We start from the raw sequence: 72089 nt of genomic DNA on the forward strand, positions 1-72089 counted from the left end.
ATAGAAAAAGTCCTAAACCTGTCACTTAACAAATTTTTGTAACAGTTCATTAGGTAATGCAACACCATCAATTTCTGCAATTGCGGAAGGTCAATCTGCAGCATACAGACTGTTTGAAACGATTGAGAGGAAGCCCGAAATAGATTCAGATGATACCAGCGGCATGATCATGGAAAATATCAAGGGTGATGTTGAACTAAAGGATGTGTACTTTCGCTACCCTGCAAGACCCGGGCAGTTAATATTAGATGGATTGTCATTACAAGTAGCCAGTGGAACAACAATGGCCATAGTTGGAGAGAGTGGAAGTGGCAAGTCAACTGTTATTAGCCTAGTTGAAAGATTCTATGATCCACAGGCTGGTGAAGTTTTGATAGATGGAGTCAACATCAAGAATCTGAATCTTGATTGGATAAGAGGGAAGATCGGCCTTGTTAGCCAAGAACCATTGTTGTTTATGACCTCCATTAAAGATAACATAATCTATGGTAAAGAAGATGCAACACTTGAAGAGATCAAGAGAGCAGCCGAGCTTGCAAATGCAGCAAACTTCATCGACAAGTTACCAAATGTATGTAAATAAAGATTGCATGCTTCAAATAACTTCTTGAAACTTAAGCTAACAACATTTTAAATTCATACCAGGGCTACGATACATTGGTTGGCCAACGTGGCACTCTGCTTTCCGGGGGACAAAAACAAAGAATTGCAATTGCGAGAGCCATCCTTAAAGATCCAAAAATCCTTTTGCTAGATGAAGCAACAAGTGCATTGGATGTGGAATCTGAGAGAATAGTCCAGGAGGCACTCAATAGGATAATGGTAGAAAGAACCACACTCGCCGTTGCTCATCGCTTGAGCACTGTAAGGAATGTTGACTGCATCACAGTAGTTCATCAAGGGAAAATAGTCGAACAAGGTTAGAATCTCTTGAATATACATTATTTTTCCCATTCTAGATATATCTATTGTCAACCTATGATGATTCATTCACCCCACAAACATATCCTATATGTACAGGTACTCATCATGCATTAGTGAAGGATCCCAATGGAGCTTACTCCCAGCTTATTAGGCTACAAGAAACTCGTGGTGATGAAAGGCGTAAAATACAGGATTCTGGAGTGCCCAATTCCTTATCAAAAAGCACTAGTTTGTCAATTAGACGGTCAATGACTAAAGATTCTTTTGGCAATAGCAACAGATACTCCTTCAAGAACCCCTTAGGATTATCAGTTGAGTTGCATGAGGATGAAATCACAGGTGAACAGAACAAAGACGACCTTTCCAATGGGAAGACCCTTCAGAAAGCACCAATTGGACGTCTTTTTTATCTTAACAAGCCGGAGGTACCATTTCTTCTGCTCGGTGCTATAGCAGCATCGGTGCATGGAGTCATTTTCCCATTGTTTGGCATACTAATGTCTGGCGTTATAAAAGCATTCTACGAGCCGCCAGATAAGCTACGGAAAGATTCTAGCTTTTGGGCATTGATATCTGTAGTTCTGGGGTTTGCATCTTTCATTGCAATCCCAGCAGAATACCTTTTGTTTGGAATTGCTGGTGGCAAGCTTATAGAGCGTGTTCGTACTCTGTCATTTCAAAATATTGTGCATCAGGAAGTTGCTTGGTTCGATAATCCCTCAAATTCCAGGTAACATATTCAAATGATCTCAATTACTTTATCTTCTCATACATAGATCTACACAGATACTAAGATTCTGTTTTATAACTTACAGTGGTGCACTTGGTACACGACTCTCAGTTGATGCATTAAATGTTCGGCGCTTAGTAGGAGATAACCTGGGCCTTATAGTGCAGTCTACAGCTGCACTGATCACTGGCTTTGTCATAGCATTTACGGCAGACTGGAGGCTTGCACTGATTATCACTTGTGTCATTCCTTTAGTGGGTGCACAGGGTTATGCTCAAGTGAAGTTCTTGAAAGGGTTTAGTGAAGAAGCTAAGGTAACACATAACTCTAAAATTTACTTCCTATTTGATTCAGGATGAGCAACCCTAAGGACCCCTGGAATTGATTATCACAATAATATGATATTATTATTGTGCAGGAGATGTATGAAGATGCAAGTCAAGTTGCAACTGATGCTGTTGGTAGTATCAGAACTATAGCATCTTTCTGTGCAGAGAAAAGAGTGGTTACAGCGTATAACAAGAAATGTGAAGCTTTAAGGAAACAGGGAATTCGAAGTGGAATTGTTGGAGGGCTTGGTTTTGGTTTCTCATTCTTAGTGTTGTATCTGATGGATAAGTCTGTGTACTAGGGTCCTTGTGGGGCTGCAGCACATGGTCCTTGTGGCAGTTAGGAGGATAAAGTCCTGGACCATCAAGGACTGGCTGTTAGGATAGAGTTCTGTTCTTGACCATCAAGGACTGTCAGTTAGCATCTTAGACTAGCATCTTAGACTGGCATCTTAGCAGCATCTTAGCATATGCCTTGGCTGGCTAGCAGCCTATAAATATGTATCCCCAACCCCTCAGGTTGGCATGGCATTGTGTGAGAAATAAACCAACGAAAATTGTCCCAACTCTCCTAGTGTCATCCACAACTATCAATGCTCAGGTTGAAAGGTCTAACAAGTGGTATCAGAGCCTCGTTAACCTGCACCCTGAGCATTTCCTGTGAGCAGCCCAAGTCGGTAGCAGCAGCTGCTCCGTCTGCCTCTGGTTACCTTCCTCCCTCCGGACTGTCGAGCAGCAGCTCGTCTTCATCAGCCTCCTCTTCACGCAACAGCCCCCCTGCAGCGAGCCATGTCTGCAGGTCGCTCTCAGCACACGGCTACCTCGAGCATGCGGCGCCGGCAAGAGGCCGAGCGCGCCGTGGCAGAGGAGCGTGAGCGAGCGGCTGTAGCAGCGGCTGCTGCGGCGGCAAGAGTGTCGAGGCTGGCTGCAGCGGAGCTGGCAGCAGCCAAAGCGGAGGTAGAAGCAGCCAGGGCGGAGGTAGAAGCAGCAGCAGCAGCAGAAGCAGCCCGTGAGGCTACGGCGGATGCCAAGGCACTCCGCGGCAGCCCCGGCAGCTCCAGCAGCTCCGCGCCTGCGGACGACGGCGCCGACGCAGATCGTGCCAAAGTGGCGCAGGAGCGGACGGCGCAGTGGGCAGCCGAGCACGCCCACGCTCCAGGTGGAGGCGCGCACCGCGACGGCGGCTGCAACGACCAGAACCGCGGCCTCTACGAGGTCCGGACTGTGGTCAGGGATGTTGGTTCCAGTGTTGGGTGGCCTACCCTCACTAAAACCAACTACGTCGAGTGGGCCGGGATCATGAAGGTCAGGCTCCAGGTGCGGCGCATGTGGGAGGCAGTCCAGGACAGCAACGTCGACCACCTAGAGGATCGACGGGCGCTGGACGCCCTCATCGCCGCAGTCCCGCCCGAGATGCAGTTCTCGCTTTCCAACAAGCGGACTGCCAAGGAGGCTTGGGACGCCATCGCCGCAGCACGCATCGGCAGCGACCGTGCTCGCAAGTCCACCCTGCAGGCACTTCATAAGGAGTGGGAGAACCTGGGCTTCAAGCCAGGTGAGGACGTTGATGACTTTGCTCTCCGTCTCAACACTCTGCTGCAGAAGATGGTGAAGTTTGGCGATGCCACCTACACCGAGGAGAGAGCTGTCGAGAAGCTTTTTCGGTGCATTCCCGAGAAGTACAAGCAGATGGCTCGCTCGATCGAGTCGTTGCTGGACCTCTCCACGATGACGATCGAGGAGGCGATAGGTCGACTCAAGGTCGTCGACACCGACGAGCCACAGCCCCCCTCGGGGCCCGTCACCACCGGCGGGAAGCTGCTCCTAACTCGGGAGCAGTGGGATCCCAGCCTTGGTGACAAGAAGAAGGGGGAGCCTTCCTCCTCGACGGGCGGCCGCAAGCGTGGCAAGCAGCGTAAGGCGCGAAGAGGCCCCCCGGGCAGGGCACAAGGACGTGCCGAAGGTGACGCCCGCGGAGGCGCCAAGGACGGCGTCGCTGGCAAGCCCAGGCCGGCACAAGACAACAGTTGCCACAACTGTGGCCGGTTTGGCCATTGGGCCAATGAGTGTCGGCAACCACGACAAGGCCAGGCTCACGTCGCACAGGCGAAGGAGGAGGAGACGGCTCTGTTCATGGCGCATGCAAGCATTGAGCTACCCTCGGCGACTCCAGTCGCAAAGGCTTTCATCCACCTCGATGAGCCAAAAGCACACGCTCTTCTCGGCGATGGCTCCGGGAAGGACAAGGCTATGGGGTGGTGCCTCGACACCGGCGCCACCCACCACATGACCGGTCGAAGGGAATTCTTCGCCGAGCTCGACTCCGATGCGCGAGGCTCCGTCAAGTTCGGGGATGCCTCCGCTGTGGAGATAAAGGGCGTCGGCTCCGTCATCTTCACCACCAAGATGGGAGAGCACCGGCTGCTCACCGGTGTCTACTACATCCCCGCGCTAAGGAATTCCATCATCAGCTTGGGACAGCTGGATGAGAACGGCTCACGCGTGCTGATTGAGCATGGGGTCCTACGCATCTGGGATCGCCAGCGTCGCCTTCTCGCCAAGGTGCCCAGAGGTGAAAATTGACTCTACGTCCTTGATGTGCAGGTGGCACAACCGGTCTGTCTCGCTGTCCGTCGAGACGACGAGGCGTGGCAGTGGCATGAGCGCTTTGGGCACCTTCACTTTGAGGCCCTGAAGCGTCTAAGTGCCAAGGAGATGGTGCGAGGCCTGCCATGCCTCGACCATGTGGAGCAGTTCTGCGACATCTGCGTACTGACAAAGCAGAGACGACTCCCCTTTCCCCAACAGGCGAGTTTTCGGGCTAAGGAGAAGCTGGAGCTCGTGCACGGAGACCTGTGCGGCCCGGTGACGCCAGCCACACCAGGAGGTCGACGCTACTTCCTGCTGCTCGTCGACGATCTCTCCCGCTACATGTGGGTGATGATCCTCGGCAGTAAGGGAGAAGCGGCGGACGCCATCAGGCGCGCGCAGGTTGGTGTGGAGGCGGAGAGCGGCCGCAAATTGCGCGTGTTGCGCACTGACAACGCGGCGAGTTCACGGCGGCTGAATTCGCGTCGTACTGCGCCGATGAGGGCATCCAGCGCCACTACTCCGCGCCGTACAGCCCGCAGCAAAACGGCGTCGTCGAGCGGCGCAACCAGACGGTTGTGGGGATGGCTCGGGCTCTCCTCAAGCAGAGAGGGATGTCGGCTGTCTTCTGGGGAGAGGCGGTGCTAACGGCCGTCTACATCCTCAACCGCTCTCCTACTAAGGCACTCGACGGCAGAACTCCGTACGAGGCCTGGCATGGGCGGAAGCCGGCGGTCTCTCATTTGCGGGTCTTTGGCTGCCTTGCGTTCGCCAAGGAGCTCGGCCACATCGGCAAGCTCGACGACAGGAGCACTCCGGGAGTCTTCATCGGCTACGCGGAGGGCTCAAAGGCCTACCGCATCCTCGACCCAAAGACACAACGTGTGCGCACAGCGCGAGACGTCGTGTTCAACGAAGGGCGAGGGTGGCAATGGGACAAGGCGGTGGACGACGGCTCGACGCCGACGTATGACGACTTCATTGTCGAGTACGCTCACTTCAAGGAAGCTGGGGGAGCAAGCAGCTCCTCTTCACCGGGCACGTCTACCCCGGCCCCCAAAACTACATCGACTCCGGCGCCTGCTACACCGACGACACCACAACCGGCGACGCCGCATACTCCAGCCCCGGTGGTCGCCACTCCGGGCTCGTCTTCATCAGCACCAGCTCACGCAGAGCACAACCCGATGAAGTTCGCTTCCCCGCTCACTCACGACGAGGAGCGGGTCGACGCATGGTATGGAGGCGAACCGCTGCGGTACCGTACGATGGATAATGTGCTCGGCGACCAGCCGGTGCCAGGACTGGTGCCACGTGACCTGGAGGCGCAGCTACAGCTCGTGTGTGAAGACGGCGAACCACGGTCCTTTGCAGAGGCCGAGAGAGACGCGGCATGGCGCGCCGCGATGAAGTTGGAGATGGATGCGGTCGAGCAAAACCGCACCTGGGAGCTTGCTGATCTCCCTCGAGGTCACCGCCCAATCACCCTTAAGTGGGTGTTCAAGCTGAAGAGGGATGGAGCCGGCGCCATCATCAAGCACAAGGCTCGTTTGGTGGCCCGAGGCTTCTTGCAGCAGGAAGGAGTCGACTTCGACGACGCTTTCGCTCCGGTGGCACGGATGGAGTCCGTGCGACTTCTCCTTGCGCTGGCTGCCCAGGAGGGCTGGCGTGTCCACCACATGGACGTTAAGTCGGCATTCCTCAACGGCGACTTGAAGGAGGAAGTCTACGTGCATCAGCCACCGGGGTTTACGATTCCCGGCCAGGAGGGCAAGGTGCTCCGCCTGCGCAAGGCTCTCTATGGCCTGCGGCAGGCACCCAGGGCGTGGAACGCCAAGCTGGACTCCACGCTGAAGAAGATGGGTTTCGAGCAGAGCCCGCATGAGGCTGCCGTCTACCGACGGGGGAGTGGAGGAAATGCCCTGCTGGTGGGCGTCTACGTTGACGACCTGGTGATCACCGGCACCAAAGATGCAGAGGTGGCGGCGTTCAAGGAAGACATGAAAGCCACGTTCCAGATGAGTGACCTGGGGCTCCTCTCCTTCTATCTAGGGATTGAGGTGCACCAGGACCACTCCGGGATCGCGCTTCGACAGTCCGCCTACGCCAAGCGCATCGTTGAGCTAGCTGGGCTCACCGACTGCCATCCAGCTCTCACTCCGATGGAGGAGAGGCTGAAACTAAGCCGCGACAGCACGACGGAGGAAGTGGATGCTACGCAGTACCGACGCCTTGTGGGGAGCCTTCGCTACCTCACTCACACACGGCCGGACTTGGCATTCTCCTTCTAGCTACAGCTCGTGTGTGAAGACGGCGAACCACGGTCCTTTGCAGAGGCCGAGAGAGACGCGGCATGGCGCGCCGCGATGAAGTTGGAGATGGATGCGGTCGAGCAAAACCGCACCTGGGAGCTTGCTGATCTCCCTCGAGGTCACCGCCCAATCACCCTTAAGTGGGTGTTCAAGCTGAAGAGGGATGGAGCCGGCGCCATCATCAAGCACAAGGCTCGTTTGGTGGCCCGAGGCTTCTTGCAGCAGGAAGGAGTCGACTTCGACGACGCTTTCGCTCCCGTGGCACGGATGGAGTCCGTGCGACTTCTCCTTGCGCTGGCTGCCCAGGAGGGCTGGCGTGTCCACCACATGGACGTTAAGTCGGCATTCCTCAACGGCGACTTGAAGGAGGAAGTCTACGTGCATCAGCCACCGGGGTTTACGATTCCCGGCCAGGAGGGCAAGGTGCTCCGCCTGCGCAAGGCTCTCTATGGCCTGCGGCAGGCACCCAGGGCGTGGAACGCCAAGCTGGACTCCACGCTGAAGAAGATGGGTTTCGAGCAGAGCCCGCATGAGGCTGCCGTCTACCGACGGGGGAGTGGAGGAAATGCCCTGCTGGTGGGCGTCTACGTTGACGACCTGGTGATCACCGGCACCAAAGATGCAGAGGTGGCGGCGTTCAAGGAAGACATGAAGGCCACGTTCCAGATGAGTGACCTGGGGCTCCTCTCCTTCTATCTAGGGATTGAGGTGCACCAGGACCACTCCGGGATCGCGCTTCGACAGTCCGCCTACGCCAAGCGCATCGTTGAGCTAGCTGGGCTCACCGACTGCCATCCAACTCTCACTCCGATGGAGGAGAGGCTGAAACTAAGCCGCGACAGCACGACGGAGGAAGTGGATGCTACGCAGTACCGACGCCTTGTGGGGAGCCTTCGCTACCTCACTCACACACGGCCGGACTTGGCATTCTCCGTCGGCTATGTCAGTCGGTTCATGGAGCGACCAACGTCAGAACACCAGCAGGCAGTGAAGAGGATCGTCCGCTACATAGCAGGGACCCTCGACCACGGCCTCCACTACCCTAGGTGTCCTGGGGCGGCACACTTCGTCGGGTACAGCGACAGCGACCACGCCGGCGACATCGACACCAGCAAGAGCACGAGCGGGATCCTCCTCTTCCTCGGCAAGTGTCTCGTGAGCTGGCAATCAGTCAAGCAGCAGGTGGTGGCCCTGTCCAGCTGTGAGGCTGAGTACATAGCGGCCTCCACTGCCTGCACTCAGGCGCTCTAGCTTGCTCGACTGCTTGGTGATCTTCTCGTTCAAGACACCAAAACGGTGCAGCTCCTGGTGGACAGCAAGTCCGCCCTGGCCCTGGCAAAGAACCCCGTGTTCCACGAACGGAGCAAGCACATCCGACTGAGGTATCACTTCATCCGCAGCTGTGTGGAAGAAGGGAGCATCGAGGCGAGCTACATCAACACCAAGGATCAGCTCGCAGACCTGCTCACCAAGCCCCTTGGGAGGGTCAAGTTCCTCGAACTTTGCTCCAGGATTGGGATGATTCAACTCTCCCACAAGACGACGTACAAGACTTAGGGGGAGAATGATGGATAAGTCTGTGTACTAGGGTCCTTGTGGGGCTGCAGCACATGGTCCTTGTGGCAGTTAGGAGGATAAAGTCCTGGACCATCAAGGACTGGCTGTTAGGATAGAGTTCTGTTCTTGACCATCAAGGACTGTCAGTTAGCATCTTAGACTAGCATCTTAGACTGGCATCTTAGCAGCATCTTAGCATATGCCTTGGCTGGCTAGCAGCCTATAAATATGTATCCCCAACCCCTCAGGTTGGCATGGCATTGTGTGAGAAATAAACCAACGAAAATTGTCCCAACTCTCCTAGTGTCATCCACAACTATCAATGCTCAGGTTGAAAGGTCTAACAGTATCTTACATATGCTCTATGTTTCTATGTTGGTGCACAGTTTGTACGTCAGGGAAAAACTACTTTTGCAGATGTTTTCAAAGTAAGAGATCCTAAATCATTTCGAGTTACAGTTTCTGTATGGGCATCAACTTTTAATAATCAGTCACAACTGCATTGGATGTTTTTCAGGTTTTCTTTGCCTTGGTTTTGGCCGCTGTTGGGGTTTCGCAGGCAAGTGCATTGGCATCTAATGCAACAAAGGCAAGGGATTCAGCCATTTCCGTTTTCAGTATTCTAGACAGGAAGTCGAAAATTGACACAAGTAATGACGAGGGCCTGGTATTGGAAAATGTCACTGGCGACATTCATTTCAGTAACGTCAGTTTCAAGTACCCATCACGCCCTGATGTCCAAATATTCAGTGACTTTACCTTGCACATTCCTTCCAGAAAGGTATGATTTGCAACCTTTAATAGTCTTGTTTATCATTGTTGCACCCAATTGTTTTCCATTCAGATAACTAACTTAAAGTGCCACCTCTTGGCATAAAACCAAGAATAATACTTAAAAACAGGTGATGCATCTAGTTACAGTGTTACAATATAAGAAGCTTTCAGCTGATTTATTTCACATATGATCATTCAGAACCACAAAAACTGCTATGTTGACACTTTTTCGTTCCTTTTTCAGACCATCGCACTAGTTGGAGAAAGTGGTAGTGGCAAATCCACTATAATTGCTTTACTGGAGCGCTTCTATGATCCTGATTCTGGTAGAATCTCAGTAGATGGAGTCGAAATTAAGAGCTTGAGAATTAGCTGGTTGAGGGATCAGATGGGGCTGGTAGGCCAGGAGCCAGTACTTTTCAATGACACAATCCGTGCAAACATAACATATGGGAAACATGGAGAAGTGACAGAGGAAGAAGTCACGGCTGTGGCCAAGGCAGCAAATGCTCATGAGTTCATATCAAGCTTGCCACAGGGATACAACACTCTGGTTGGCGAGAAAGGAGTGCAACTATCTGGTGGACAGAAGCAGAGGGTAGCTATCGCAAGGGCCATTATAAAGGACCCGAAGATACTACTACTTGATGAGGCAACCAGTGCCCTGGATGCGGAATCGGAGCGCATCGTTCAAGATGCATTGGATCGAGTCATGGTGAGCAGGACCACCATAGTGGTGGCTCACCGCCTCTCCACAATCAAAGGGGCTGATATGATTGCAGTCCTCAAGGAAGGCAAAATTGCAGAAAAGGGAAAGCATGAGGCCCTGATGAGAATCAAGGATGGGGTCTACGCTTCACTAGTAGAACTTCGCTCAAATTCCTGAGTAGAATTGTGTATTGTTTGACTTTTTTCTTTCTTTTTTACTGCATTTGTCTGTTCCTAGTACAATTATTTGGCCATGCAATACAATTTGTGATTTGAGAAGTGAATGCAAGAGGTTAGCGGTTTGTTGCAAGGAAGACCTATGAGTATGGTAAGTAATGAAAATAACAACTATCTGTGTACCAACTGATTATACAGAAGATTAGGCCGACATCATTAAATATTTTCCTTTAAATACTAATATGCATCAATATGATAGAAGGAAGAAGAGACAGGATTTCGACCTCTGTCCCTAAAGAAATCGAGGTCTGAGGTGCTAGTTCACAAAAACTGCAGGTTCGACTCAAAAGACTCGCATGTAGCATTACAGATAGTCTTCTCGCATACTCAAGCAAATATCATATGACTACAAACACATACAAGCAGTGGCGAACACAGAAGAAAATGGAGGGTAGGCTCAAAGTTAATGGTGACTAAACTAAATCGGCGTCATCATAGAAAAAATAGTCGCACGTATTCTGAATCCCCACACCAATACATCAGTACAAGAGAAACAACAATAAAAAGGGAAATGTATTCCCAAGTGCCCAGCCGCAAGTTGAAAGGATCTCCAATTTTTATCATCCTTTGTCATTTTGAATTTATGCCAAAATAGTTTTTTTGTTACGGGCAATGGCAGTAGTTCTGCCTTTTCATATAAGAAAGGAGAAAATGATCAAAGATCCCAGGGTGTCATACAGAATGTGGCCTCACAGACTCAGCAAAAACAGAAAAGAAAGAAGAAAGGAGAAAGGAGGGTAAACACTATCTAAAAGCCTCTCTGAAAAGATTTGCTGTTTTGGCAAGAGATGAGCTGAATCTTTTCAGAGAGGCTTTTAGATAGTGTAATTGCTGCTTTGGCTATTGATGAGCTGAATCTTTTCAGAGAGGCTTTTAGATAGTGTAATTGCTGCTTTGGCAAGAGATGAGCTGAATCTTTTCAGAGAGGCTTTTAGATAGTGTAATTGCTGCTTTGGCTAGAGGTGGGCTGAATCTTTTCAGAGAGGCTTTTAGATAGTGTTTACCCTCCTTTCTCCTTTTTTGATAGCCTAAATAGCTTTGTTTCGCCCATTCAACAAATAAGCACTTTCCAATTCACTTCTAATTTCAGGGGCATAATCTTCTATTCTTATATTGCTACTCGATAAGCCCGGGATCAACTAGCAGTTGATAAACTACCTATTAGTGTTAGTCACTTAGCAAAATAGTTTAGATTTAGAGATATACCACTGGCGGCTTGGCCCTCCAGCGGCCGATGTGGCGATGCATGCACCCAAATGCCCAGGTCGCGGTCCGGGCGGCCGGCCGGGGAGCTCCTGCCCTGCCTTGGCGCCCCAGCTCCCCAGCCCCCCGCCGGCTGCCGCTTGCGCTAGCCGCAACCGCAAAGGTGTCTGCGGACGCGGTCCTGTGTTTTTTTTCTCTCCTGTGTGTGCGTGGGAAGCTGCAGACTGCAGAACGGAAGGAGACGATACGGCGAATGGGCTATAATAGATGGGAAAGTAGCTGGGCCGGCTAGAATAGTAGTAGTACAATGTTTTTTATTTTGAAATATGTCGCAAAATTATTAATTTTTGGTGCTTTAGCAAAACTGTTTTTGAAATAAGTTCATATTTCAACGACAAAATGTACGAAATTTATTCATGCTCGTTGCGGCAAAATGTTGATCAGCCGCACAGAAAGTGTACTGATGGGCCAGCCAATTAGCTAGCGAGGTTGGTGCTAGAGGATTCCGGTTTTAGGAAGGTTGCAGCTTTGGGTTTTTTTGGCTCAAAAAATGCGGCTTTGGTTTTCCCGGCCTTTAGGAACCTTTTGAAAGGTCCTGTTTTGTTTTTTCTGTTTTTTCCATATCAGTTTTTTTTTGTTTTTTATGCTTTCCTTACCTTTTTATTTTTTTGCCTTTTCTTTTTCCTTTAAAAATGTTATAATTTTTTAAAATCTTTATCTTTTTGCCTAATGTTCTCAAAAATAAAAATATTCTAGACTTAAAAATATACATAGTTTTTAAGAAATTATTCACGACTATAAAAAATATTTGACTTGAAAAATCAAATAATTTTGGGTTTTTGGAATATCAATTTGAAAAAAGGATCAAAAATAATGAAGTAGAGAAAAAAAGGCTAAAAACTTGTAGAAAAAGCTCCCTCGCTTAGTTTTTTAAAAAGACACCCGCCCATATATTAATTAATTAAAACGTCATTACAATCGTTCATAACAGCAGGCGCCACACAGGGCGGAAAATTATTAAAAAGAAAACCATCACATCTATTATCGAAACTAAATTTAGCAATCTCATGCACAACTAAATTGGCCCTTCTATTTATTTTTGACAACTTGGAGTTTCCCAGAAGCCTGATGATGCTAAGTGCTTCCTTCTTGAGGTCTATGAGCGAGTATCTGTCACAACTTTCATTTGCTAGGAAAGAAGCCACGAACGCACAATCAGTTTCTAAAATAATAGGCATGTTAAGAGAAATACCTATATAAAGCCCAACTAGGTGTTGACGCTGGAACGCGTCCCACGAACACGTCGATGTGTACCCACGGCGCTAAGGGAGATGCTCCGCAACTCACACCACGGGAGGCCGACTTCCAGCGCGATACGCAAGACAACAAGCCGGCGCTTTTGGGACCAGACGCCCCGCTCGCCCGGGAGGGACCCCATCAGGGCTCGCGGCGACGATTGGCTACTCGAGGTCGGCCTTACCGCCCCTAGAGCCTCGTGGATTCGCAGCCTCCAATCTTGAAGAACGACGAAGAACGAGAAGAAAGATACAAGGGGAGAGATAAAAGTAGATGAACACAAAAAAGTAGTAGATGTGTTTATTCGATTGGTGTTGTTCAATCGGCCGTCACCCCTTAGGTATATAAGAGGCGTCTGGACTTCCCGTGCAAGAAAAAGGCTTGGATTCACGTCCAAAACCCTAGTCAAATTCGGATTGGTTTTGTCCGAACTTTCCAAAACTATTCGGTTTAAACTGGCTGCACTTTGCGGGTCTTTTTTGTGGTGGTAAACGATCTCGGATGGAAACGAGCCCAAAAGCAATCTTGACCGTTTCGACGAGACGAACAATTTTTATGTTGAAAGTTTTTTGATCAGAGGTCATCTTGAGGGTCAAATTGGTCGCGCAAAACAGGCTATCCCTCGCGCTACCCATCAGACAGGGTGTCTGGTGGGGCGCGCCAGTTTTTGCCTCCTGACAGGGCTGTATTTCGATGGCTCTAACTTTTGCATACGAATTCGGATTGGAACAATTTTTATATCAAAATCGATCGTTTCGACGAGACGAAGACAATCCATGTAGATAATTTTTCCATTTGAGGTCGTGTTGGGGGCATAATCAGCCAAACTGTACTTTAAATATAAGATCTTAGTACTTTGAGCATAGTTTCGGCCTTCGAGATGAAATCGGACTGCGATGACCCAAACTTTAAAGATGTTCATATCGATAATACGGAACTCTTTCATGAAGATCACTTCTCCATTTGAGGCCATCTTAAATAAGTTATTGACCGTGCCAAAATCTGGTGTCAACACATGCCCCCCTGTTTTTCGGCAAAGTTTGTGTGCCGAAAAATAACTTCCGCATAGCTTGTTCTAAGGACGATGTCAACACTCCATCGGCCATTTTGCATGTTCTTAGGACGACAAGTATATATCGGCCATTGCTTGTTTGAACCTCTTGATGCAAACTTGGGTGAAAACTTCTCAGCTTCTATAACAATCCGGTAATAAGGTTCCATAGATCAAAACCATCCTCTGAACCATATTGTTCACCCTTTCGCTAGGATTTTGCAGATAATCAAGAATGAAATTCCTCCAATCCTTACTTCGCCTGCATAAAAGTTTCATTAGTGGCCGAAGTGGTGGGCTTCGATTCAGCCTTACCTATGTTGACAAGACCTAGCATCAGCTATTGATAGAAATGCAATACACCATGGTTAACATAGTAGCCGGACGCTTGCTGTGTCAACTCTTTCGAATTGTCATGCCTAGATATATGAACAATTTCAAAGCAACCCAAGGTAAATCTTGCATCTAGACATACCAAAAGATAAACTATAAGTGATCCGTCAAAATATTGATAACCCTTGGATATTTGTTGCACTTCTAATAACGAATCACCGAAAGCTTCAATATGTATAGCACCTATATCAAGGCAAAGCTCCAATCCGAATGGCAATGCATATTCGTCTTTGATGATTGTGCAAAAATATTATAGCGGCCTGAGGCTTCACAAAATAGCTCCATATGAAGATAAATAAGCAACACCAACACCTTGGCCATTGCCACCAATTTACTGTCGAAAATAATCTCCATAGTACTAGAAAGACAAGGGCAATATCAACGAACATGTACCTTGTTTTGACCTTTAATTGAACTAAGGACGATGTTAGGGTACTACATCAGCCATGCTTTGACATATTCTTAGGGCGATAGATAAATACCGGCCATCAACATAATGCCCATGTAGAATTCATTCACCAAATCATGTATAGCCGAAATAAACAAATGAAATAGCAATCAAATATTTCGGCCCTTTGGATTAGCAAGAAAAAATGTAGCTAATAAAATCTATAGAGATTTGGTAATACCCTCTCATGATGCAGAAAATTATTTCGCTTCCATGGATTAAAATAAATCCATGGAGGGTAATTTATCATATCTGATGATGAATTCCATGGCAAAGGCATCAATGGTATGGTTGAAGAATATGGATGATGTGCTAACCGAAGATTTTGATGGGGTGATGCAAACCTTCGGCTTAACTGTTTTTGGCTTCCATCCTTCTCTTTCTTCACTTTTGTAACACTTGTTGCAATAGAAGGTTGCACATCACTTTCATTTTGACTGCTCCTCTTCGGAACCCATGCCATGTTCTTCTTTTTCAGCTCTTGTGCACTAAGTTTTTGCAATTCCTTCTTTCACCAATATGATAAGCCGAGTGGGCACCCCGACTGTGATTTTGTTTGAAGCAATGGCAACTCTTTTTGGGCCTTGTGCACCCTCAACTTCTTTTCCTCAGATTTGGCACTCTGATTTTTATCAATTGATTGTTTCACTTCTTTGCCTTTTGTAGCCAATGTCAACACTTTAATTGGCTCTTTGTTATTTGAGATCAAATCTGAAGTAGCACACTTACGATCATCTCTTTTCACGCGGTAAACTTGCTTTACCACCTCTTTTTTCTTCCTTGAGCTCTGGACCGATTCCTTATGATTGAAACGGTCTTTGATGCGTGATTGTTCAAATGTTGATCTTCTTGGAGCTGCATAGTATTGGTGAGATGGTCTAGAATAAGATGGAGAATGTGCCCTTGTACCATATCTGTCCCATGATGAATATGTATCTATATGAGCATAGGGAGGCATCCACGGCATTGGCATTGGCGGCCCAAAATAAGGATATGAATATGTTGCATTAAAATTATCATTTTGCCAATACCAATCCTCATATTTGCGCCTTGGGGTGATCTTGGTTTCTTTGCATGATTTGGCCGATAAGCATTCTTCTCTTCACTCATCTTTTGATATTTATCCAATAGTTCAGCAAAGGTGATTTTTGATCTCTTACACTTGCGCTTATTTCGGCCTTTATTTTTTTCGGTTTGCTTTCATCGATCATTGGATTTGCTTGCTGCCCCCAGTCCTTGGCGTCTCCATTGTAGCTTCGATGGAATTCTCGCCCTCAAGATTATGTTCATTATGCTCTTCAACAACTTCTTTACTTGAAACCTTGATCCCATCACCTGCAGTTTTTACATTCTCTTTAAATGGATCGGCTTGAAGCAGCCGATGCAAAAACCTTTTGCCATCGGGACCAATCGGAATAGACTGGTCATCTCTTGATGTTTCAACAAACTTCAATCGTCCTTTTTCAATGACCGATTTAACTATTTGCCGAAACATGTTGCAATCCTCAAAATTATGCTTGGACGAATCATGCAACTTACAATACATTCGTCCTTGGATTGATGGCTTAACATGGTGATCGAGAATTGTAATGTAATTATTTTTCAGCCACAAATCAAATATTTGATCACACATGCTTGAATTGAAGGTATACTTCTTGTTTTCTAGCCGATCTTGCTGTTTGAATGGCTTTGGAGATAAGCAAACGAATGGTTCAGATTTGGAATCTCCCCATTCGGCTATGCATTGTGTTTTCCACTCTATCTCCGATGTCTTTGGATAAGATATTGTATTAGCATCGGTTTTCTCAATAGAATTTAACCTTGGCTTTAAATTTCTGAAACGAAGATATTTAGAACATACATGTCTCAGTTGAGACCAAGTGCAAGCCAAGTACGAAATAAGCAAAGCTACCCAACTAGATATGAACTTTAGATAAAGCAACGGGGAAAGCTTTGGCTGTAACAATAAGTCATTATCGGTCTTTATAAATGACGCAATGGCTTGACTGATATGTTCCATAACAATTTTATTGCTAACAAGTAAATTACCCTTCTTCATTGGTCTTTCAAAATTACTTATGAGAATATTTCTTATAGATGCATCAATAATGAAGTTGCGACCAAATCTGAAAATAGGTAAATTACTCGCTATGCATACCTCTTCAAATATGTTGAGAGAGCATGATGGTGGTGCCATTTAAAGAACATCTTGCTCCATCTTTGGACGGCTCCCCAACACCTTGTCATCATCTTTTTCTTGAATCCGTGCATCATTGCTTTGAAGATTTTTGTCGGCCGAACTTTGTTCGGCTACTTGTTCTTGTCCTTGAAGCTTGTCAATTTCTACGGCACGGAACTCATATGGCAGAAGTAGGTTCCATTAACTTCAGAAAAATCAAGCACCGTTGTTTTCCTATGCTTGTCATGCCCTTTCTCAATAATGCTTGCCTTGTTGGATTTGATGGATTCAGAATATATACTACTTGATTCGGATTTTTCAACCGAAGCACTTTCATGTTCCGAATCATCCTTCTTTTCATTGATACTACCAATTGGCAATGCTTCTTTTATCTGAGCCAATTCTTTTTCTATTTGTTTCTGACAGCGAGCGGCAAAATTAGCTTTAAGCTTTTTCTCAATTTCATCCCACTCCGGATATGATTGCCCCCTAATGCTTTTAGATTCTTTCGGCAATGACACACGGGTGTTGCCGAAATTTTGCAATTGTGTAGGGGGTGTATAATATGATGTAGTACTAGGTGAAGGCATATGCATTGTTGTAAGACCATCCTTTTGCTCGCCAATTTTATCAATTGGCAAAGATTCATCTTCTTGCAAAACTCTAGCTTTTATTACGGCATAACCAGGAAATAGCCCCTTTTCATGTTGTTCAAGGCAAAAAGCACTAATTCTCTTATTTTGGGCTAAACTCTTCAATGCAGCCACCACTACCTCATCTTCTATAATATTGGGCACAACCGCTCCTGTAAAATTTACATTCATTCGGCTATAACCAGGAAGGTGTGAAGCCAAATTATGAGCATCTACAGTTGTGTATGGTGCCGAAGGACTACTAACATGAGGTGTAGCATATGATGTTTGAGAGTAACTGGCCGAATAACTAGTAGCGGCATGGCCAATTCTCTCGTTCATCGGCATGGTTGGATTAGTATATTGCACATTACTTGCCGATGAATAAAAGGGTGAAACACTTTCTTGCATGGCATTGGAGATTCTAACATGAGGTGTTTCAAATTTATTAACTGAACTCACCATGTTGTTCATCAGCATAACAATTTGTGGGGTTGTCGATGCATGAGAGTTGGGAACATATGGTGTAGGTTACTAGTATCATAAGAACTTAAAGCATGCAAATTACTTTGAATCGGCCCTTGCACGTAATTAGATGCATTATTGAAAAAACTAGGGCTGGCCGATAGAGTATACTCATTGAACAATCTAGTAACACCATATGAATTATTTGCATCTACAGTAGGGAATTGGGTATTCATATTACCTTTATAGATTGCAAACCCTAGATGACAATCCTTTCGTAGCAAGAATAGGCCGGAGACCGTCCAAAGCTTCGTCCCCAGCTGAGTCGCCAAAAAGTGTGTTGACGCTGGAACGCGTCACACGAACACGTCGATGTGTACCCGCGGCACCGAGGGAGCTGCTCCGCAACTCACACCGCGGGAGGCCGACTTCCAGCGCGATACGCAAGACAGCAAGCCGGCGCTTTTGGGACCAGACGCCCCGCTCGCCCGGGAGGGACCCCGTCAGGGCTCGCGGCGACGATTGGCTACTCGAGGTCGGCCTTACCGCCCCTAGAGCCTCGTGGATTCGCAGCCTCCAATCTTGAAGAACGACGAAGAACGAGAAAAAAGATACAAGGGGAGAGATAAAAGTAGATGAACACGAAAAAATAGTAGATGTGTTTGTTCGATTGGTGTTGTTCAATCGGCCGTCACCCCTTAGGTATATAAGAGGCGGCTGGACTTCACGCGCAAGAAAAAGGCTTGGATTCACGTCTAAAACCCTAGTCAAATTCGGATTGGTTTTGTCCGAACTTTCCAAAACTATTCGGTTTAAACTGGCTGCATCTTGCGGGTCTTTTTTGTGGTGGTAAACAATCTCGGATGGAAACGAACCCAAAAGCAATCTTGACTGTTTCGACGAGACGAACAACTTTTATGTTGAACGTTTTTTGATCAGAGGTCATCTTAAGGGTCAAATCGGTCACGCAAAACAGGCTATCCCTCGCGCTACCCATCAGACAGGGTGTCTGGTGGGGCGCGCCAGTTTTTGCCTCCTGACAGGGCTGTATTCCGATGGCTCTAACTTTTGCATACGAATTCGGATTGGAACGATTTTTATATCAAAATCGATCGTTTCGACGAGACGAAGACAATCCGTGTAGATAATTTTTCCATTTGAGGTCGTGTTGGGGGCATAATCAGCCAAACTGTACTCTGAATATAAGATCTTAGTACTTTGAGCATAGTTTCGGCCTTCGAGATGAAATCGGACTGCGATGACCCAAACTTCAAAGATGTTCATATCGACAATACGGAACTCTTTCATGAAAATCACTTCTCCATTTGAGGCCATCTTAAATAAGTTATTGACCGTGCCAAAATCTGATGTCAACACTAGGCATGCTCGAAGCTCCGCTTCATTCACACTAGAGCATAACTCAATGAAGTCCCAAGATGAGACAATGATGTCACCCGTGCAGCTCCTGGCCACCACCCCAACGCTCGCGGCACTTAAACTCTTCACAAAACTTGCATCGACGTTGATCTTGATGTGGCCAAAAGGAGGCGGCTGCCACACCTCTCTGGACCTCACAATAGTATTACTTGCACCAAAACCAGCCACCACCTCTTTTCCTTTATAGTTGGTGGTTACCTCATTTGTAGGTTGACATAACGAAAATGCCAACCAGTAACTTTCCAGAAACATGGCGGATCCTATAACAATTTTTTGTTTCTTTCCCAAAAATGAAGTCATTCCTTAAGTGCCAAACTCGCCAGAAAAGAAACAAGATGTGCTCCTTTTGCGAACAACTTAACTGATCTAATAAAATAAGTAACCAGTCAGGCCCAATATAATTAAAAGCCTCTTCCCCTGAAAAATTCCACACTTTCCTCAATGCCAAACAAAGTGCACGAGCCTTTGGGCAAGAAACAAGAGTGTGGAAAGTACTCTCATCCTCAACCCCGCAGATAGGACAAGTGCGAATGGTAGCTTGATGATGTAAAACTCTATTAACCTGAACCGCCAGGCTATCAGATGTTGCACGCCATCCAAAAATTCTAATCTTTTGTGGGATGTTGGCCTTCCAGATAATATCCCACAATCTCCTTTCTCCATTAATAGCAGTACTGGATTGCCCATCATTCTCTTTCCGATCCTTAAGCTTTAGCGCCAGATTGTACGCACTTTTCATTAAAAATAATACATTCTTTTCAAAATGCCAAGCAATGAAATCACCATCCCCTGAGGATTGAATTTGCAACTTCAATATCTCTTCCGCATCGTGATGATAAAAAAGATGTCTAATGATATTATCGTCCGATTCCCTAGACCCGCTCTTGAATAAATCTGAAACCCATTTTAGTCTTGATCCGTTCTTCTTGCTAGAGATTTTGAGGCCAGAAATCCTTGGAAGCCAATTGTCCCTCCAGATATTGATATTCCCTCCATCAACCACCCTCCATATGACACCATTTTTAAGGAGTTCCAGACCATGCATAATACATTACCATGTCACTGAGGTTGACTGAGGAAAACCCGTGTCAAGAAGATGCCCTTGAGGATAATATTTTGCCTTCATTACCTTAGCACATAGCAAGTCCGGGTTAACCAGTAAACGCCAAGCTTGTTTTACCAGGAGAGCTTGATTAAATAACCTCAGGTCACGGAAGCCCATTCCACCCTCACCCTTTGATCGCGTTAATTTATCCCAAGCCAACCAATGGGTTTTCCTCCTATCCTCCTCATCGCCCACCAAAATTTTCTTATAATCTGTGATAAATCCTCACAAAGAGAACTAGGAAATTTAAAAATAGCCATCGCGTACATCGGGAGAGCCTGAATTACTAACTTAATAAGGTTTTCTTTCACCCCGCTTGAAGCATATTTATCAATCCAGTCAGAAAGACGTTTCACTGCCTTTTCCTTAGTAGATTGGAATCTACCAACTTTCATTCTTCCTTGAGGAACAGGAAGGCCAAGATATTTATCCTCAAATCCCTCCGCGGTAATCTTTAAGATGACCATTGTAGACACTTGGTTTTCCATACTACATGACTTCCCAGACATAATCAAACATTTATCCGGACTGAGTAACTGACTAGTCCCCCTCTCGTACATATTCAAAATATTCTGGAGAGGAATATTGGTTATCTTCCTAAAAAACTCGAGTCTGCTCGTAAAAGGTTAAATATACTTTTCTCGTCTGATAATCAGTGTGCTATCCTGGAGAGGAAGAAGATTCTCAAAGAGATGGATGAATTACTGTTAAAGGAGGAGATTATGTGAAAGAAAAGATCGTGCCTTGATAAAATGAGATGGGGGGATCGGAATACAAATTTCTTTCGTCGGAAGGCTTCTTGGAGAGCAAAAAAGGATAATATTTCTTGTATCCGGAAGGACGATGGGTCGCTTACAGAAAATATGAAAGAAATTCAAGGTATTGCTAATTCCTTTTTTTAAGCAATTGTATACTTGTGATGCCATGGTTGACCCGACTATTATTATACCGCTTGTGAGACCTCTTGTTAGTGATGATATGAATGATGAGTTATGCAAACCTTTCACTGAGCAAGAAATTAGTGACTCCCTTTTCCAATTGGGCCTTTAAAAGCTTCGGGTCCGGATGGCTTTCCTGCTAGATTCTTCCAATGTAATTGGGAATTGATTAAGAATGATATTGTCCGAGCAGTGCAACATTTTTTTACTTCTGAAAGGATGTCAGATGGGGTCAATGACACGTCTATTGTTCTTATTCCTAAAGTGAAGAACCCCCAGTCCATGAAAATTTTTCGGCCAATCAGTCTATGCAATGTTATTTACAAGATTATTTCCAAATGTCTTGTTAACAGACTGAGACCCCTATTGGATGGTATGATCTCCCCTGCTCAAAGTGCGTTCATTCCAGGCAGGTTAATTTCTGATAATGCTCTTATAGCTTTTGAATGTATGCATTCTTTGAGCACGTTAAAAGATCAAAGGGGGGAGTTTTGCGCTTACAAGCTTGATCTTGCTAAGGCATATGATCGGGTGGATTGAAATTTTTTGAGGAGTATGCTTGGCGCATTGGGCTTTGCACCTATGTGGATTAATTGGATTATGACATGTGTTACAACTGTGAAGTTTGCTGTGCGCCTGAATGGGCAGCTGTTCGAGACATTCTCCCCCTCTTGTGGACTAAGGCAAGGTGATCCATTATCCCCGTATTTATTCTTGTTTGTGGCAGAAGCACTTTCATTGTTGCTCCAGAATGCGTGCATGAATGGTACCCTTAAGGAGTTCAGGCTGAACAAAAATGCTCCAGGTATCTCTCATTTATTATTTGTCGATGATAGTCTATTATACTTTAAAGGATCCATTGATCAAGCTTTGACCATCCCTCGCTTAGTTATTGTCTCATGTGGGCTAGGTTGGATCGATTAGATGGAATAGATGGTTTGAAATGCCAAAAATGTTGTCACTTAACATACAAATATGTGTTGTGAAGTACTATTAATGAGCTAATTATGAAACTTGCCCATTAAGCTCGCTAAGTTTAACAAGTTGAAACTTATACTTGACTCTGTTTAAGAGCGAGCCATGAGATTAATGAGTCGAGCTATCGAGTGTTCATTAAACTCGCGAGCTACGAGCTTTTGGTACAATCCGGTTGAGACCAACCACGTATAGCACGCAGGTTCTCTTTAGTGGTCTCTGCGATGTTCCCTTTAAACGTTCGCCTCTATGTAAATTGCGTTTTTTCGCCATCTCTTCTATAAGAAAAGGCAGTACTCCTGCCGGTTCCTCAAAAAAAAAATAGCACGCACGTGCCGACCAGTACACCACTACGGCTGTTGTGTCTAAGCAGAGCCAGATTTACTTCTAATCTTATAGCTTCAGACACATCCACTACCACCACCTTCTGCCTTTCGGCTATGGTCCAAGTCAGGGCCTCCGGCTCCCGGTTCAAAATTACGTCCGTCTACGGGCCGACCCTCTCGTCCCTCAAAGAGGCCTTCTTCACCGACCTTGCAAGCCAAAAACCACCCAGTGGGGAGTTATGGCTAGCTCTGGGTGATTTTAACCAGATTTACCGCGCACGAGACAAGAACAAGCGCAACGTCAATAGGAGGAGGATAAACCGTTTCCGCTCCACGCTCCACGAGTGAGATCTCAAGGAGATCCACCTCCAGAACAGGCGGTTCACTTGGAGCAACGAGAGAAATAGCCCAACCCTATGCAAGCTCAATTCCTTCTTCTGTAACGCCGAGTGGGACCTGCAGTTTAGTACACACATCTTGCATGCTCTGTCATCTTCGCTCTCAGACCATTGCCCTCTTCTTCTCGCGGACGACAGGGGGCCTTGCAGGCCTCGCTCATTCAAATTTGAGAATTTTTGGACTTCTCTTCCGGGGTTTAGCGATGTGGTTGCTAATGCATGGAATGAGCACACTCATCATACCGACCCCTTTCGGATATTGCACCACAAACTTCAACACACTGGCGCCAAACTCTTGAGATGGAGTAAGGGCCTATTCTCAAAGGCCAAGATCATGCATCATGCTGCCTTGCTAGTAATTCTTCACCTGGACATGGCTCAAGACTCGAGGCACCTCTCCGTTGAGGAGCTAGAGCTCCGCTCTAGGCTTAAGCGGAGAGTCATTGCCTTGGCAGTTCTTGAGAGGGCGAGAAAAAAGCAATGTGCTAGGATTTCCAACCTCAAAGAGGGGGATGCAAACACCAAATTTTTCCACCGCCGAGTGAACGCTAGAAGACGCAAGAACCACATACACCGTATCAAGCACAATGGTGGATGGGTCACTGAGCACTCTCAAAAGGAGGCTATTGTCCACGACTATTTCTCCTCGACCATGGGAAAAGGCTCCGCGGCGACCACAGACTTCAACTGGGAGGGGTTGGACATTGAGGCTCGTGATGATTTGGGCAACCTCGCGGACCCTTTCTCCGAGGAGGAGGTGCGTGAGGCCATCAACCAGATGCCTGGTGACAAGGCGCCCGACCCGGATGGCTTCACCGGGCTTTTCTTCAAGAGTTGTTGGGCCATCATCAGGCATGATATTATGAAGGCCATCTTTTGCTTCGGTAACCTCTGCACGGCCAACCTTCATTGGGTCAACTCTGCCAACATTATACTGCTCCCAAAGAAGGATGGAGCTGAAGAAATCTCCGATTACCGTCCAATTAGTCTGATTCATGCTATTCCCAAGATCATTGCAAAGGTCCTTGCCATCCGTCTTAGCCACCACATGCTCCACCTTGTCTCCAATGCGCAGAGTGCTTTCATCAAGACAAGAAGCATCCATGCCAATTTCATGTATGTGAGGAATCTTGTGCGGAGGCTCCACAAGTGCAAAACCCCTTCGCTTCTCTTCAAGTTGGACATTCAGAAGGCATTTGATTCAGTCAAGTGGGAGTATATCATTGACCTCCTCCGCCGTAGGGGGTTCTCGAGCATTTTCAGAGATTGGATCACCGCCCTACTTTGCTCCTCTTCCTCGCGGATTCTTCTTAACGGCGTCGCTGGCAGCCCCATCATCCATGGCCAGGGTCTCCGGCAGGGGGACCCTACACCCCCCTTGCTATTTGTGCTCGCGATCGACCCACTCCAAAGAATTCTTGAGATGGCGGCAACTAGAGGGCTATTTCATAAAATCCGTGGCCGTGGGGTTCTTTTACGAACCTCCCTTTATGCGGACGACGCGGCGGTCTTCATGGCACCCATCAAGCGCGATATTGACCACCTCTCCAACATCCTTCGTCTTTTTGGTGATGTCACCGGTCTAGCCACCAACTTTCACAAGAGCTCGGTCATCCCAATCCGTTGTGGGCACATCAACCTGTCGGACATCCTTCAAAAGCTTCCGGCGGCGCGCGGATCCTTCCCCATGAAATACTTAGGCCTCCCGCTCTCTGTGTGGCGGCTCAGGAAGGTGGACTTTTAGTTCTTGGAGGATAAGGCGGCGGCAAAGTTGGTCCCTTGGGATGGGCAAAACATCACGTCTATGGGACGCACCGCCTTGGTCAAGTCGGTGCTTGCCTCCCAAGCCATATACTTCATCACTACGCTCGTCGTCCCCACAAGCACCCTCAAAAATCTCAACAAGCTTGAGCGAGCGTTCCTTTGGGAGGGAACAGACAAGACCAGCGGGGCCAAAATGCAAGGTTAATTGGGACACTGTTTGCCGCCCAATTGCCAATGGGGGTCTTGGAGTGCTAAACACGGAGAAATTCGCTAGGGCACTGAGGATTCGTTGGATTTGGTTTGAGTGGAAGGAGCCAACTAAGATGTGGGTTGGCATGGGCAACCCGTGCGATGATGCAGACTACAACTTCTTCTATGCCTCCTCAACTATTATCGTGGGAAATGGCGCGCGCGCCCCCTTTTGGGACTCTCCGTGGGTGCACAACCGCAAACCCATGGATTTGGCCCCTCTCGTCTACGTGGCGTCAACGAGGAAGAATTGAAAGGTGCGGGAAGCACTAAAGGATGGCGCTTGGGTTAAAAAGATCAAGATGACGTCCGATTTTTCTATAGAGCACTTCAGACAATTTCTCGAGCTTTGAGCCACCATCCGGGATTTTCACCTACAGGAGGATATTGACGACGACATTGTTTGGAAGCATTCTACTAGTGGCCTCTACACGGTGGAGTCCGCCTACAAAGTGCAATTTCTCGGCCTCATTCGCTCTCCCTTGGAGCATGCAGTGTGGAAAATCTGGGCTCCACCCAAGGTCAAGTTCTTTGCTTGGCTGGCCATCCAAAATAGAGTCTGGACTGCGGATCGATTGGCCAAGCGTGGTTGGCCTAACTGTGGCTCATGCCCCCTATGCATGCGTGAGAATGAATCGGTTGACCATCTCTTGTTCAAATGTCGTTTCACCGTTCGCCTATGGGGCTTGGTCAAGGCGTGGCTGCAACTCATTCACATTGACACCTCTACTTGGCCCCTGAGGCATTCCACCTTAGACTGGTGGCTTGGGTTGACTGATGCTTCCGTCCCCAACCGGAAGGCCATGGCCTCGCTCACCATGCTCACTACATGGACGATCTGGAACGAGCGAAATGCTCGTGTATTCCGCAACATGGCCGCTCCGCCTACGGTTCTTCTCGACAACATCAAAAGGGAGGCATCATTTTGGGTCGCCGCTGGAGCTAAGAAGCTAGGGTCCATCATGCCGGGAGAGTGATTCTTCCGTGTATTGTTAAGGGGTGTTTGTAACACAAACTCTATTCTCTCTTAATTAATATACGTGGCAAATCTTTTGCCCGTTTTAAAAAAAAAAGACACATCCTGGTCGGTCGGCGATCAGCTTTGCTGAAGTTGGCTTCCAGACCGACCGGATTTTTTCAGCTGTTTCGTTTCTTTACGTGTGTTTTCTGTTTTGTTTTTATCTTCTTTTCGGATATTTGGTTTTCTTCATATTCTTTTATTTTTGCACACTTCTATTTTTATGTAGGTTTTTTTTAGGGTAAGCAAAAAGCTTTATTACGAAACGTTCAGGGCTTATATGGTAAACTTTCTTTTTAATATATGGTGAACATATTTTTCAAATACACATTGAACTTTTTACTATATGTTGAAGATTTGAAAAGTACACTCTGAAAATTATCATATACATACACACTGAACATGATTATATAATGTCGACCATTTTTTGTGTACATTGAACATTTTTTAATATGCGAACTTTTTAAATTAGACGACGAACTTTTTTTTGATACACACTAAACATTGTTTCAATATATGGTTAATTTTTTAAATATACACTGGACTTTTTTATAAAACACATACGAAACATATTTTTTTCGAGCAACCAACAAGAGCTCTACCTTTTAATTAAGAAGAGTAGAATTGACCAGTTTATACGGGAACTAGCTAAAAACCGAATACTGAACACATTTTCTAAAATATATTTTTTATTTTTAATAGGTTTTCAAAATATCCAGCTTCTAAAAAACAATAACCGTTTTTGGGTTAAAAATCGACTAAAATTGACTAAAACAGTTGTTGTTAGCTGACATATTAATTAAACTATTAATTAATATATTTTAGAGAGAGAGAGAGAGAGAGAGAGAGAGAGAGAGAGAGAGAGAGAGAGAGAGAGAGAGAGAGAGACGGGTGAGGATTTTTGAGAGGACGTGGATCAAGGAGAGCTCTGCCGGAGCAGCTTCATGAAGCATCAGTTTGAGCCATGAGCCAAATCAGAGTAGATTGGTCAAAATTGGCAAGATGTACCTAAACACTTACCCGACGCCATCCCTGGATTATAGATGTTGGATCCCCGTTAATCGCCGGGCCCAAGAATCTCTCAAAAATCTGATCCTACCAAGTTTAAAGATTGTAGAACTATACCTGGCAAGTGGTGTTGATAAGTTTTAACAACTTTCTCTAATTATTGTTAAGATGCAAATTTTGCAATTCATACACGTGCATATCTTGTTATGAAAGTTTTTGTGAGTGTGTGAGAGAAAGAGAGGGATTTTGCTGCCACCAGGATCTCATCATCACCTCACAACCTTTGGCCCTTAAAAAGCATCTGTTTCATGCCTCAATCATTTGCCACACCGCAGCTACGTGATTAGGTTGTGTCTTGCTTTTCTTTCTTGGAAAGAGGTGCACATGCGAATACAACTAGAAAAACCAGAGCCTGTATTTTTTTTTCTCTAACAACTGACAGCTTGACAAATGACAACAACGTTTCGGGAGGAAACCACTTCCTTACACAATGTTTTTTTATGGTTAGACCAACTTGCTTTGGAAGGGTTTGGTTTGGTTTGGTGCTGGCTATCTGCAGACCTGTCACCTACCGTTGCAAGAGATTATTAGAGGGAAACATGGGGATTGATTTCTTTTCTGATACGGGCGATTCGTCTGTAGCCCATCGCTTGCCCCCGACATGCAGCAGCGACGACGCTTCACAGTGCCATGCTTCCGGTTTGTAGCAGCTCGTTCCCGTGGCATAACTCATAGCCCGACTCAACTCGTTCACGAAATATGAGATGTCTGTGAGGCGTGGCAATGGCGAGGCTAGCGCTGAAGGAGGAACGCGCGTATATGTCATCTTCTTAAGTTCTTAGTGGCATGTAAAGAAACCAACATTATATGTTGGTTCAATATACCCTTCACAATTGGGACTACTAAACTTTCCACACCCTTTTTATCATGCATAAATGAGCCATACATGCCTCTGAATTTTTCAGGAATTATTGAAAATAATAAATGAGCTAAACGCCAATAATTTCAACATGCGCATCCCGGCTTGCAGCAGTATAGTGACGTCCACTCTACTCGGTCTTTTAGATGTTGTTAAATTACTACTACCTCCGTCCGGGTTTATAGGTCCGGCGAGCCACAGTAGGACGTCCCGATTTACAAGTCCCCTGCGATTAACGTGCAGCCTTTTCCCCTCGATTCCCACCCCCTTTCACTGCGTTTGCTGCAGCCGGGTGCATGCAGCCAACCAAATCGTGGCAATTAATAACCCCTTGCAAGGAAGCAACCATCTAATGGAAAAGAGCGATCATGCAGCCAGTCAAAACGGCAGTTTACAAAGCCTAAACGCATGCATGCACTCAATTAAGGCCATGTCTTGGTCCTAGTGCCTGGGCTTGTGGGACTTTTAATGCCGGACGGAGGTAGTATTTCTATTTTTCTTCAAATTTAATTTGTTGTAGAACCGGTTGAAATTGGGTGAATTGTTACAATACTTATTTGCTTGCTTGGTCACACACAATAGAATTTGAACCGCAGATAGACTTCAACGCCCTGGATGGCCAAACTGCGACCAATGCTTGCTGTGCAACCAGGCGCGCGAGTCGACAGCCCACCTCCTCTTCAGATGTCGTTTCTCTATGCATGTTTGGAATGATGTGATCTCGTGGCCTGATCTGCATGTCAGCACTGCGTCTTGGCATCAATTAATTCGACATAGTTAAATCTTGGTGGGAAGGCGTCCTCACCAACAATGCTCAACCAAGGATGGCTCTAGCCTCATTGTTTCATCTTGTTAGTTGGGAGATTTGGAAGGAGCGAAATGCACGCGTATTCAGGGCCAAGGCGTCGCCGGTGGCGGTGATTGTGCGCATCATCAAGGCCGGAGCTTGTATCCGGGCCTTAGCTGGGGCTAAGCGGCTGTATAATATTGTGCTGCGAGAGTAGCTAGATGTTTTGCTTCCTCTGTTGCGGGTTTTGTCCCTCAAACTCTTCTTCTTAATCAATAAAAATGGCAAATATTTTACCTCGTTTAAAAAATAATACGTACTTATTTGCTTCCACGGACGATCCATCATTTTTGAAGCGGCTATAGGTTGACGAACAAAAAATTGTAATTAAGTGTATGTATACAATAAATCCTTCTTCGATGCAACAAAGTATTTAAAAATGGTTTCAACATATACACCAATAACAAGGTTAATACCCCGCAAAGAAAAAAAAAGCAATAACAAGGTTAACAGATCAAGCGTGAAAGAACACAATGATAAAATCACTTTGCAGCACTAGCAAAAAAAATTACAAAAAAAGTTAGCGAGTAGGAGTAACTATTAGTACAACATATTAGCCGCATGCGACACAAAAAAAAATAAAATCATACTTAGTTGCAATATGTCCAAACAACCTATGCAACATCGGAGTTTTTAAAAAATGGCCAACACCACCGTCATTTTCAGTCACTTGCCTTGCCGGCAGACTGTCGCCGTCGATGGATCTAACGGCTCACAACAACTCGCCATGGCCTAGTAGTATACTAGTCTATGTACCCACAAAAAGAAAAATACAAGTGTATGTAGTGCAACGGCTACGGCTTGTCGTGGTTATACTACTAGTGTAGTGCAACGATGCGGTAGCGACCCGCGTGGAAAGAGAAGCAGCCCGAAAACAGAAACGAGAAAATGGACAAGGTGGGCAGCCCGGGGACCAGGCACATGCGTGGCACAAACCCCGCGCATGCGCTCCGATCGAGCCCTCGGAGATCGGACGGCGCGGCGTGAGAACTCAGTCGGTGGGGTGGAGTAGGAACGTTCCCCGTATTTTTATATGGTTAGTGTTATAGTATAATTAGACCAACTTGCTTTGCTTTGGAAGCGTTTGGTCTTTGGCGCTGGCTGGCTGCTGACTTCTCACCTACCGTTGCATGCGAGAGATTAGGAGGATCCATTTCTTTTCTGATCCCATGTTATGTCACCGTGCATCGCGGGCGGTAGAGAAAAGTATTATCCACCTAACCTAATATTCCGTACCAAACCCAACCAGATTTGTATTTGACCCATTTGGTGTCACCAGCTTCTATTTTTCTCTCTTTCGGAACGGGAACGGGAACGGGAACGGGAACGGAACACGACTGGTTCGTGGTTGGTGGGTGATGGCGCACTGTCATTTTCCTGCTGGTGTGATTTTAAAATTCGGCAACCAGGGAAAGCGCCACACGAGCAGCCGCCACCGGCCGGCCAGGCCACGCCAGCAGGCAGCAGCGCGTCCCTCCTCTCCTCGCCTACAAACAGCGACGACCGAGCGAGCGGTTCGACCCACCTGCCTCGTCTTCCGTCTCCTGCTTCTCTTCCTCCTCTCTCCCGCCCCGCGTGGAACCGACCGACCCGCACACGCACAAGGAGCGGCCGGCATGGGGAGAAGGGAGGCGCTCGTGATTCTCCTCGCGGTCGTCCTCGCGGCGGCGGCGGCCGGGGAGGCGGACGCTGCCAAGGCCAAGGGGAAGGCCAAGGGGAAGTACCGGGCGCTGTTCAACTTCGGGGACTCGCTGGCCGACGCCGGCAACCTCATCGCCAACGGCGTGCCGGACATCCTCGCCACCGCCAGGCTGCCCTATGGCCAGACCTACTTCGGCAAGCCCACCGGCCGCTGCTCCGACGGCCGCCTCGTCATCGACCACCTGGGTGAGTTGACTGCCTGCCGTGTTTCATTTTGATTTGGTTGCTTCTCGCTTGCTTCCTCTTCCTCCGAGATTCTGTGGGTCCTCAACTGACGCGCTTGCTCGATCGGCCACCGCAACTGCAGCGCAGGAATTCGGGCTGCCCCTGCTGCCGCCGTCCAAAGCCAATCGCTCCGACTTAAGTCACGGTGCCAACTTCGCCATCACCGGCGCCACCGCGCTCGACACGCCCTACTTCGAGGCCAGGGGCCTCGGCGCCGTCGTCTGGAACTCCGGCGCCCTCATGACCCAAATCCAGTGGTTCCGTGACCTCAAGCCTTTCTTCTGCAACTCCACCAAGGGTAAGCAAACGTCAAAAGGAATCCCGCCTTTGCAGCTATATATGTATAGGTGGTGGATTGCGATGAAGTGATTGGGAATTTTGTATGTTTTTGCAGAAGAATGCAAGGAGTTCTATGCCAACTCGCTGTTCGTCGTCGGCGAGTTCGGTGGCAACGACTACAACGCGCCCCTGTTTGCCGGGAAGGGCCTCACAGAGGCGTACAAGTTCATGCCGGATGTCATCCAGGGCATCTCCGATGGCGTCGAGGTAGCCATTGCTTCTTCTTTGTTACTCACATATCTGTTTCCTCGCTGTCAACCACGATTGCTCATGTACGGTAATGGTGCAGGAATTGATCGCCGAGGGGGCAGTGGATCTCATCGTGCCAGGGGTGATGCCCACTGGGTGCTTCCCCGTGTACCTGAACATGCTCGACATGCCAGCCCACGAGTATGGCGCCCGGAGCGGGTGCATCCGTCAGTACAACACCTTCTCATGGGTGCACAACGCACACCTCAAGAGAGCACTCGAGAAGCTCCGGCCCAAGTACCCCAATGTGCGGATCATATATGGCGACTACTACACGCCAGTTGTCCAGTTCATGCTCCAGCCTGAGAAGTTTGGTTAGTTCTCAAACACCTGAACTTTTGCCATAGCTAACTCATTAAGCATCAGAATTTAGTGATTTACAAATTGGTCTGGTTGTATGCATATGTTCTTACTGATGTGCTACTAATTACTGTAGATGGATCTTAATTAGTGTGCATGTGCTTACTTTTGTCTGGTGTAAAGTCAACTGTTAGGCAGTCAGCGATTTCCTTCCGTTCGCCTTGAAAAGAACACAATACTATAAATAATTAGATAGTTCAGATCTGGGCAGAGAGCAAGAGATGCTTTCGCCTGGATTGGAGCACATAGCATATAATACAAAAATGGCGAACACAACTTGCAGCCAGAATATCAACTCAAGCACCTTCACCCATGTTCAGAGTATATTAGAAGCAAAGGTTACTAATCCGATGCTCTAGGATCATTTATCTAGTCTGTAAAGGGGTACTAGCTATCACTTCAATTAGTACTTCAAAGCTTGTCCACTTGGTAGCTGTCTTGTTTAGTGGTCATGTGGGGCTAATAGTTGGGATGGTTAGATCATCTACTCCAATCAGAACTTACACAACCTGCCCGTACTCCCACCTAGACTGAAGGACTCACGTTTTTTGCATTTAGTGTTCTAGTACAGTAAAATGCTGGCGTATGAGTTGTACAGGTTACTGTAATATCCTTATAACCTTAACTCAACACGCATATATACTCCATGAACTGTAAACACGTGTTTTTTTGTATTAGAAAATCACTTCCTTTTTATTGTGTATACTTCTCCCAATGTATGCCTTCATCTGTTTGCTTGCTTAACTTATTGGCAATTAACCTTTGTTACGATTTATGCTTGTATCTTTCTCTTATTAGTTTTCTCTTTTCGAAGAAGATCTTCATTAGTTTAGAGTACTGGATGGTAGCGCATTTTGTCAATACATGTCCCTGCCATATCTAGATCCCATGTACTCGTCCTCTAGAGTTTCCATTTCAGTGTTGCCTTGTAACAGAAAGTACATCCTGTACTTTCTCAGGGCATGCATGCCTTTGCCAACCTAATCTTGCTGGCAGGGACGATGTTTCTGTCTCAACTACTAATTCGGAAGTATGCGGATGCTTTATTGTTGATGAGAATGGCACAATGCAGGGGCCTAACCATTTCCTCTTTATAATTCAGGATTCTACAAGCAGTTACCTAGGGCATGCTGTGGGGCTCCTGGGTCCGTTGCCAAAGCCGCTTACAACTTCAACGTGACAGCCAAATGCGGGGAGCCTGGTGCCACTGCTTGTGCTGACCCAACGACCCATTGGAGCTGGGACGGTATTCACTTGACGGAGGCTGCTTACGGTCATATCGCCAGGGGTTGGCTATATGGCCCTTTCGCAGACCAACCGATTGTTCAGTCCTCGTGAGCATTCCACCTCTGCTGTTGCACTTGTAGAGCGTCTGAGAATAGCACACTAAACTGGAGAAGGGAAAGTAGTTCTTCCATATAGTTCCAATGGTTCATACGTGTATATTTTCATTTGATTGAATTCATTGCAAGTGGGGTACAAAGGTGAAATAGGGGATACCAAAAGCATGATTTGTTTTTATCTGTGAGGTGGTATAAATGTAAAATGTAATGAACACCATGATTACGAATATTGCCTCTGGGAAATACGATACTACAGAATCTTTGAGGGCGTGTTTGGAAGCTTGCATTGTTTTTTTGCCCTCCTCGTATATGTGTCTCGTCTGGCACAGACTAAGCAAATACAGGCTGAAAACCATGTTATGCACATGGCTGTCGGAAAAGGGTCCTCCGCTTTATATTATAAAGCAATCATCACCAATTAAAACCGAGAGACCGATACAAACACACACCACCACCGCACATAACACACGCCCAAGGTACAATACAAAGGGCCAGGCACCCCACCCCACCGAAAACAAAGCAAAACCGCTTGGAGCGACAATAGAGAGGGAGCCGGACAACAATGAAGCCATCACAACAGTGCCTCCCAGAAGGGTACGACCATGGATTGCCGCCACCGCCCGATCTCGAAGATCAGGTTTTCACTGGGAGCAAGATGACAGGAGTGGAAACGCCGTGACGGAGCCTTCAGGAAGGATACGATGTCAATGGCTGCCGCCACCGTCGGCTAGTTAAAGGGTCGGGCTAGTGGTGTACCCCGACGCTCACACCCCTTCATCGCACCCTAACTCTGTCAACCACCCGCAACCACACCACCAGTGTGGGCATGGTTGCCCGTCCAACCGGCCGCCCCCGACCAATGGAGCCACCAGTAGATGCTCTGCCCCGGACATCGGCAGACCTGCGTCAACCCACCTACGGCGAGGAAAAAGGAAGACGGAGGAGCGGACGCATCCGGATCGGCACACTCCTACGCCAGCGGCAGGTTATGCGACCGCATCGAGGCCACCCATCCCTCCTACCGAGCTCCCCGCCGAACACGAGGAAATAGGGAGAAGGAGGAACAGACGCATCTGGACCAGCACACCCTGTGCTGGCTACAAGTGACGCGACCGCATCGAGGCCACCCGTCCCTCGTACCAAGCTCCCCATCAAGCACACCCTCAAGTCACCCTACCATGGCAGCCGACACACTGAAGGAAATATGCCCTAGAGGCAATAAGAAAATTATTTTATATTTCCTCATTCATGATAAAGATTTATTATTCATGCTAGAATTGTATTGATCGGAAACTTAAATACATGTGTGAATACATAAACAAATACCGTGTCCCTAGTAAGCGTCTACTAGACTAGCTCGTCGATCAAAGATGGTTAAGGTTTTCTAACCATAGACATGTGTTGTCATTTGATAATGGGATCACATCATTAGGAGAATGATCTGATGGACAAGACCCATCCGTTAGCTTAGCATATTGATCGTTCAGTTTATTGCTATTGTTTTCTTGTTGACAAATACATATTCCTTCGACTATGAGATTATGCAACCCCAGGATACCGGAGGAATACCTTGTGTGCTATCAAACATCACAACATAACTGAGTGATCATAAATATGCTCTACAGGTATCTCCGAAGGTGTTTGTTGAGTTAGCATAGATTGAGATTAGGATTTGTCACTCTGAGTGTCAGAAATGTATCTCTGGGCCCTCTTGGTAATACACATCATAAGAAGCCTTGCAAGAAAAGTAACTAAAGAGTTAGTTGCAAGATGATGTATTACAGAACGAGTAAAGATGATACCATCTTGTAGCAACCCGACCTCATGCGGTCAAGCCTCTGTGCATTAATGTCATCCCTGGATTGGTAATGCTGACACACATAGTACTCGAGGAATTATAACAGAGTTCAGTCACACACTTATTACACCAAGTCCTCATAATGAGTATGGTTACAAAAATATGATGGCTGAAGGCCATCTAAACAAAATAACTGCGGAAGCTTCAAAGGTAAATGAGTCCATCAACTCCAACGACATAGCTGAGTGCAAGACAACGACCTATCGTACCTTATTTGTCGTCTGAGTAGTCTACAACATGAGACGTTGCAGCCGTGTAGGTTAGCACATTGAATATGCTGGCAGAGTTACACTGTAAAGCAATGATATGCAAGAACTATATCTACATGCAGTATTTGGCTAGTGGAGGCTGTAAGCTTATGGTTTTGCATAAAGCTAGTTTTTCCCTATGACAAAGGAATAAACTTATTTAACTACTCCCAAGTTGCCCAATATTTGAGAAGGTAACCCCAACTCAAATCCCAATTAAAAGTATCATCATTAACCCAATTCAAATTAATTAAAGTAACGTGATGAGATCACATCAATAATTCAAATACCAAATACTCAAGATGTACATAACCGGGGACACGGCTAACCATGATTAGTTTATACAGTCTTCAGAGGTTTGCGCACTTTTCCCCACAAGACTCGACCGCATCCATGATCGGATGATCAAGACATAGTCTTTCTGAAGCACTTACTCTCTACTCCGGGCGGACTGGTACACCTACTTTTCCCTACATCTGCTATTCCACCTCTTCAAGAGCTCACGCAACTTACTCAACTATGCTAGAGCCCATAATAGCTTGTGGCTGCACACGGAAGGTTCTAGCATGAATAATCTTATGATCCCTTTGAGCCTGGGTGGCGAACCGAAGGAAAAATCACACGGGTACTCTGGGATTTCCTTAAATAGGCAACACTGGGTTCCCCAGGTTCCTCAACCAATCCACCCAGATGTATATTAAAGTTGCCACCTTAATGTTATCCATGATTAAAATAACTCTCAAACTTCCATGTGCGAATCACGATCCAATCCCCAATTACGAGCATGGCTAAGAAATAAATAAGCATAACGTATATTCCCAGGGTGATCAAAAGGTATTAGGTTCCTACCTCAAGTACTACAACCAAACCACATGTACCCAATCCTACTCATGCAAATATTTGAGGGGGGTAATACTAATGCATAGTAAAAACTGGGTATAAAGGAGTATGATCAAAGTGTAACTTGCCTTGCTGACGATCTGCAAACTCTAGGGATTCGTAGTAACAAGCTCCGCACTCCGGGAAATCTAGCATAGACAAACAGTAGCATACATAAGCAATCACTCAACAGCATTATTATCACGTGGATTAGATCTTAATAGTAGGTACATGTGATTAGCTACGATTTGTGAAAAGAAACAACTCAAACGGAGAAACGAAACTCAAAATACGAACGAAACAAGATAGTTTACTAATCTGAACTAAGCTCAAATTTTACAGTACCAAAATCATGTTCAAGTTGGTTAACTGGAAAGAACAAAACGATACGAGGATTTAGGCGCTGGTTTCATCTAATTTGGATAAACGAGTAAAAAGTTATGCTAGTTTAAAGATCAGGGGCTAAATCGCGATAAAACTATTCGTGGATAAGTCCCTGGCCGAAAATAAACTAAAAAGAAAAAAACTACGACGCGAACGTTCGCTAACAGAACAAATCTAACAAAAATCGTTCACTAACAGATCTAAACGAACGGATTTTCGTTTTATAACTAAACCGGCCTAAAAAAAATAAACCGACGAAAACCTAAAAAAACGGGCGGTTCGGTGGGGTTTTTAGCGGTTCTAAAAAAACGGGCGACGGCGAGATCCGGGCGGCATCGGCAGTGCGGAGCGAGGCGAGGCGATGGCTGCGGTGAAGGTGGCGGCGGCTGCGGGTTTGGGAGGGAGGAGAGGAGGCGACGACGTCGAATATAAAGGCCTCGGGGGGGGGGGGGCTGCTCGGCTCCGACTTGGGGTCCAAGTTGGCCGGCGGCGGTGGCAAGAACCCAGACTCCGGCGAGTCCGATTCCCGTACTAGAGAGAGAGGCGGCGGCGCGACGGGCCGGCTGGGCCTTCGGCGCAGTTCGTTCCGAGAAGATTTTTTTTAAAATAATTCCGCCGAAGAGAAAAAAATACTAAATAAATGTTTAGAAAATTCTAAATATTCTAGAAACAATTTTCACTGTCCAAACCTAATATGTAGGACAAGATGAACATTTTTCTGGACTAAAATGCAATTTTCAAAAATGCAATATTTTTCTAATACAAATAAAATAGCAAATAAAATACCAATAAATAAATAATTTGATTTTAAAATTCTTTCTCCAATATTTCTCTCAGGTTGAAGAAGTCATATTATCTTCTCTCATTTATTTTTAATATTGGAAATAATTGGAGAGAAAAATAATAAAATCAAATTGATCCTCTTTTCAAATTTGAAATAAATTCAAATATGAATTTTGTGAAACCTCCAATTCTCTCCTTTGGTCCTTGAGTTGCTTAAAATTTCTAGGATCGCAGCAAAATGCAAGAATAAATATGATATGCACATGATGATCTATGTATAACATCCAAATTGAAAATTGGGATGTTACATATTTCAGTAGGTGTGAGTTTATTCAAATCAAGTCTTTTATATAAAGAGAAAGGCATAACACTAACACCAGCTCCCAAATCACATAAAGCAGTTTTCACATAATTTATTTTGATGGAGCAAGGTATAGTTAGTATTCCCGGATCTCAAAGTTTTTTAGGTACTCCATCTTTGAAAGTGTAATTAGCAAACATAGTGGAGATTTCAGCTTCCGGTATTTTTCTCTTATTAGTGATGATGTCTTCCATATACTTTGCATAAGGAGGCATTTTCAAGATATCAGTCAAGCGAATGCACAAAAAGACTGGCCTAATCATCTCAGCAAAGCGTTCAAATTCTTCATCATCTTTCTTTTTAGTTAACTTAGGTGGAAAGGGCATAGGCTTTTGAACCCATGGTTCTCTTTTCCATTCCATGTTTTCTAGCAACAAAGTCTCTTTTATCATATCTTTTATTCTTAGGTTGTGGGTTATCAAGATCAACAGCTGGTTCTATCTCAACATCATTATCCGGTTCTTTAGCATTAGGTTGAGTGTCTTCATGAACTTCATCATTATCTTTTTCATTATCCGAAGGTGAGTGCTCATTACCAGATTGAGTTTCAGCATCTGAGATAGAAACTTCATTATCATTATCAGGAGGTTTTTCTACTTCAGGTTCACTAGAAGCAGGCAAAGTTTTATCATTTTTCTTCTTCTTTTTCTTTTTTAGAAGAACTAGGTGTAATGGTGTTGTTCCTTTGAGAATCTTTTTCAATTCTCTTTGGGTGTCCCTCAGGATAAAGTGGTTCCTGAGTCATTTTACCTCCTCTAGTTGCTACTCTAACAGCAAAGTCACTTATATTATTGTTCATTTCATCAAGTAACACTCTTTGAGATTTAGCAACTTGTTCTAATTGAGTTTGAACCATAGAGGCATGTTTTCCTACACCTCTAACATCATTCGAGATTCTAAATAACAAGTCACTTAAGCAAGCAATCATATCAGAGTTGTATTTCAGTTGTTTCATAACATTTGCATTGAAGTGATCTTGCTTTCTAACGTAGTTATCAAACTCATAAAGACATTGACTAGGATGTTTATTACGAGGATCATAACTATCATTGAATTTCATTAAATATTTTACCTCTACCACCTTGGGTGGTGATGGTGCTTCAAGCCCATGTATTTCTTTGATAGGTGGGTCCAATCATCATAATTTTTCAATATGGTATTCAATTAGTCCTCAGCTTGCCCAATAGTTCGTTCCCTAAAAACACAACCAGCACAACTATCTAGGAAGTCTCTAGAAGCATTAGTTAGTCCATTATAGAAGATATCAAGTATTTCATTTTTCTTAAGAGGATGATCAGGCAAAGCATTAAGCAATTGGAGAAGCCTACCCCAAGCTTGTGGGAGACTCTCTTCTTCAATTTGCACAAAGTTAAATATTTCCTGCAAGGCAGCTCGTTTCTTATGAGCAGGGAAATATTTTTCAGAGAAGTAATAGATCATATCCTAGGGACTACGCACACAACCAGGAGCAAGAGTATTGTACCAAGCTTTAGCATCACCCTTTAATGAGAACAGAAATAACTTGAGAATATAGTAATAGTGAATCTTCTCATCATGAGCAAAAAGGGTAGCTATATCATTCAACTTAGTAAGATGTGCCACAACAGTTTCAGTTTCATAACCATGGAAAGGATCAGATTCAACCAAAGTGATTAACTCTGGGTCGACAGAGAATTCATAATCCTTATCAGCAATAACAATAGGTGAAGTAGCAAACTCAGTATCACATTTCATTTTAGCATTCAGAGATCTTTTATTTATACTTGCATAGTAATTTCTCTAGATCTTCTCTATCCTTACAAGCAAGAATATCTCTAGTTGCCTCCTCACATAGTATAACCTTCCGGTACCTTTGGCAATTCATATCTAGGAGGACTAGTTCTAGTAGGTGTTTCAAGATTTTCAGTTTCAAGTTCATCATCAGATTCAACAATATTATGTTATCTTAATTTAGCAATTTGTTCATCAAGAAATTCACCTAGTGGCACATCATCATCAAGCAAGGTACTAGCATCATGAGTAACATTCATAGCAGAAGTAGCACCATCAATAACTTGCGACAAATCAGAAGTTATAGCATGTTGTGGAGTTGCAAGTTTACTTATAACAGAAGGTGAATCTAAAGCAGAACTGGATGGCAGTTCCTTACCTCCCCTCGTCTTTGAGGAAAAAGAATCTTAGTCTTAGCATCCTTCAGATTCTTCATAGTGATAATATGATGATAATCCCAAGTGACTCGACAAATATAGCTATGCTCCCCGACAACGCCGCCAGAAAAAGGTCTTGATAATCCACAAGTATAGGGGATCGCAACAGTTTTTGAGGGTAGACTATTCAACCCAAATTTATAGATTCGACACAAGGGGAGCCAAAGAATATTTTAAGGTATTAGCAGCTGAGTTGTCAATTCAACCACACCTGGAGATTAATTATCTGCAGCAAAGTGATTAGTAGCACAGTAGTATGATAGTTTTGATGATAGTAGTAGCAGCAACAGTAACAGTAACAGTGATAGCAGTGATATTGTAGCAGTAACGATAGCAGTAGCAATAGTAGTAACTTAGCAAGAATAATATATGATAAATTCGTAGGCATTGGATCGGTGACTCGTTGGATGAAATTCATCATGATATAGTTATAACCTAGGGGGATACGGCACTAGCTCCAGTTCATAAATATAATGTAGGCATGTACCGTAAATAGTCATACGTGCTTATGAAAAGAACTTGCATGAAATTATTTGTCCTACCCTCCTGTGGCAGCGGGGTCCTATTGGAAACTAAGGGATATTAAGGCCTCCTTTTAGTAGAGAACCGGAACAAAGCATTAACACACAGTGAAACATGAACTCATCAAACTACAGTCATCACCGGGAGTGGTCCCGACTTCTGTCACTCCGGGGTTATCGGATCATAACACGTAGTAGGTGACTATAACTTACAAGATCGGATCTTGAACATGGATATAATGATGATCACATAAACGGTTCAGATCTGAAATCATGGCACCCGGGCCCAAAGTGACAAACATTAAGCATGGCAAAGTCATAGCTATATCAATCTCAGAACATAGTGGATACTAGGGATCAAGCCCTAACAAAACTAACTCGATTACATGATGAATCTCATCCAACTCCTCACTGACCAGCAAGCCTATGAAGGAATTACTCACTCCCGGTGGGGAGCATCATGGAATTGGCGATGGAGATGTGTTGGTGATGACGAAGATCAAAGATCCCCCTCTCCAGAGCCCCAAACAGACTCCAGATCTGCCCTCCCGAGGAAGAACAAGGCTTGGCGGCGGCTCAATCTCATGAAACGCGATAATTCTTTCTCCCTGATTTTTTTCTGGAAATATGGGATTTATAGCGTCAATTTGGAGGTCACCGGGGCCACAAGGTGGGAAGCACCCACCTGGGCGCGCCCTGGTGGGTTGTTCCCACCCAGGTGCCCCCCTCAGGTCCATCCTGGCTCCGGAAATTCTCTTTTATTGTATAAAAAATCCTCACATAGTTTCATTCCATTCCGAGAACTTTTATTTCTGCACAAAAACAATACCATGGTAGTTCTGCTAAAAACAATGTCAGTCCGAGGTTAGTTTCATTCAAATCAAGCAAATTAGAGTCCAAAACAAGAGGAAAAGCGTTAGGAAAAGTATATACGTTGGAGACGTATCATCTATCATGTATGCTATGCTGTGTACCAGACCTGATGTGTGCCTTGCCATAAGTCAGGTAAGGAGGTACCAAAGTAATCCAGGAGTGGATCACTTGACAACGGCCAAGAACATCCCAAAGTACCTGAAAAGGACCAAGGATATATTTCTCGTTTATGGAGGTGACGAAGAGCTCATCGTAAATGGTTACGTCGATGCTAGCTTCGACACTGATCCAGATGACTCTAAGTCACAAACCAGATACATATTTATATTGAATGGTGGAGCTGTCAGTTGGTGCAGTTCCGAGTAGAGCATTGTGGCGGGATCTATGTGTGAAGCAGAGTACATAGTTACTTCAGAAGTAGCAGATGAAGGAGTCGGGATGAAGGAGTTCATATCCGATCTTGGTGTAATGCCCAGTGCATCGGGTCCAATGAAAATCTTTTTGTGACAACACTGGGGCAATTGCCTTGGCGAAAGAAACCAGGTCCCACAAGAGAACCAAACATCTCAAGAGACGCTTCAACTCCATTCGTGAAAAGGTCAAAGATGGAGACATAGAGATTTACAAAATACATACGGATCTGAATGGGGTAGACTCATTGACTAAGCCTCTTCCGCGAGCAAAACATGATCAACACGAGGACTCCATGGGTATTAGATTCATTACAATGTAATCTAGATTATTGACTCTAGTGCAAGTGGGAGACCGAAGGAAATATGCCCTAGAGGCAATAATAAAGTTGTTATTTTATATTTCCTTATTCATGATAAAAGTTTATTATTCATGCTAGAATTGTATTGATCGGAAACTTAAATACATGTGTGAATACATAAACAAATATCGTGTCCCTAGTAAGCCTCTACTAGACTAGCTCGTTGATCAAACATGGTTAAGGTTTCCTAACCATAGACATGTGTTGTCATTTGATAACGGGATCACATCATTAGGAGAATGATGTGATGGACAAGATCCATCCGTTAGCTTAGCATATTGATTGTTCAGTTTATTGCTATTGCTTTGTTGTTGACAAATACATATTCCTTCTACTATGAGATTATGCAACTCCTGGATACCGGAGGAATATCTTGCGTGCTATCAAATGTCACGATGTGACTAGGTGATCATAAAGATGCTCTAGAGGTATCTCCGAAGGTGTTTGTTGAGTTGGCATAGATCGAGATTGGGATTTGTCACTCCGAGTATTGGAGAGGTATCGTTGGCCCCTCTTGTAATACACATCATAAGAAGCGTTGCAAGCAAACTAACTAAAGAGTTAGTTGCAAGATGATATATTATAGAGCGAGTAAAGAGACTTGCCGGTAACAAGATTGAACTAGGTATGAAGATACTGATGATCGAATCTCGGGCAAGTAACATACCGATGGACAAAGGGAATTACATATGTTGTCATAACAGTTCGACCGATAAAGATCTTCCTAGAATATGTAGGTGCCAATATGGGCATCCAGGTTCCGTTATTGGTTATTGACCGGAGAAGTGTCTCAATCATGTCTACATAGTTCACGAACCCGTAGGGTCCGCACGCTTAACGTTCGTTGACGATATAGTGTTATATGAGTTATATGATTTTGTGACCGAATGTTTTTCAGAGTCTAGGGTGAGATCACGAACATGAAGAGGAGCTCCGGAATGGTCCAAAGGTAAAGATTGATATATAGGGCGATGGTATTCGGACACCATAAGTGTTTTAGAGTGTACCAGGTAGTCATCGGAATATCGGAGGGGGTTCCGGATACCCCCGGGAGGGTGGTGGGCCTATTGGGCCATTAGAGGGGAGCACACCAGCCCATAGGGGGCTGGCGCCCCCCCTTTGGCAGCCGACCCATGGGGAAAGGAAGGAGGAGGATTCGACCTCCCCCTTCCTTCCCTCTCCCCCCTTCCGCCAAATATGGTAGGGGGTGCAGCTAGGGAAAGCCCCAAGTAGGATTCGACCCTACTTGGGGCGCCCCTTGGCCTCTCCCCTCTCCCCCACCTATATATATGTGGGAGGGGGCGCCGCACATAACCACGACAATTGCTTAGCCGTGTGTGGCACCCCCCTCCACAGTTTAGTCCCTCGGCCATATTTTGGTAGTGCTTACGCTCAGCCCTGCGGAGATAGGTTCACCATCACCGTCACCACGCCGTCGTGCTACTGGAACTCATCCACTACTTCGCCGTCTTGCTAGATCAAGAAGGCAAGGATGTCACCGAGCTGAAGCGCAAAGAAGTTCGACTACATCAACTGCGTTAACAAATGCTTCCGCTTACAGTCTACGAGGGTACGTAGACACACTCTCCCCTCTCATTGCTATGCATCTCCTTGACAGATCTTGTGTGTGCATAGAATAATTTTTGTTTTCCATGCAATGTTTCCCAACACACACATCCCCACGAGGCCACCAGCAATCGCGTGCCAACCGACAAGGCGGGCCAAATCGAGCCGCAGCCGCAGCCAAGGAAGATCACCGGAGATGCCTACCATGCCGCCCGTTGATGTCCATGAGCTAGACCACCTCGACGGGGAACCGGCCAACACACCCAGCCAGTCACCACCACTGCGCCGCCACCCCCACTAGCTCGATGGCGCGACGGGAATGGCCGCCCACAGCCCAAGTCGTCCTAATCCGCACCGCAGGCTAGGCGGATCCTGGCCAGCCCCCGCAGCGGCCGGCTGCACCACCCACCCCCACGTGCACCATTGCCGCCGTCCGAGAGGAAGGAGCTGATGGGGAACGAAGCATGAAAATCAAAAAATTTCCTACGAAACACCCACAAGATCCAATCTAGGAGATGCATAGCTACGAGAAGGGAGTGTGTCTACATACCCTTGTAGACTAAAAGCATTAGTGTTGTAACACAGTTGATATAGTTGTAATCTTCGCGATCCTATCAGATCTAGTGCCGAACGGATGACACCTCTGAGTTTAGCACACATACGGCTCGGCGGTGTTCTCTCCTTCTTGATACAGCAAGGAGGGAGAGGAGGTAGATGTCGACATTCTGGGAACGGGGGTACCCAGACTTGCCTGCCTGCAGCCTGCGGCGTGGCTTAAGGAGTGGCCCAGTACGGCCCATCTACATCAACACATGCTCAAGACCCTCGCGAGGGGCCAAGCCTTGCGGGGTGGACGACAGGAGGCTTCCTCAGGCACAGCCTCGTCAGGCTGGCTCACGAGGAGGCGGAGAGATCAAGGCGGGGTACCTCACGAGGTGCCCGTGACGCAAGCCATGACGACCAAGGCCAGGCGGGCGCCAGGCGGGCGCCGGCCTGCGCAGAGTCCTTGTTTCCCCTTTGGTGCAAAGGGGGCAAGCGTAGGAAAAGGTATCAAGCAAAGGCAACCATTTCGGTGCAACAAGACCAAGACCAGCAGGACGGCGGAGCGGAGGTCATCGTGGAGCCCAAGCCAGGGTCTTTTGGCAGGCGAGGACCAACTTTAGTCAGGATAAGTGTACTAGATGTTCCCCTTCAAAATGGCCAATTATTGGCGCCATTCCCGCTCAATATTTGGGAAGAGGTCCGGGGCCTTCGCCTATAAATAGGAATAGCCACCCACAGGGGCAAAGGAGAGCATCTGGATCTAGGCGGATCCGCACCCAACACAGAGAGAGAGAGAGGCGGCTGAACTCCCCTAGCAGTTCATTGCACCAACCAAGAACAGACCCTCGTGAGGCTGTTCTTCCCTTGTACTATTCCTCATCAGCCCCAGAGGCAATCCACACACCACAAACTGGAGTAGGGTATTACACCACAATGGTGGCCTGAACCAGTATAAATCTTGTGTCCCTTGTGTTGTTCTTCGTGTAGTTTAGATCCTTGCGAGGCGGTGAAATATGGGTAGGCTGGGGGTGTTATCTCCACGCGCACCCCAGTGTTCGAACCTCAAGGGTCTGCCGAAACCCAAAATCCGACATTTGGCGCGCCAGGTAGGAGTGTGCCGGAATCCGCCTTCCATTGCCTCGTGTTTTCACCGCCCATCCCATCCATGTCAGACGCACGTCGCGCCCGCGCCGAGCGCCGGGCCGCTCTCGCCACTCACCTCGCTCAAACGGCCCCCGTCGGCGGGCGCCCCCGTCGTTCCCCGTCGCCTGCCGTCAACGCCGCCACCGGCCCGGCGGGGAACGAACAACAGGCGTTGTCCCTGCATCCATCGGTGCGCCGAGAAGGCCGCACCGCCACTCCGTCGCTGACTCCGGCTGGCTCCTCGTCCCACGCCCGTCGCGCTCCTGCGGACGCGCACGCCGCGCTGCTCCTGGCGTGGGAGCTCCTGCACTACCGTCCCATCGACGACCTCTACAACGAGTGGCTCGCCCGCATCACCGAGCTCGTCAGCGCCGCTGGGGGCCCCCCTGCGTCGTCCCTCTCGTTGCACCACGCACCACCCTGCGCGGGCGACGAAGCTCCGGGGGCGCCTCAGCCGCCTCCCCCTCAAGAAGGCGCCTTGGTTCCAAGACGCATGGCCCCTGGGCGGAACCCACTTCGTCCGGCACCGGTGCAGCAAGAGAAGTGCTGCCAAGAGATCCCTCGTCCCCAGGAAGCCGCCCGCGTGCTCCCCGCACCGGCTCGGCACGAGCGCGCACCTGCTCCGGCGCATCAAGACCCCGTGTTGCACCTCGCCGCAGCGCACAGAGACCCGCAAGACAAGCTCTCCGTCACCAAAAGGCTCCCGCGACCACTGCAGGCTGTTGTGCCTTCTCCGCCGAGCTGCGCAACGTGGCCTGGCCGGGCAAGTTCAAGCCAGACCTGCCCCTGCGCTACGATGGCACGGCTGACCCTGCTGAGTTCCTCCAGCTCTATGAGCTGGGCATCGAAGCTGCCAATGGAGACGAGAAGGTCATGGCGAACTGGTTCCCCATGGCGCTCAAAGACGGCGCCCGCACCTGGCTCCTGAACCTGGCTCCTGGCACAATATCCTCCTGGGACGAGATGCGCACCCGATTCGTCGCCAACTTCCAAGGCACCCGCGACCGGCCCCCGGCCATGAGCGACTTGCGCCGCATCAAGCAGCAGCCGGGAGAGACCCTGCAGAAGTTCATCCAGCGCTTCAACAGCGCTCGCCTTAAGATCCCCAAGGTGTCTGAGGAGGCCATCATCTCAGCCTTCTCCGATGGTGTGCGTGACGTCAAGATGAAGGAGGAGCTCGCGATCCATGAAGACCTGTGCACCTCCCTGGAGCTGCTCAATCTAGCGACAAAGTGCGCAAGGGCTGAGGAAGGGCGCCTGTCCCTCCTCTAGCTGCCAGCTGCTGACCCAGAAGAGAAGAAGCCCAAGACCATGGACATGAAGCGCAAGGGGGCTGCTGTGCTTGCAGCAGAGCCAGACACCAAGCGAGGCAGGGATCAACCTGAGTCGTCCAAGGGCAGCCAGTACTGCGTGTACCATGAACTCCACACCCACAACACCAACGAATGCCAAGAGCTCAGAGCCGTGCGAGACGTGCGTGCCGGCCGACGCCCCGAGCGCAGCGACAGGGGCTATGGCCGAGGAGGAGGAAGAGGTGGAGGACGATGGGAAGACCGTGGCCCTCGCCAAGGGTGGCGTGACCGACCTCGCGAGGACCGCTGGCAGGACCAACCTCGTGAGGAAGGTTGGAGGGACCCACCTCACGAGGGGGGTTGGAGAGATCAGCCTCGCGAGGATCGCCCGCAAGGCAATGCAGGCCTCCCTCCTCTGCCACCACAGCCAAGGACGAATGAAGACCATCACCAGGACGAGGGGGCTGGAGGCTTCCAGGAGCCACATGCAATCGCTTGCATCTTGGGCGGCACACAAGCCCCGACCTCTCAGCGCATCTTCAAGCAGTTTGCCCGCGAAGTGAATGCAGTCCTCCCCAAACTTGAGGCCACACGCCCTCTCAGGTGGTCATCGTGCGCTATCACGTTCAGCTCAGCGGATCAGCTCAAATGCGCGGCCACAACAGGAGTCCTCCCGATGCTTTGTTCCCCAATCATCAGCAACGTGCAAGTCACAAGGACCCTCATCGATGGCGGAGCAGGGCTCAATGTCCTATCCGTCGAAACATTCAACAATCTCCAAGTGCCATACAATCAGCTTCAGCCAACCAAGCCTTTCTCAGGAGTCACCGATGGTTCCACGGTTCCGATAGGGCAGGTCCGCCTTCCTATTACCTTCAGGAGGCGCGACAACTACTGCATCGAGCTCATTGACTTCGACGTCGCTCACATCTGCCTGCCGTACAATGCCATCCTAGGGTACCCAGCCCTGGCCAAGTTCATGGCCGTGACCCATCACGGCTACAATGTCCTCAAGATGCCAGGAAGCGGCGGAGTCATCACTGTGCCCTGTGAAGAGAGAGACGCTGTGTGTTCCCTGGAACGTGCCTTTCAAGCCGCATCAATTGAAGACCCAGATCACAAGAATGGGAGGCCTCCCGAGGCTGCTCCTAAGAAGAATAAGACATCGCCTGGTCCGACCCCTCAGGAGGCGGGCCTCTCAGGGTCCGCACCTGTTCAGGGGGCACCTCCTTCTATCGCCTAGGAAGGCACGCCCGGCGCCCTCCTCGAGCAGGGCTCGGGGGCTCTCTTCTGGAGGGCCATCGACTTTGCCAAGATTATGAGGGAGGCGCTCGGGCACCACTTGGAGGCGTGCTTCAACACACGTTTCCCTTAGGAGGAAGCAAGGCAAGGAGGGCCAGACCCTCAGGAATTCATCAGCGAGATCATTCAGGAGTTGCAGGAGTCGAGAGTCATGAGTGGCAGCCGCCGCTTGCCCGCCGTAGCTCCCCATCCAGGCGAGGATGGTGGGCTGCACGTCTGCATCGACGTACCAGGACTCAACCGAGCCGCCTCTTAGGAGCGCCTCTAGCCCTCACGCGTGGGGTGCTGCAAAGGCCCACCTCACAGCTATGTTCGCATGCCTTACGGCCTGCCGAACGCGGCTGCTGTGCGTCAGCGTCTCATGAAGAGCATCTTGAAGGCTCAGGCGGTCAGGCATTCTGCAGTCCTGGCAGAGATGGAGATGGTCCGCGAGGAGCCGCCAGCACCTCCGGAGCCTCCCGAGGCCCCTGGGCCTGGGGGCTCGTGAAGATCGTCTCCCGCAGCGCACGCCATCCGCTACTTCAACATCCCTCCATCTTCAGCATCATCAGGTGACATCCTTCGAGTTTCATTTTCAGCTGGGAGCGCCCCCCCAGGGCTGCATCATTCCCAGGCCGTGTGGGTCCGTCCCTGCGGCATGTATCCCCTTTAGTTCATGTTTTCAGCTTACTTTATCGGGGGCGCCCCTCGGGCTGCATCATCCCCAAGCTACCCGGCCAGACCCGGTGGCATGTATCCTTCTCGCGTTTATTCGGGTCATGCGTTTGACCCATCGTGATCGTTGTTTGATGTTTGTCTATGGCACCCTTCTTTCTTCATGTCGGCTGCTTGCACGTTAAAGGGGGGGGGGTACCTGAGCATCGCGACTCATGGGCTCTTACTGGCTCTCCGGCCCTCACCCTCTGGCCTTGTCCACGGCATCGCGACCTGGCATACCAGCGACGGCTGAGCCTCACTCGAGGGCCGGGACCCGAGGACGTAGAGCACCGACATCTAACCAAACCTGTAGGGACACATCACAAGTAAAGGCCCAGAGCCAGGTGCAACCCGCCTTGAGGTAGGGCCCCGTGAGTCCCGCGCTGGCTCACGGGTGCCCAGATACACCTCGCCAGGCCCTATCATGCCAGCCACGTGTCAGGGCGGGGCTGTATACGCCCCGGGGGATCCTCCCGGAGGGGAGCCCCCTCCCACGCACCAGTGGAAGCACCATGCTCCGTGCTGGCTGACGACACTGCCGAGGAGCGGCTATGCCCGTACACATACGGAAGCGCTATGCTCTGCGCTAGTGATAAACAACTGAGGGTGGCCCCCGGCTGCATCAACCTCAGGGAGCCCAGAGCTCAATGTCCGGCCTCATCGTAACGCCTCCCCTCGGGAGTGCCGCGTGAGGGGGCTGGGCACGGGGGCTGCGCCCGGGTCATGCCCAGGCGCACGCCACCCAGCTAGGCCCCTCGGGCCTGGTTCGTCGCACGCCTCTCCCCGAGCGGAGCCAAGGTACGAAGGCCGTTTGAACGTCAAGGGGGACTCCTGAGCATCGCGACTCAGGAGCCTAACTGGTCACGTAGCCCCTCACCCCTTAGTTCCGAAAGGCTAACGGTGGTTGAGGTATGCGCGGGGCCGGGCTCTGCCGATGTAGAACGGTAAATTCACCCATGCATCTCACCTCCCTACTTGCTGTTCGTGCGTCAAGGGGGACTCCTGAGCATCGCGACTCAGGAGCCTAACTTGTCACGTAGCCCCTCACTCCTTGGTCCCATCCTGGTTTCCGATCGGGGCTAACGGCGGCTGAGGTATGTGCGGGCCCGGGCTCTGCCGACGTAGAACACAAGCAAGTAGGAAGGAAAAACACAAATCTCAAGAAATTCAAAAGCAAATATTACAGTCCATAAGAGTACTTTGACAACGCCAAACACAAGTTTAAACGCCCCCACGAGGCAGAATGCATGTTGCAGGGATTAAAAGCGGGACGGGAACTGCGAAGGGGTCACTTTTCGGCGGCGCCATCGCTGGTGACGGTGCTACGCTGGGCAGCTTCGCCTCGTGGAGCCTCAAGACCGGCAGCGCCTCACTTCAGCTTGGTGCTGAAGGCCCGGAACTTCGCCAGCAGAGCCTCCGCGCGACCCTTCACGGCCTCAGCAGCGACGGCGGCAAGCTCGCCGCTCACAGGCTCCAGCAGACTGTCGAGGTCAACGCTGGGGTCGCGGAGGTAGACGTGGGTGAAGACGCGCGTTAGCGCCGCAGAAGAAAGGACGCGCGCCTCGGCCTCAGCCGTGGGGCCAAGGCCGAGGGTGACATCTTCGAGGGCACGAACCAGGAAGGGAAGCAGCTTGGCGGGGCCCTCCTCGGCGCCGGCCAGCGGGCTTTCTAGGCCGCTGTCATAGAGTGACTTCAGCAGGGTGCGGGACTTCACCTCCAGCTTCGCGAAGACCACACGGTCCTCGACCAGGACCCGCGCCTTGCCATCCAGCTCGATCTTCTTCGCCTCCAACGCCTGCTCCAGCGCACCCAAGCGGCCTTGGCGTTCGTCAAGCTCGGCATCCCGGTACTTGGTGGCACCCTCGCGAGCCTTCAGGTCTTCCTCCTTCTCCTGGCGGACACGGGCCTCCTTGACAAGCTGGTCGCGCAGGCCTTGTAGTTCGCTCTCCAGCACCTTGTAGCAGCCCTGGACATCCGCAACCTCACCCAAGGCGGCATCGCGAGTGGCCTTCGCCTCAAGGATGGCATGCTTCTCCTTGCCGCAGGCTATCGCGGCCTGAGCCAACGCCGCTCGGATTGAAGCATCAGAGCGGACCCAGCCAGAGACCAACTCCAGACGCCCGGCCACCAAGCGGGGGTCGGCGCCCAGAAGATCTTTCCGCAGTCGGTCCAGCTCAGCAGCGGCACGATCCAGAACAGTAGGAGAAGCCGGAGAGACAGCGGTTGGCGGAGTAGGAGGCAAAGACGGCAGCATAATCACAGGCCATGAGTCAGGACCTTCTGCGCCCCGACGACAGCGGCGGTGGCGTCAGGCAACGACACCGCGGGAGTCGCTTGGGCCATGGGGACTGAGCTTGCTCCAGCTAGCCCCGCCAGGCCTCGCGAGGATGACCGGGCAGGAGAGGCCCGCGTCATGTCGCTCCCTTCTCCCGCGGATGGGGGTACTGCCTCAGATGAAGCCTCAGGATCCCCCTTCAGCTTCTTCGCCGCAGGCACCGGCCTAGCCAAGGAATATGGACGTCATGCCCCAACAACAAAGCAGGAAGCAAAACGAGAATCGAGCACTTACTCGTCATCGCTCACGGGCTCAAGCAACCTCCGGCCGAACTTGAAGCCCGAAAGCCGGATGCTGGGGTCAACTTCTAGAGGTTCGGGAGTAGGAGGCGCGTCTGCGGATCGCCTCGGAGTCGGAGCGGACCCGCGGGGAACCAGCCCCATCCTGTCCTTCTTCGGGATCAGGGGCGAGCTCTCACCACCCCGCTCGTCGCCATCCTCGTCATCATCCGGCATGAGGCGAATAGTGCAGGACCTGCGTCGAGGAAGGGGCGTTCTCGACTCCCCGTCGGTCGCCTCCGAATCGGGCTCCTCTCCCTCCTCCTCTTCTTCCTCCTCTCCACTGGAGTCGCTGGAAGATACATTCACTATCGCCAGGGCCGCCGGGGCCTTAGGAACCTCCGCGGGCACAGGCTCGCCCTCGTTAAAAGCAGACTTGGAGTTCACCACCTGCTCCCAGTCATCCCGAAGGAACAAGGGCACGGGAGCATCCTCCAACCTTGCCACGTTTCCCCCAACCAAGGATTGGAGGACCGCGGCCAGATCCTCATCGGCCATGACTTCGGGGTTCGAGCGAAGGGCGGCATCGACCCTCCCAATCTTCCACAGCGGGAACGAGTGTTCCCGGAGCGGAGCCACCCAATGCTCCAAGAACTCCCTCAGGAGCGACTCCCCGACCAGTTTCGCCGTCGCCATGTTGTCCGGCCACAGGTCCGCGTCCATCTTCGCCAGCACCAGCCTCGCGCGGGGATCAACAAGCTCCGCATGGGACCAAGCGTCAACGGACATGGGCTGCCCTGTGGGCAGAATCAGCCGGGCGTGGGTGCGCCCAGCATCCACCATGACCCACTTGCTCCTGAAGCCCTCAATTCTCTTCCCGGGCTTCGAGATGGCGTTAGAGCTGCCGTGCGTGATAAAGCTCGCGCACGCGGTGATGGGGCCGCGGGAGACCCGGAGGTAGAAGTAATGGCGCAGCAAGGCCACCGAAGGCCTCACCCCGACATGAGCCTCGCAGTAGTAGGCAAAAATCGCCAGGAGAAGAACGGAGTTGGGATGAAGGTGCAAGGCTTGCAGATTGTAATGGTGAAGAACAGAAAGGAAGAACTCGGAAAAAGGGGGCACCAGGCCGGCGGAGATGGCGCTCATGAAGAGCCGGTAGAAGGTGCTCCCTCTGCCCTCAGGAAGGGCGGTGCCGGCCTTGAGCACGGCTGCCCCGTTGTGGCCTTGCGTCGCCATCATCTGGCGCGTCCGAGCAAGATTCTTCTCCGACACAGTCAGAGGATCCAAGGCGGGCGAGTACCATGCTCTGGCTGGGGTCTGGCGAGGCGCCATGCCTGTCTAGGACGCAGAGTTGGAGTAGATCTGGGGATTTCGGAAGCAAGAAGGACAGGAGCAAGAAAGGAGATCTGGGCGGTGAAGGAGAAGGCAAAGAAGGTAAGCCTGGACAGGTACCGATCCCTTATCAGCTTGTGCAGTTGCCGAGGCGTCGTGGGGGAGCCAGGACGCCCGCGTCCAATCAACCGCCACGCGGCGCCCAAGGCCGCAGACTATTGGGGCCCGTGGCGGTTCGCACTTGCCTCTTCGCTTATTTGCTAAGCCAAGTCCAAGCGCGCCTTGGGCCTGGGGGCTACTGTCGGCTTCTGGGAACGGGGGTACCCAGACTTGCCTGCCTGCGGCCTGCGGCGTGGCTTAAGGAGTGGCCCAGTACGGCCCATCTACATCAACACATGCTCAAGACCCTCGCGAGGGGCCAAGCCTCGCGGGGCGGACGACAGGAGGCTTCCTCAGGCACGGCCTCGTCAGGCTGGCTCACGAGGAGGCGGAGAGATCAAGGCGGGGTACCTCACGAGGTGCCCGTGATGCAAGCCATGACGACCAAGGCCAGGCGGGCACCAGGCGGGCGCCGGCCTGCGCAGAGTCCTTGTTTCCCCTTTGGTGCAAAGGGGGCAAGCGCAGGCAAAGGTATCAAGCAAAGGCAACCATTTCGGTGCAACAAGACCAAGACCAGCAGGACGGCAGGGCGGAGGTCATCGTGGAGCCCAAGCCAGCGTCATCGTCAGGGTGTTTTGGCAGGCGAGGACCAACTTTAGTCAGGATAAGTGTACTAGATGTTCCCCTTGAAAATGGCCAATTGTTGGCGCCCTTCCCGCTCAATATTTGGGAAGAGGCCCGGGGCCTTTGCCTATAAATAGGACTAGCCACCCACATGGGCGAAGGAGAGCATCTAGATCTAAGCGGATCCGCACCCAACACACACACACACATAGAGAGGCGACTGAACTCCCCTAGCAGTTCATCGCACCAACCAAGAACAGACCCTCGCGAGGCTGTTCTTCCCTTGTACTGTTCCTCATCTGCCCCAGAGGCAATCCACACACCACAAACTGGAGTAGGGTATTACACCACAATGGTGGCCTGAACCAGTATAAATCTTGTGTCCCTTGTGTTGTTCTTCGTGTAGTTTAGATCCTTGCGAGGCGGTGAAACATGGGTAGGCTGGGGGTGTGATCTCCGCGCGCACCCCAGTGTTCGAACCTCAAGGGTCTGCCGAAACCCGAAATCCGACAATAGATGAGATCTGAACCAACACGACGGCATGGTGGTGGTGCTGGCAGCGGAATTCCGGCAGGGCTTCGCCAAGCACTGACAGAACATAGAGGAGGAGTAATGGGAGGGAGATGGGAAAGGGTTGAAGAGTTGCTGCCCCAACGCCTCCCCACGTTTATATAGGCGTGGAGGGGGCTGGTGGCTTTCCCTCCAAGTCCCTAGGGTCGTTGGCCAAAGGGGGAGGAAGGAAATCCCTCCTTTCCTTCCCCATTGACCGCTATCCTCTTTTTAGGTATTCTCATTTTATCCACTTAGGATATGATACTATTAGTTCTAAGGGAGGATCTTGGTGTGCCTAGACCAGGGGTGTAGGGACTTTCCCCACTACCCACGTTCTTGTGCCCCCCATGTAGGTGGGCCCCACTTCGGAACCTTCTAGAACCTTCCCTGTACATACTGAAAAAACTTGAACTTTTTCTGGAACCTCGATAACAACTTTCCCTATATGAATCTTTACCTCCGGACTATTCTGGAGCTCCTCGTGATGTCCCAGATCCCATCTAGGACTCTGAACAACCTTCGGACTTTCCACTATTAATATCTCAATACTAGCCTAGCGCTACCGGACGTTAAGCGTGCGACCCTACGGGTTCAATAATCATGCAGACATGGACGAGACTCCTCTCCGGTCAATAACCAATAGCGGGACCTAGATGCCCATACTGATTCCTACATATTCAAAGAAGATCTTTATCGGTTCAACCACAATGTCAAGGATCCAGTCAATCCCGTATGCAATTCCCTTTGTCCGACGATATGTTACTTGCCCGAGATACAATCATCAGTATCTCCATACCTAGTTCAATCTCGTTACCAGCAGGTCTCTTTACTCGTTCTGTAATACAAGATCCCGTGGCTAAAATAATTATTCTCATGAAGCTTCTTATGATGTTGTATTATCGAGAAGGCCCAGAGATATCTCTCCGTCACATGGTGCGCAAATCCCAGTCTCGATCCATGCAACCCAACAGACACCTTAGAGATACCTGTAGAGCACCTTTATGATCACCCAATTACGAAGTAACGTCTGATAGCACAAAAGGCATTCCTCCGGTATCCGGTAGTATCATGACCTCATGGTCGAAGGAACAAATTAAATACTTGACATGAAGAAAGCAATAACAAATAACTAAATGATCTTATGCTAGGCTTACGGTTGGGTCTGTCCATTGATTGCTTGTACCTGCGTTGGTATTTCTCCGAAGAGGAGAGGAAGATGCATCACAACAACGGTAAGTATTTCCCTCAGTTATGAAACCAAGGTTATCAATCCAGTAGGAGAACCAAGCAACACTATGTAAAAGGCACTTGCACACAAACAACAAATACTTGCGACCCAGTGCGTAAGAGGGGTTGTTAATCCCTCCTTGGTATTGACATAGATTAAATACTATGAGATTGGATAAATAGATCTGACAAAAACACAAAATAAAATAAATAAAGAAAAAGTGCAGCAATGTATTTTTGGTTTTTGGAGTAATAGATATGAAATAAATATGATAGAAAATAGACCCCGGGGCCGTAGATTTCACTAGAGGCTTCTCTCAAGAAAATAACATACGGTGGTTAAATAAATTACTGTTGGGAAATTGATAGAAGAGTAAATAATTATGATGATATCCAAGGCAATGATCATGTATATAGGCATACTTCCAAGATTAATAAACCAAAATGATTCTGCATCAACTACTATTACTCCACACATCGACCACTATCCAGCATGCATCTATTATATTAAGTTCATGGAGAAACAGTAATGCAATAAGAACGATGACATGATGTAGACAAGATCTATTCATGTAGGAATTAGACCCCATCATTTTACCCTTAATAGAAGCGATACATGCGTGTCATGTCTCCTTCAGTCACTGAGATTGAGCACCGCATGATCGAAGCCATCACAAAACACCTCTTCCCATTGCAAGAAAAATCAATCTAGTTGGCCTAACTAAACTCAAGTTTTGGAGAAGAAATACGTGGCTATAATAGTCATGCATATAAGAGATCAAAGAAGACTCAAATAATATTCATAGATATATTTGATCATAAACTCGCAATTCATTGAATCCCAACAAACACACCGCAAAAAGTCATTACATCAAATAGATCTCCAAGAACATCGAGGGGAACATTGTATTGAGAATCAAAAAGAGAAAAGAAGCCATCTAGCTACTGCCTACAGACCCATAGGTCTGTGGTAAACTACTCACGCATCATAGGAGGAGCACCAATGAGGATGATGAACCCCTCCGTGATTGTGTTCCCCCCGGCAAGGTGCCGGGAAAGGGCTCTAGATTGCATCTTGTGGTTCTGGAACTTGCGGCGGCTGGAATTGTGTTTCGTCAACTCCCCTAAGGTTTCTGGAATATTTGGGAATTTATAGAGTTGAGAAGTGGTGGAAAGGACTCTCGTGGGCCCCACCATCCACCGGGCACGCTAGGGGCCTCTGGCGTGCCCTAGTGGCTTGTGGACCCCATGGGCCTCCCCTCTGGAACTTCCTCCCAAGCTGTCTTCTGGTCCAATAAAAATCTCCAAAACATTTTGTGGCATTCGGACTTCGTTTGGTACTGATATTCTGCAAAGTAAAAAACAAGCAAAAAACAACAACTAGCACTAGGCACTATGTCAATAGGTTAGTCCTCAAAAATGATATAAAGTTGGTATAAAATGAATGCAAAACATCCAAGTATGATAATATAACAACATGGAACAATACAAAAATTATAGATGCGTTGGAGATGCATCAGCATCCCCAAGCTTAATTCCTGCTCGTCCTCAAGTAGGCAAATGACAAAAACAGAATTTTTGATGTGGAATGCTGCCTAACATGTTCATCACATATTCTTTTCTATTGTAGCATGGACATTTGGAGTTTTAAATGGTTCAAAGAAATACTCTATATTTGACTGAAGACTTCAATACTCAAGCATATTAATAAGCAGCCATGTCTTTCAAAATATCAACACTAAAGAAAGTTATCCCTAGCTCATCATGCTCAATCATTGATCCATTCATGAAACACTCAAATATTAGGTACATCCAGTGCACAAGTATGATCATAGTGCTCCCTAGTTTGTGCTTTATAAGAGAAGATGGAGACTCAAATTAAAATAAAAATTGCATAAAGTAAATAGATAGGCTCTTTGCAGAGGGAAGCAGAGATTTCTAAAGGTGCGAGAGCTCAAAGCTTAATTTGAGAGATAAAATATTTTCAGAGGTATGCTTTTCCCATCAACAAAAATAACCGAGTAATTCCCGATACTTTCCATGCCAGATACATCATAGGCGGTTCCCAAACATAGAATATAGTTTAATCCTTTTTCCACCACTCTTTACAACCCATGGCTAGCCGTATCCACGGGTGCCTTCCATACCAACACTTTCCTAGGACTTTATTATTTGACAACATAAAGTAAATTTCTTTTTCATTTCGTGACTGGGCATCCCTATTACCACCACACTCTCATGCAATGACAAGTGAATAAACACTCATCTTGAGAATAACACATTGATGGCTCGTGTCCGCATCAGTATTTTCCCCGAAGAGGAAGGGATGATGCAGCACAGCTATGGTAGGTATTGGTGATGAGAACAAGGTTATCGAACCAGTAGGAGAACCACGCAACACTATGTAAATGGTACCCGCACACAAAGAATAAATACTTGCATCTTGACGCGTAAGAGGGGTTGTCAATTCCTCTCGGGTAAAAGATAGATAAAATTGTAGTAGATTGGATAAATAGATATCGCGGGAACGCGAGATAAAATAAATAACAAAGAATTGCAGTAAGGTATTTTGGGTTTTTAGGACTAATAGGTCTGAAAATAAAAGAGGCAAATAATAGATCGGAAAGCAAATATGACAAAGAAGAGACCTGGGGGCCGTAGATTTCACTAGTGGCTTCTCTCGAGAAAAATAGCATACAACGGGTAAACAAATTACTATTTGGCAATTGATAGAACTTCAAATAATCATGACAATATCTAGGCAATGATCATTATATAGGCATCACGTCCAAGATTAGTAGACCGACTCCTGGCTACATCTACTACAATACTCCACACATCGACCGTGATCCAGCATGCATCTAGTGTATTGAGTTCATGGAGAAACAGAGTAATGCAATAAGAACGATGACATGATGTAGACAAGATCTATTCATGTATAGGAATAGAACCCATCTTGTTATCCTTAATAGCAACGATACATACGTGTCATGTCCCCTTCTGTCACTGGGATTGACCAGCATAAGATCGAACCCATCACAAAGCACCTCTTCCCATGGCAAGGAAAATCGATCTAATTAGCCTAACTAAACCAAATATTCGAAGAAGAAATACAAGGCTATAAGTAATCATGCATATAAGAGATCAAAACTCAAATAGCTTTCATGTATAAAATAGATCTGATCATAAACTCAAAGTTCATAAGATCCCAACAAACACACCGCAAAAAGAGTTACATCAAATAGATCTCCAAGAGACCATTGTATTGAGAATCAAAAGAGAAAGAGGAAGCCATCTAGCTACTGCCTGCAGACCCGTAGGTCTACAATGAACTACTAATGCATCATCGGAGAGGCACCAATGAGGATGATGAACCCCTCCGTGATGGTGTCTAGATTGGATCTCGTGGTTTTGGAACTTGCAATGGCTGGAGTTGTGTTTCGTCGACTCCCCTAGGGTTTTTGGATTTTCAGGGTATTTATAGAGCAAAGAGGCGGTGCGGGAGGCCACCGAGGTGGGCACAACCCACCAGGCCGCGCCTGGACCCCAGGCATGCCCAAGTGGGTTATGCCCCCCTCGGGGCACCCCTATGGTACTTCTTCGACCCAAGTTGTTCCTTCTGGTATAGAAAAATCGCCAAAAAGTTTAGCTGCGTTTGGACTCCGTTTGGTATTGTTTTTTTGTGAAGTAAAAAACAAGCAAAAAAAACAGCAACTGGCACTAGGCACTATATCAATAGGTTAGTCCCAAAAAATGATACAAAGTTGCTATAAAATGATTGTAAAGCATCCAAGAATGATAATATAAGAACATGGAACAAGCAAAAATTATAGATACGTTGGAGACGTATCACACATCTAGCATGGAAAAATATTGGCCACCCCCTGTCGCTTCATGAGCGGTACGGGCACACAACAAGGAAATTAATTTTGAAAATTAGAGATGGCACTTACAAATTTACTTAGAACGGCACAGAAATACCGCATATAGGTAGGTATGGTGGACTCACATGGCATAACTGGGTTTAAGGATCTTGGATGCCCAAGTAGTATTTCCACTTAGTGAAAGGAAAGGCTAGCAAAATATTGAGAAGCAACCAACCAAGAAACAAAAATTCTCATAAACAAGCATTATGCATAACTAACACCGAATAATGCACCACAAGTAGGATGTAATTTCATTGCATAACTATAGACTTTCGTGCTTGCATAGGGAATCACAAACCTTAACACGAATATTCTTACTAATGCATAATTACTCACCAACATGACTCACATATTACTATCATCATATCTCAAAACCCTTACAAAGAAAACAAGTTTATTTTTCCCAATGATCTTCATGAAAGTTTTTATTATATCCTCTTGAATATCTATCACTTTTGGACTAGTATCATATATTGCCAATGCTTATGTCAAGCTCAAATAAATTTAAGTGAAGAACATGAGCATAAAACTTTCATCTCCCAAAATAATATAAGTGAAGCATGAGAGAATTTATTCAAAAAAATACTAACTCCCAAATTAATCTAAGTGAAGCATGAGAGTATTTCTTCAAAAATTTAAAGCACCACCGTGCTCAAAGAGATATAAGCGAAGCACAAGCTTAGTTGCTTGGTTCTCCTTGAATATTAACTTGGGGTGCCATGGGCATCCCCAAGCTTAGGCTCTTTTCACTCCTTATTCCTTCATCCATCGTGATCTCACTCAAAACTTGAAAACTTCAATCACACAAAACTTAACAAAACCTTCACGAGACCCGTTAGAATAATAAAGCGAATCACCACTTTAAGTACTATTCCAAACCCATTCATATTTTATTATTGCATTATAACTACTATATTCTAACTTTACGATGGCTTATAACCCCCCCATACAATCCATAGATTCATCAAAATAAGCACACAGTGCAACAAAAACACAATCTGTCAAAAACAGAACAGTCTGTAGTAACCTAAACATTGACCATACTTCTGTAACTCCAAAAATTCTGAAAAATTAGGACAACATAGGAAATTTGTATATCCATCTTGTGTAAAAAATTCAAAATTTTATCATGCTTATGTGATTTTTAACAATTCTGCTACTTGATACGTCTCCAACGTATCTATAATTTTTTATTGTTCCATGCTATTATATTATCTGTTTTGGATGTTTTATATGCATTAATATGCTATTTTATATTATTTTCGGGACTAACATATTAACCTAGATCCCAATGCCAGTTTTTGTTTTCCCTTGTTTTTGAGTTCCGCAGAAAAGGAATACCAAACGGAATAAAACCTTCGTGATGATTTTTCTTGGACCAGAAGACACCCAGGAGACTTGGAGATCAAGTCGGAAGAGCCATGAGGTAACCACAAGGGGGGAGGGTGCACCGAGGGCGGTAGGGCGTGCCCCCTACCATGTGATCCCCACATGACTCCACCGACCTACTTCTTCGTCCTATATATTCACATATATCCCCAAAGCACCAGAAGCATCCACGAAAACACTTTTCCACTGCCGCAACCTTCTGTTCCCGTGAGATCCCATCTAGGGGCCTTTTCCGGCATCCTGCCGGAGGGGTATTCAATCACAGAGGGCTTCGACATCAACTCTATTGCCCTTCCGATGAAGTGTGAGTAGTTTACCTCAGACCTACGGGTCCATAGCTAGTAGCTAGATGGCTTCTTCTCTTTGATTCTCAATACCGTGTTCTCCTCGATGTTCTTGGAGATCTATCTGATGTAATCTTGTTTTGCGGTGTGTTTGTCGAGATCCTATGAATTGTGGATTTATGATCAGCTTATCTATGAATGTTATTTTAATCATCTCTGAATTATTATATGCATGATTTGATATCTTTGTAATTCTCTTCGAACTATCAGTTTAGTTTGGCTAACTAGATTGGTTTTTCTTGCAAAGGGATAAGTGCTTAGATTCGGGTTCAATCTTGTGGTGTCCTTTCCCAGTGACAGTAGGGGCAGCAAGGCACATATTGTACTGTTGCCATCGAGAATAAAAAGATGGGGTTTACATCATATTGCTTGAGTTCATTCCTCTACATCATGTCATCTTACTTAATGCGTTACTATGTTCTTCATGAACTTAATACTCTAGATGCAGGCAGGAGTCGGTCGATGTGTGGAGTAATATAGTAGATGCAGGCAGGAGTCGGTCTACTTGATACGGACGTGATGCCTATATTTCATAATCATTTCCGTATATTTTGTCATAACTTTGCGCTTTTCTATCAATTGCTCGACAGTAATTTGTTCACCCACCGTATTATTTGCTATCTTGAGAGAAGCCTCTAGTGAAACCTATGGCCCCCGGGTCTATTTTCCATCATATTAATTTCTGATATACTATTTTGCAATCTTTTACTTTTCGATCTATAAACCAAAAAATACCAAAAATATTTACTTTCCCTTTTTGTTTAGTTTCATCTATCTCTATTAGATCTCACTTTTGCAAGTGACCGTGAAGGGATTGACAACCTCTTTATTGCATTGGGTGCAAGTTGTTTTATTGTTTGTGTAGGTATTGGTGATTTGTGCGTTGTCTCCTACTGGATTGATACCTTGGTTCTCTAACTGAGGAAAATACTTATCTCTACTTTGCTGCATCACCCTTTCCTCCTCAAGGTAAAAACCAACACAAGCTCAAGAAGTAGCACTATTGGGTGCAAAAGTTTCTGTTTTTCAACAAGACTAAATCAACTATCACCCAACATGATCCCAAAGGATTTACATGGCACAAACACTAACTAAAACACAAGAAAACAATCATAACAGTAGCATAATTGTGCAAACACTCTAGAACAGAAAGAAAAAGGCAAAAATAAATTTTATTCATTGTATTGCTTCCCAACAAGCGCTATCGTTTTATGCCCCTAGCTAGGCATAATGCATAGATTCAAGTATTGTCATCCTTGGTTTTTTCTCCATAGGTTGCCCTCATGATTGATTCATATGGTGGCTTAATTTTTGTTCTAGGGAAGTGTTCCATACCCTTTCTTAGTGGAAATTGAAATTTGATATTCCATTCTTCCATATCAATCACGACACCTATAGTTCGCAGAAACGGTCTACCAAGTATGATGGGACAAGACAGATTGTAATCAATATCAAGAACAATAAAATCTGTGGGCACATAATTCCTATTTGCAAGAATAAGAACATCATTTATTATTCCCAAAGGCTTTTTAATAGTAGAACCCGCCAAGTGCAAATTAAGGGAACATTCTCCAATGTTGGTAAGACCAAGCACATCAGATAGAGATTTCAGAATTGTGGAAACACTAGCACCCGAATCACATAATTAATCTTGACTTTAATGGTAGGTTCCCATTCATCATATAATATTCTAGGAATTGAAATCTCTAATTCCAACTTTTCTTCTAATGCTTTCATCATTGCTTCTATGATATATTTAGTAAAAGCTTTATTATGTTCATAGGCATTGGATGAATTTATCATGGATTGCAACAAAGAAATACATTCAATCAAAGAGTAACTATCATAATTAAAGTCTTTGTAATCCAAAACAATGGGTGCATCACTAGTTAAAGTTTTAACCTCTCCAAATCCACTTTTATTAAATTTTTCAACAAGATTTTCACCCTCCGAGTTATGAGGACGCCCTGTAGCTAAAGTTGACTCTTCTCCAGTCCTCTTTTCATCAAGTTTAATATTACTAAACAAAGAATCAATAGAAGAAACACCAATCATTGTAAGATCTTCATCATAATTATCCTCTAAAGAAACTGGCTTAGCGGCCATTTGATATACTAGTGTAGCTTGTGCATCTGATATTTTACCTAGTAAATTTTCAGTATGAGCATACTTAGATTGAAGATTAGAAACTTATCTATTGACATGGTCAAGTTGTGTTGTTATATCATCTAGCACAATAGAGTGTTCCTTAAGCTCTTCCGTAAAAAAACTTGTTATGCTCAAATTGTATAGTCATATATTCCTTGGTACTTTTTCCAATCTCGAGCAAAATAATGGGGTAAGGAATATCATAGTATTTTCTTATCAGGACCCCGACTCGATGTCACATCGGTCTAGCTGGTAACACCTCATATCACTTTGCGGCCTCACGCACGGTATCCCCACGGGTGTCGTCTTACCTTTTCCCGGGACCGTTTGCGCCTTTTGGCTCGCGTATATGAAAGTGTCGCTAGCATCCATATGATAAAGAGCCCGGGCTGACATGACTAGTCGTAAACCCAAAGTGGCACAGACTTACAGGGACAGGCATCCATGACCCAGCTTCGAACGTGTCGGTCATCAGCAAGTGGGTCCGGGCTGTAGCACTGGGCTAGCAGGACTCCGGTAAACCGGGCTGTAGCGGGCTAACAGGACTCCGGTACTCAAAGCGTGACATTTCCCCGAAGGGACAGACACAGGAACGAAGAAGGACACATGCCGGCCAGCCTAAGTGTTCCAGAGCAGTAGCAAGCTACCATGGCTCAGCGGTAACACTAGGAGACATTTCCCAGTAAGAGAGGCTACTAAAGATAAACAACTAGATAGTCAGATTCCACACATACCAAGCATTTCAATCATACACACAATATGCTCGATATGTGCAAATACAACGAAGCATCACAACATGACTCTATGACACAAGTACTTTATTTAAGGCTCAGTGAGCCATACATAACATACACACAAAGGTACGGGTCTCACGACCCAACATACAAGTCATACAATCATACAAGCCAGCAGCGGAAGTAACTTGTCTGAGTACAGACAACTAGTAAAATAAAAGAGGCTTGGAAAGCCTCTGGCTATACTATGTGGTCCTTCACAAGCTCAGGGTCACCACCTGGGTCTTTAGCCTACTCGTTGATGTCAACGTCTACATAGAACCCATCAGAAGGGGTTGCAGCGTCTTCTGTAAAAATGTAGATTATAGCAACATGAGTACAAAGGTACTCAGCAAGACTTACATCAGATCCTACATACATGCATAGTATCAAGAAGGGTTGGTGGAGTTATTGCAGCAAGCCAGCTTTGACTCTTGGCTAGGCTATCCTGCGATACTTCAACTTGAAATAGTTTTGCGCACACGAGTCCACTATTCACCACTTCAATACACTACCGAGGATCCACCTCCGTCCTCCTACGGAGGAGCCATCCTCGGCACTCACACTTATCTTGAGGCTTTTAGTAGTTTCCATTTACTTGTCTATGAACTGTATAGGCAACCAAGTAGTCCTTTACCGCGGACGCGGCTATTCGAATAGATCATGTTAACCCTGCAGGGGGTACTTCTTCATACACACTCTCACCACTTACCGTCGTTTACACGACATGTACTCGGCAACCTTCAAGCGGAAGCCCAACGTGGGTGTCGGCCACGACCTACCTAATCACCTAAGCCTCCAGTCCAGGTTTATCGCCTATTCAGGTTCCATCCGCAGGGAGTCCGGCCGAGGTTTCCCATACGGCCCCGAACGATGTGAACAGGGTTCCCGAGATACCTAACGGGTATTCGGTACACCCGGCCACGTACCTACCGCATCACAGCCCACCCCTACGGTCAGCGCTGTCCACGGCCTCCAGTAGGCTACAAACACCAGAAACTACTTGCAACTCCTGGACGGAGAACTAGGGTGAATAAGAAGTCGAGAGGGTCCATTGGTTTCGGGCCCAATGCATGGTAGTAGCTGATTCTTAAATCACACATACAGATCTCAGTGCTTAAGATCGGCTTCAATGAAACAACCCACCATGTACTCCTACATGGCCTCTCATCGATACCTTTACCAAATCGTGTTCACCACACCACTCTCATTACCGACATAAGCATTTCACTCTAGCCCATCACCCAGATGAACCAGACCCGACACGACTCTAAGCATAGCAGGCATAGCAAGGTAGGAACAACACATACATATGGCTCAATCAACTCCTACACATGCTAGTGGGTTTCATCTAGTTACTGTGGCAATGACAGGTCATGCAGAGGAAATGGGTTCAACTACCGTAGCACACAGCAGTTTGAATCGCGTTGTCTTAATGCAGTAAAGGAGAGCAGGAGCGAGAACATGGGATTGTATCGATATGATCAAATGATTGGTTGCTTGCCTGATGGTTCGATGCACGGATACGGTTCTTCGTTAGGGTAGTCACGGTACTCCTCGGGGACAGATCCTGTCGTAAAGGATAACGATACACAGGCATCACCAAACAATGTGCAACAATATGATGCATGCATGAAACATGGCAATATGAGTGTGTTGGGCTAATGCAACTAAAGCCAGAAGGGTTTGAACAAATTTGAATCAAAGATTCAAATTTCAATTTCAAATATGGCCTTTTAAAGTGCTTTTCCTTGTTCTGATTAAAACATCCATTTAACTTGTTGGATCATGCATGAAAATAGTACAGATGGATAGATTGGATTTTTCTGATCATTTTTCATATATAATTTGTCCAATTTGGAGTTACAGAATAAAAGTTATGAATTTTTGAAGTTTAATTAATATTCTGGAATTTCCTGATTTAATTTAAATCCAGAAATATCATTTACTACGTCAGCCTGACGCCACAGTGACATCAGCAGGTCAACAGGGCTGGCTCGGGTCAAACCTGACGTGTGGGGTCCACACGTCAGTGACACAGGGGCTAATCCCGTGTTGACCCGGGCTGGTTAGCTTTGACTAAGCCCTAGGGCCCACTTGTCAGCGTCAGTAGGTGGTGGTTTAGTGGCTAATTAACTAGGCCATGTCAGCTCGCCGGAGTTCTGGCCGGCGGCGACCATCAGTGCGGCGGCGATAGTGGTTTTGGTCGTTTCGGCCACCAAATGAACCGCGGAGGCCACCGGAGTGAAGCTGAGGACGACCCGCGGCTCTTGGCGGAGTCCGTTGGGGTCGGGGTGGCCGGAGTCGACGGCGGCGAGCTCGGCTGCGGCGGCCGGGGTTCGGTCGTGCACGGGAACGGTGTTGCAGGGTGTTAGGGGGGGTGTTGGAGCGTGCTACGTGCTCCTAGTGAGATGTGGAGCACGATGGCGTGCTCGGTTGGGCGCTACGGCGATCGTGGCCACGACGGCGACATCGCCGGTGGCGTGAAGCTTTCGGCCGCGGTGGGGCTAGGGCCTAGGGGTCGGGAGAGAGCAGGGGAGAAGGGGGAAACGGTGGCGTAGCTCACCGCGGTTGCAGTGGGCGTCGAAGCGGGCTCGGGGACGCGTCGGAGACGACGAATTTGACGGCGACGGTGGTCGGAGTCCGAAGAGGGGAACGACGACGTGGCAGCGATGCAGGGCTTCCGGGGACCCGTGGAGCGGTGGGGAGGAAGAAGGAGTCGAGGCGGAGCTTCTGAGCTGGTCGGGGAAGCGAGGGGTGGTCGGAGACGGTGGCTAAGGCGAACGGCGGCGACGGTGAGCTTCGGCCGTGAGAGAGAGAGAGTGAGGGAGAGCCGGGGGAGAGTGAATGGGGTGTCGGCGAGGTCGGGGCGACGACCAGAAGACGATCCACGCGGCGCAACGGCGACCAGGGCGATGCAGAGAGGCTGGGTGGTGCGTGGCGAGCTCGGGCGCGCCATGCTCACCTCCCTGCCTGCTCTGGCGAGGGGAAGCAGCTGGCTGGCACGGGCCAGCACAGTGCTGGGCCGGCTGGGCTGGGCCGCACAGGTAAGTCTTCCCCTTTCTTTATTTTTCTGTTTTCTGTTTTTATTTAATATAACTGCAACTTTGTTGAATTAAATAAAATACCTAGGCAACTCCAAAATCACCAAACTACTCCTGGTCCATAGTTGGATTATTTCCAACATGAAACATTTTAGTTTGGAGATATTTGAGCATTTAAATATTTTATATAATTTTAAATGCCCAAATTCAAATAGTTATGATTTAATTCAAAACCCTAGGATGGCCTAGGAAAATGTGCACCACTTTTGGCAGAGGTTCTGAACCAAGGCAAAAATGATGGACATTTTAGAAGGGCATTTCAGGTTCATTGAAAAATTATTTTAGTAAACCCTAGTTGGTTTCAGAGGGGACTGGGGGTTCTGTCATCCCCATTTCAAGTTTCTGATGAATGAGTAAACATGATGCAACACTCTAATGCATAACTAGCTAGGGTGTGACAACTCACCCCCACTCAAAAGAATCTCGTCCCGAGATTTGGGTTCCTCCGGGAAGAAGGCGGGATATTCAAGTCGAAGACGATCCTCCCTTTCCCAGGTTGCTTCATCTTCAGAATGGTGCGACCATTGAACCTTGAGAAACTTGATATTATGACGTCGCGTGGTACGTTCGGCTTGATCGAGGATACGAATGGGGTACTCTCGATAGGTAAGATTATCTTGGAGATCAAGCGTTTCGTGGTCCACTTCACGGATAGGATCCGAGAAGCAACGCCTGAGTTGAGAAATGTGGAAGACATCGTGAACCCTGGAGAGGTGCGGAGGTAGTTCCAATTGGTAGGCAACTTCTCCTCGTTTGGCAAGAATGCGAAAAGGTCCAATGTAACGAGGAGCCAATTTGCCTTTGATACCGAAACGATGGGTTCCCTTTAGAGGGGTGACCCGAAGATAAGCCTTCTCGTCAACCTCGAAAGTCATAGCCTTATGTTTTCGGTCATATTGACTCTTTTGACGAGATTGGGCTGTTTTCAACTTTTCACGAATGATACGAACTTGTTCTTCTGCTTCCTGAATCATATCCGGGCCAAAGAATTGTCTTTCCCCGGTCTCTGACCAGTTAAGGGGTGTTCGACATCGCCGTCCATAGAGGACTTCAAAAGGGGCTTTACCCAAGCTGGATTGATAGCTGTTGTTGTAAGCGAATTCGGCAAATGGAAGGCACTTCTCCCAGTCCATTCCGAACGAGATAACAGAGGCTCGAAGCATGTCTTCTAGAATCTGATTGACGCGTTCCACTTGACCACTTGACTGAGGGTGGAAAGCGGTGCTAAAGGAGAGACGGGTTCCCATAGCATTTTGGAAACTTTCCCAAAATCGAGAGGTGAAAAGACTTCCTCGATCCGAATTGATTTCCAAAGGGACACCATGAAGAGACACTATTCGGGAGATGTATAAGTCTGCCAGCTGACTAGCGGTTATACTCTCACGAACAGGTAAGAAATGAGCTACTTTGGAAAGACTATCGACCACAACGAAAATAGCATTATTCCCTCTTTTGGTCCTGGGAAAACCGGTAATGAAATCCATACCAATTTTATCCCATTTCCATTCAGGAATAGCTAATGGTTGAAGGGTGCCAGCAGGCCGTTGATGCTCTGCTTTTACACGACGACAGACGTCGCAATTAGCAATATACTGAGCGATTTCTCTCTTCATCCTAGTCCACCAGAACCTCTGGCGTAGGTCCTGATACATTTTTGTGCTACCGGGGTGAATGGTGAGAGGAGATTCATGAGCTTCCTTAAGGATTAATCGCCTTAGGTTGCGCACTTTGGGAACTACTAGTCGATTCCCGAAGTATACGACTCCTTGATCATTAACGGAGAAACAATTCGCAATTCCTTTCTGAATGTTTCTCTTGATGCGGGAGATTCCCGGATCTACCTTCTGTGCGTTGATAATTTGATCCGTAAGGGTAGGTTTTGCCACCAATGTGGAGAGAAAACCTTGAGGTACAATGTGAAGGTTAAGCTTCCGAAATTCCTCATGGAGAAGCGGTTGACTTTGTTGTAACATCAGGTTGTTACAATAAGATTTACGACTTAGCGCATCAGCCATGACGTTGGCTTTCCCTGGGGTATAGGTTATCCCTAAGTCGAAGTCTGTGATCAATTCAACCCAACGTCTCTGCCTGAGATTCAAATCCGGTTGGGTGAAAATATACTTCAGACTTTGGTGATCAGTGAATATTTCGCAACGATTACCGAGGAGATAATGTCGCCAGGTCTTAAGTGCATAGACTACGGCTGCAAGCTCTAGGTCATGAGTGGGATAATTCTCCTCATGTGGGTGCAATTGCCGTGAAGCGTAAGCAATTACGTGTCGATCTTGCATGAGAATGCAACCTAGTCCTTGTCGCGAGGCGTCGCAGTAGATAACAAAGTCCTTGGAGAAGTCTGGCGGTACCAATACGGGAGCAGAGGTCAGGCGTCTTTTCAGTTCCTGAAAGCTGTGCTCACATTGTGGAGTCCATTCGAACTTCTTATCTTTCTTGAGGAGTTCAGTTAGAGGTTTAGCAACCTTGGAGAAGTTCTCGACAAAGCGACGGCAATAGCTCGCTAAGCCTAGAAAACTCCGAACTTGCTTGACTGATTTGGGCGGAGTCCAATCAAGGACGGCTTGAACTCGCTCAGGGTTAACAGCAATACCTTTACCAGATATTACATGACCCAGATAGGTCACTTCTGACAACCAGAATTCACATTTAGAGAATTTGGCATAAAGGCGATGCTCTCGAAGTTTCTTCAACACTAGCCTTAGATGTTCGGCATGTTCTTCCTCGTTCTTGGAGTAGATGAGTATATGATCGAGATAAACCACGACGAATTTATCCAAATACTCCATGAAGATCGAGTTCATTAACCGAGAAAAGGTGGCTGGAGCGTTGGTTAATCCGAAGGACATAACGGTGTACTCGTATTGGCCATAGCGAGTAACAAAGGCCGTTTTAGGAATGTCCCCGTTTCTGATTTTGATTTGATGGTAGCCCAACCTCAAATCCATCTTGGAGAAGACTGAGGATCCAGCGAGCTGATCATACAGGTCGTTGATCCTGGGAAGTGGATATTTGTTCTTGATTGTGACCAAATTGACAGGTCGGTAATCTACAACCATCCGGTCCGTACCATCCTTTTTCTTAACGAATAGGACGGGGCAAGCCCACGGAGATGAACTAGGGCGGATGAAACCCTTTTTCAAGGATTCATCGAGTTGTTTCTTAAGCTCGGCTAGTTCTAGGGGTGCCATCTTATTGGGTCTTCTAGCAATCGGAACGGTTCCTGGAATGAGATCTATTACGAACTCAACATCCCTGTCAGGTGGAACACCTGGCAATTCCTCTGGAAAGACATCCGGGAAGTCACGGACTACCGGAACATCCTCAAGGTCTGGCAAAGGGCTGGCGTTAAGAGAATAGAATTGTCGCTTGGCTATTCGGGTCAAGACATTGACTATCTTCCCCGAAGGATGGGTGAGTTGAACAGTCCTAGAGAAGCAATCAATTTTGGCTTGATGAGCTGACATCCAGTCCATACCCAAAATGATATTAATATCCGAAGATTTAAGGGCTATCAAGGATGCAAGGAAAACAAGTCTGTCGACTTGGATCTCATTTCCATAACTTACCCTAGAGGTCTGCCATCTAGACCCAGGGGTAGAGATTTCCATAGTGGATGGCAAGTCACAGAATGCAACGTTATGCAAACGGGCATAACTTTCAGATATAAAAGAATGAGAGGCTCCTGTATCGAAAAGAACGGATGCCGGGTGGCAATTAACAAGAAGCGTACCGAGAACGACGTTGGGGTCCTCTTGAGCTTCTTCGGCAGAGATACAGTTGACATGGCCACGTGAAGCGGTGACCGGTTTGGCATGGAACACCTTCCCTGTCGGCTTGCCACGGCCAACAGCTTTAGCAGATTGATTGGGGTTGGTCTGGGGACACTCGCGCATATAATGACCAGATTCCCCACACTTGAAACAAGTCACGGAACTGGTACGTGGAGGAGCATTATTGGATGGACCACCATAGGGCTTGGCCGGTGCAGACTGTTGAACAGGGCGAGGCGCCTGGAAAGATGGCCTCGGTGTGAACCTGGGTGGCAGGGCGGTATTGGGTACCCACACGCGGCGTTTCTGAGGACCAGCACCGGATGAGGAACCCATATCACGTCCATGCTTGCGTGTTGCATCATAATCAGTCTGACCAGTTTCAGCACTGATGGCTTTGTTGACAAGTTTCGAAAAAGATGTGCACTCATGCAGACGGAGGTCGCGGCGAAGCTCAGGGCTAAGGCCCTTTCGGAACCTTGCTTGCTTCTTGGCGTCAGTAGAAACTTCCTCAGTTGCATATCGTGCGAGATTACCAAACTCTCTGCTATAGGCATCCACAGAAAGTCGGCCTTGGGTGAAACTGCAAAATTCTTCACGTTTACGGTCCATGAGACCCTCCGGAATGTGATGTTCACGGAAAGCCTCACTGAACTCAGCCCAAGTGGTGACATGGCCCGCTGGGCGCATGGCTCCATAATTCTCCCACCATAGACTGGCGGGGCCTTCAAGATGATATGCGGCGAAGGTGACCTTGTCAGCCTCCGCTACCAACGCGGAACGCAGCTTGTGAGAGATACTGCGAAGCCAGTCATCAGCGTCGAGAGGCTCGACGGAGTGGTGGAACATGGGTGGATGCAATTTGATAAAATCACTGAGTGACACCACGTTAGCCCTCTGATGGTGTGCTGTATTCTGTTCTATACGCTCCAACAAACGGTTTGTCTCCCGCTTGTTTCTCTCAGCTTCCATCATCACCTCGGCTAGTGAAGGAGGATGAGGCAGATTTTCATTCCTGGCTTCACTGCCTTCGGCCTGCTCTTGGGAAGCAGGATTAGCGCGCGTGTTGACCATCCTAGGTAGACAAGACAATGATTTAGTCAGGATGGTAAAATTCCGACATAGGATACATAAGGTAAGGAATAACTCGAAATGCAAGATGATCATCCGTATGACATGGTAGATACAGAAACTGCTTCTTTATTCCATCGTCATGCACACCATACAAGGTTTAGTACAAGACCAAACAAAGTACTATTATGGTGAGAAAAGGATTACATCTCGTCAGAGGCATTCCAAGCTCCTATACATTTTTTTCTACACCTCCGGAAAGAGTACAAACTAGGACATATCCCACGAGTCACGCGGAATGATAGATGACACAGCTAGTGCGAACTAGTGATGCTACCCCTAACTCAGACCGATCCGTAGTAGTCCTCATAAAAGTCACCTCCATAGCCTGGAAGCTCAACATGTTCATCCGGAAACAGACGATCTCGCGGAGCTTGTGGACCATAGGGGCTAGGATGAGGCCTTGGACCAACAAACGGTGGCCTGCGAGGACCGCGAGGTGGGGTGATGCCTCCTACATCACGCCAAACCATCACGTCCGGCAGAGCAGATCTCACAGGATAGAGATCGCGCATATCCGAATATCCAGCTTGCACCGCCGGTGCGAACCGAGTCAAAGTGGCCCAGTGATCGGCACGGGTATTGAAGAGCTCTAACCTTAAGGCCCGATTTTCACGGTCCTTATCCTCGAGCATCTCAGCAGTGG

The 72089-nt window shown here is 47.5% G+C and overlaps 2 protein-coding genes and 1 long non-coding RNA gene across 3 annotated transcripts in view; 2 read left to right on the plus strand and 1 right to left on the minus strand.

Annotated features, from left to right (window-relative positions):
• The window catches only part of LOC119276662 (ABC transporter B family member 4-like), a 13427-nt gene extending 3125 nt beyond the window's left edge, over positions 1-10302 (plus strand). Inside the window, exons 6-14 of the mRNA XM_037557793.1 lie at positions 46-571; positions 646-919; positions 1021-1654; positions 1740-1968; positions 2073-2257; position 2371; positions 8789-8869; positions 8959-9222; positions 9460-10302. Coding sequence (XP_037413690.1) covers positions 46-571; positions 646-919; positions 1021-1654; positions 1740-1968; positions 2073-2257; position 2371; positions 8789-8869; positions 8959-9222; positions 9460-10101 — 2836 coding nt within the window. The 3' untranslated portion in view covers positions 10102-10302. The remainder of the gene's footprint in view (positions 1-45; positions 572-645; positions 920-1020; positions 1655-1739; positions 1969-2072; positions 2258-2370; positions 2372-8788; positions 8870-8958; positions 9223-9459) is intronic.
• LOC119276663 overlaps positions 1-11580 on the minus strand; it is a 14995-nt gene extending 3415 nt beyond the window's left edge. The window contains exon 1 of the long non-coding RNA XR_005136703.1: positions 11367-11580. This is a non-coding gene — a long non-coding RNA (uncharacterized LOC119276663). The remainder of the gene's footprint in view (positions 1-11366) is intronic.
• An 18703-nt stretch (positions 11581-30283) lies between these two features.
• On the plus strand, positions 30284-33303 carry LOC119276664 (GDSL esterase/lipase At5g45910-like). Its single transcript, XM_037557794.1, has 5 exons — positions 30284-30698; positions 30820-31035; positions 31132-31283; positions 31366-31639; positions 32788-33303. Exons 1-5 carry the CDS (start codon positions 30428-30430, stop codon positions 33021-33023), a joined length of 1149 nt encoding a protein of 382 aa, XP_037413691.1. The 5' UTR covers positions 30284-30427; the 3' UTR covers positions 33024-33303.
• Positions 33304-72089: the final 38786 nt, after the last annotated feature.

The sequence above is a fragment of the Triticum dicoccoides genome, chromosome 3B, assembly GCF_002162155.2.
Source record: "Triticum dicoccoides isolate Atlit2015 ecotype Zavitan chromosome 3B, WEW_v2.0, whole genome shotgun sequence".
NCBI classification, from domain to species: Eukaryota; Viridiplantae; Streptophyta; class Magnoliopsida; order Poales; family Poaceae; genus Triticum; species Triticum dicoccoides.

What these genes read in the sequence shown, in the direction of transcription:
- LOC119276664 (XM_037557794.1), top strand. Translation starts at nt 30,428, where the DNA reads ATGGGGAGAAGGGAGGCGCTCGTGATTCTCCTCGCGGTCGTCCTCGCG. An exon ending in CCTCGTCATCGACCACCTGG is followed by an intron (nt 30,699 to 30,819) that starts GTGAGTTGACTG and finishes CCGCAACTGCAG; the next exon opens with CGCAGGAATTCGGGCTGCCC. An exon ending in CTTCTGCAACTCCACCAAGG is followed by an intron (nt 31,036 to 31,131) that starts GTAAGCAAACGT and finishes ATGTTTTTGCAG; the next exon opens with AAGAATGCAAGGAGTTCTAT.